Raw genomic sequence first — 56,023 nt, 5'->3', positions numbered from 1 at the left:
GAGATAAATTCTCGTTTTCCTGAGATAATATTTCGTTTTCCTGAGATAAATTCTCGTTTTCCTGAGATAATATTTCGTTTTCCTGAGATAAATTCTCGTTTTCCTGAGATAATATTTCGTTTTCCTGAGATAAATTCTCGTTTTCCTGAGATAATATTTCGTTTTCCTGAGATAATTCCCGACCAATACATGTTGCATAACTTTCGAAACCCCAGACATCGTTTGTTATATGATCACAGATTTCCCGATTTTCTTGATCGATTTTAATTTGTTTAAAACTTGAACATTTCATAGCTTTCTTATTTCATATCCGATTTTCCTCAAACTTTTATTAATCACTTTGTCTTATTTGTCTCCTTTTATTAAAATATAGATATTCTTAGGGTGGCCTTCCCCTTTAAGGCCCTTCTGGAATTGATAATTATCTTCATAAATATATCGAATTTCGACAATTGAATGTTGAGACCTACAAGGTGATGTGAATAACTGAATACCAGGCGCGGATCCAGGGGGGGGCCGAGCGGGCCTTGGCCCCCCCCCCCCCGCAAAAAAAAAAAAAAAGAGAGAGAAGAAAGGAAAAGAAGGGAAAGAGAAAGAAGAGAAAAAGGGAAAGAAAGAAGAGGAAGAAGAAAAGAAAAGGGGGAAGAAGGAGATTGGGGAAGGCGAAAGGGCCTTGCCTCCCAGGCTGTTGACCCCCCCCCCCCCCCCCCCCAATCAAAAAAATAAGAGAGAAGGAAGGAAAGGGAAAGAAAAAAGGAAAAGAGGAGGTACTGGCGTACTGATAGGGGGGGGGGGCTTGGGGGAAATCAAATTCAAACGTGGTTTATTTCTAATTCCACAACGGTGGATTACAAATAATGCTGAAATGACATAATTTCCGAGATTTTTCCTCACTTTTTAGTTGATTCCTACTTGTCAGGGCCCGAGGTACGGCGGGGATCGGGAGCCCCGAGCCCCCCCCCTACTTTTTTGAAAAAGTATATTAAAGAGAAATAAAATAGAATGAGAGCAAGAAAGAAAGAATAGTTAACTGCCAGTGTTGAAAAATAATGAGGCATCAAAATATGCTCATCTGACCGTGATTAATGCCTAAAACCCCTAAGCTTCCAGGGGCTCTGCCCCCTGGATTTCACCTAGGGCCCTACGGCGGGCCCTTAGATGCTCATCTGACGGTAATTTAATGCCTAAAACCCCTGATATTTTGGGGCTCCGCCCCCTGGACCCCACGCCAAATAGTGACGTGCCAGTCTCACAAAATAATAAGGTATACAAAAAAAATGTTCATCTGACCTTAATATTAAACGCCTAAAACCCCTGAGGCTCCGCCGCCTCGACCCCCCCCCCCCCAGGGGCCCTAAGACGGCCCCTGATTCAGACAAGGATTAAGAGTATATAGAGAACGATACAACGCATCGTCTTCTTTCTCTAATAATATAATGAAACGTCAAAGCTTCGCGCAGGAGGGGAGGGGGGGGGGGACTGAATTCAGACAAGGATTAAGAATCGAGAACGGTACAACGCATCGTCTTCTTTCTCTAATAATATAATGAAACGTCAAAGCTTCGCGCAGGAGGGGAGGGAGGGGGGAACCTGAATTCAGACGAGGATTCAGAGGCGAGAACGGTAATACGAATCTTTAATGATTTAATGAAACGTCAAAGCTTCGCGCAGGAGGGGAGGGGGGGGGGGGGAACTAAATTCCGATGAGGATTATTTTCGAGAACGGTACAACGAATCGTCTATTTTCTCTAATGATTTAATGAAACGTAAAAGCGTCCGCGCTTCGCGCGGGAGGAGGGGGTTGGGGGAGAATCTAAATTCAGACGAGGATTAAGAGTCGAGAACTCGACAACGAATCGTCTTCTTTCTCTAATAATTTAATAAATCGTAAAATTTTCCGCGCTTCGCGCGGGAGGGGGAAAACTAAATTCAGACGAGAATTATTTTCGAAAACGGTACAACGAATCGTCTTTTTTCTCTAATAATTTAATGAAACGTCAAAGCTTCCGCGTTTCGCGGAGGAGGGAGGGGGAAAATCGCCCCTCCCTGCACCGACCCCCCCCCCCCCCGCATTACGTCACGGTTGGTCACCATTACGTACCAATATTTGGCTCGCAAAATTTCAAATTTGGGCCCCCCCCCTAAGAAATCCTGGATCCGCGCCTGCTGAATACCCCCCTAAAACTGGATTTAGGCCCTAGGCTGACGGCTGTCGGCCTCGTGGGCTGTCCCCTATTGTAATCGGGCAGTCTGTTAATAAAGTGTTCTTGAATCAAGATAGATTTATCATCCAAATTGGTATTGTACCTAAATTTGTACGAGTAAGACTAGTGTCTTTTATTTGTTAATTGCGCTCTTCGCTCGCTGGCAATTTACAGTAAATATTATTAAATCATTCATTTATTGCAACCATAAGTTGGATTTCAGAATATATATGACATCGTACTCAGGGGGGGGGGGGGGGGCATTCAGATGCCAAAACGTTATAAAATTAGAAGAAAATTGTATTTTTTTCAATTCATTTTAACTGTTCATTTTACAACGGAAATTATCTCAGGAAAACGAAATATTATCTCAGGAAAACGAGAATTTATCTCAGGAAAACGAAATATTATCTCAGGAAAACGAGAATTTATCTCAGCAAAAAGAAATATTATCTCAGGAAAACGAGAATTTATCTCAGGAAAACGAAATATTATCTCAGGAAAACGAGAATTTATCTCAGGAAAACGGGAATTATCTCAGGAAAACGAGAATTTATCTCAGGAAAACGGGAATTATCTCAGGAAAACGAAAAATTATCTCAGGAAAACGAGAATTTATCTCAGGAAAACGGGAATTATCTCAGGAAAACGAAAAATTATCTCAGGAAAACGAGAATTTATCTCAGGAAAACGGGAATTATCTCAGGAAAACGAAATATTATCTCAGGAAAACGAGAATTTATCTCAGGAAAACGAGAATTTATATCAGGAAAACGGGAATTATCTCAGGAAAACGAAAAATTATCTCAGGAAAACGAGAATTTATCTCAGGAAAACGGGAATTATCTCAGGAAAACGAAATATTATCTCAGGAAAACGAGAATTTATCTCAGGAAAACGAAAAATTATCTCAGGAAAACGAGAATTTATCTAAGGAAAACGGGAATTATCTCAGGAAAACGAAAAATTATCTCAGGAAAACGAGAATTTATCTCAGGAAAACGAGAATTTATCTCAGGAAAACGAAATATTATCTCAGGAAAACGAGAATTTATCTCAGGAAAACGGGAATTATCTCAGGAAAACGAAATATTATCTCAGGAAAACGAGAATTTATCTCAGGAAAACGAAAAATTATCTCAGGAAAACGAGAATTTATCTCAGGAAAACGGGAATTATCTCAGGAAAACGAAATATTATCTCAGGAAAACGAGAATTTATCTCAGGAAAACGAAAAATTATCTCAGGAAAACGAGAATTTATCTCAGGAAAACGAGAATTTATCTCAGGAAAACGGGAATTATCTCAGGAAAACGAAAAATTATCTCAGGAAAACGAGAATTTATCTCAGGAAAACGGGAATTATCTCAGGAAAACGAAAAATTATCTCAGGAAAACGAGAATTTATCTCAGGAAAACGAAAAATTATCTCAGGAAAACGAGAATTTATCTCAGGAAAACGAGAATTTATCTCAGGAAAACGAGAAAAAAAAAAATTTCTCCATGTCACTTCCGGGGCTCCGTAGCATCGTCATTATTATCAAAACCTATATACACTGTAAAAAAGAATTTGTTCATTGGTAATTTTTACGTATTTTTTCCATGTAGAATTTACTTGAAAACATTACTTTCCACTTACGCACTAAATTTAAGTCTTGCTAACTCAAACTTTCAATTTAGTAGAACATACGTGGAATATTTAAGTAAAATCGAATACATAAGAACTTTAAGTAATTTCAGCTTGTATTAATTTAGTAATTTTAACTCAAAATCAGAAATTATACGTATTACTCATACAATTTATGTTGATTATTCTTATCTTTTTAAAGTAAGGACCGAAGCAGTGCGTAATAGAAATATTTACATAATTTATGAATATCTATTAAGACCAAATTAAACTCTTTTTTAAATAAAACAATTCTTTTTTGTGGTTGAATGAAAATTTAAGGACTTTAAAACATTTACTAATTCATTTAACATGGCTAAGCAAAGACAAGACAATTTTTAATTGTTACCCAGTTCAAAACAAATCAAAACTTGATATTTCAGGAAATTGTCAACCAATTTTCCTTTTAAGGTACGATCAAGTATATATAAAATTTGGAGCCTTTCAATATGTGTCGAATTGAAGCGTATGTAATAGTTTGTGATGGTGGTAGTCTACGATTAAATTTTAAATAGAAGTAGTGTTGGTGATTAGTGGATGTTACTAGTTAGATTAGATGGGTACCAAATCGTGCAATATGTAATCCTATCATAGCTTTTTTTTAATTATCTAAAATGATTACAATACTAAAATGATTTACGTTAATGTAACTCGATTTAACTGAGTAAAAAATTATTCAGCAAAATAAGTAAATTCTACTTAAGATGCCGTAGGTAATATTTACTTAATGAAAATAAGGCAATTCTTTTCCTCAATTTTATTGAGTTATTTCGACTATTATTTTTTTACAGTGTACTGGCCCTTTACTATTATATAAGGAGTAGTAGTAGTAGTAGTGTTGTTGCTGTTAATGTATGATTATTATTATCATTGTTATTATCATTAAATTATTCTTCTTATTATTATTAGTTATTATTATCATCGTTATTATTATCATTATTCATGATTATCATCATCATCATCATCATCATCATCATCATTATCATTAATCATCCTCTTCTTAATCATCATTCACTGTTATTATTATTATGGTTACTTCTTTATCATATCGGCAGTAATAAGTTATTTTATCTATAGGGTCTTAAAATCGGGATTATAGCATTACCCTGGGAGCCACGGGTACAGGTCATTTTATTGGAATCCTGGGGCGGTGTTCTGAACCCTGTGTTATCTCTTAGGGCGCGTTCATGCTTGATTTTGACGGCCAGAATCAGGCATCTGTTACGCGTTTAGTTTAAAACACGATTGCGTTCATGCTCACTTTTGTAGAATCACCGAAAAACGGCGATCACGATCGCCGATCGTAAACTCACAAAAAGATGCGTTTACAATTTGTAAACGCGTTTAAATGGGGTCAACGCACTGACCTCTAGTGGGTCTACGTAGCATGCGCACACAGGTTTGCGAATCCAGCTGAAGGCCACCCAAGGAGAACTGCCTGGAGAAGTGAGCATGAACAGTGCACCGTGGAACTGCGATTACGATGAGCGTTTACGATGAGCGTTACAAATCGCTCATTCTGCCTTCAAAATCAAGCATGAACGCGCCCTTATATTGTTGTATCTTTGATTGGTAGGGTCCATAAAAATGGGCGTGTCATCAATGGTCAAAGATAAGATAGAGGCGGTCCTTCAAGAGATAACACAAAGATAAAACAATGTTCAGAATACCAACTTACAACAATATTAGCGCTGTGTTATGTCTGGAAGATACAAGATAACACAAAACTTACAACAATGTTCAGAATACCGCCCCTGAATTCGACCCTATACCTCAGCATCGGCATCAGCAACACAACTTGACCTTCTTCTTCTATATATATATAATATATATAATATTTTTTCCCGTAACATGAGAGTAATTTTAATAGTTTCATTCTTGTAATTAAATGTAATGTTAATTGTTATTGTATAATTGTTTTAAATGGGGGCACGCTACAACTGAAGAGTCCTATCTCGCTCCCCGGGGCACGGCTGGTTGTAACAACTACTCCGAAGATCAAGATACTTTAAAGGAGACACGAACGGACGAACCTAATTCTAGAATACTCCTCAACGTCCCGTTATAGGCAGGGCCGTAGCCAGAGTTTGATGTTTTTTTTTTTTTTTTTTTTTTTTGGGGGGGGGGCACATAAATGTAATTGATCGACGTCCTGGGGAGGGGTGGGGCACGTGCTCCCCCCCCCCCCCCCCCCGTGGCTATACGGGCCTGCCGTTGGGAACCAAGCGAGGATATTATTGTAGAAGGGGATATAGAGATGACATCGAAGTCTAAAACGGCTCAAACAATAATCATTCTTTCATCGAAACAGAAAAGGCACGTGAAATATGTCAGTTCCTGATGGTATATAAATGTGGATAAATTTGTTCTGTCAGGAATGACCCTTTTGATGCCCCCCCCCCCCCCCCCCCCCCACCGACGACTTGCATCTATAGTCGGATAGTTTTATCGTTAGTGAAGTCCTGTGGACATTCATAATTCTTCTCGACAGGCGCGCCGGAAGCAGTTTGGGATGGGGGGGGGGGGGCAAACATTCCAGGGGGCTCACCTTCAGGGGCAGTGGCGTAATGAGCAAAAACGTTTGAAAGGGGGGGGGGCGCAGAAGAAAAATCTGCATCACCACCACTCTTACACGTTACATGCAGGCCCCGCGGAACGTTTTCAAAGTGGAGTATTAACGATCAGGTAGAGCGTAAATTGGCGCGGGGTTCAGTGCCTGAGGCCCGGCAGCGCGTTTCCGTTTTACACCCTGCCCTAGGCTTTTCTCCAATAAAATTTTACAAACCGACTGGTATTCGGAGTCTAGTCGTCCACATCTTGCCTCGGCGCTCTGCACACCACCAGAACTCTGAAAACGTCACGTAGCGCTAGCTAACTCTCTATACTAGTTGATCTTCCTAGTCGTATCATTTATTTTTATCCATTAATACGCAATACTCTAAGAGCGTGAGGATGCGTGATCAGCTCGCAAAATTTAGCCCAGCGATAACAAAACAATAATATATCGGGAAAACCGTCTTGAACAAGAAGACCCTCGCATCGATCCCAATTGAAATTGTACATAAGCTTTGGCTTCGCTATTCTTGACGTCGATATAAACAAACTTAGACTTCGGATACAGCATGTTTCGTGTAATTTCTTGCCGAAAAGCCTAGGGCAGGGTGTAAAACGGAAACGCGCGGCCCGGCAAGGGGTCAAGGGGCTGAGCCCCCAGAAGCTCAGGATTTTTAGGGCATTAAATTACGGTCAGATAAGCATATTTAGATACCTTATATGTGACACTGGCAGGTCACTAATTAGCGGGTAGTCCAGGAGCAGAGCCCCCGGAAGTTCAGGGGTTTTAGGTATTTAATTACGGTTAGATGACAACCGTGCAGGGGCCCTCCTTAAGGCCATTGATGAGGTTCAGGGGGCAAAGCCCCCTGAAGCTCAGAGGTTTTTAGATATTTAACTAAGGTCAGATGACCATCCACGGGCCCGCCTTTGAGGGTCCTTGGTGGGGTCCAGGGGGCAGCGCCCCCGGAAGCTCGGGTTTTTTTAGGTATTTAATTACGGCCAGATGAGCATCTAGGGGCCGCCTTAGGGCCCTTGGTGGGGTCCAGGGGGCAGAGCCCCCGGAAGCTCGAGGGTTGTAGGCATTTAATTACGGTCAGATGAGCATATTTTGATATGGCAGGTCACTTATCTTTTTTCTCTCTCTTTCTTTCTTTTTCTCTGTAACATACTTTTTCAAAAAGTGAGGAGGGCTCGAGCCCCCGAGCCCAGTCGTTCTGCAAGCCCTGACATGAAGGCTTCTATAAATAAGCATATTTTTCTCGCCCGACTGTAAATTTGTTTTGATTTTCCATTCAACGCATAAAAAGGTATGACTTACAAAAAAATTGAGAAAAAATACCGGAAAATCATGTCATTCAGCAACATTTGTAAATCACTGGTATTGAATAAGAAATAACACACCTCCCCATCAGTACGCCATCGTTCAGGGGCTCATGTCTCCTCACCCCTATAACAAACAGCACATTTTTCACAATATGCGCGTATCACTATTTTATAAACCTCCATTGATAAATATAGGTGGCATGCGGAATGTTTGACAAAATTAACTTTTCTTTTCTTTGAATGGAATTTTATATGTGATTTAATTCAGGTTTTTATTATTGTTATGTTCTTTTGGGTTAAAAATACAAACCATCTTTACTTCTTTACTGCTTTTTTTTTTTTTTTTTTTTTTTTTTGGGGGGGGGGAATGCGTTTTTCCCCCTCACTTTTTGGTGGGGGGGGGGGGGGCAGTGCCCCCTGCCCCCCCCCCCCCCACTTCCGGCGCTTATGCTCGTGATGGATAAAAAATTTCTCCATGTCTTTCTCTGATTTGCCACCTGTTACTTCATAACGGTGGGGGGGGGGGACACGTCCCCCCTCATTTTCTTTTAGGAGAGATCGATCGTCTCCCCCAGAAAAACTCGAAAAAGTGCACACTTAAAATGTATAGCAAATACTGACTAAAGTCTGCCACTTATTTTTTAGGCTCTGGAGGGCCCAGTGGTGCAGCGTTTAGACTAATAGAAATAATCTCGCTCGGTCGCTACGCCCCCTCGCATAATATGTTCAAAATGTACAATAAATCTCCCTGCCTTATTCCTAAAATTTACCGACTAAATATGTATAACCCTTATAGGACTGCTCACTAATTACCGGCAAAGTAAAATTGAAGTGTGAAAGTAACACAAAGGGACGGGCACACAATTTTATTTTCTCAAGTTCGTCTCCGCTTACCCATTTCTTCAGGCTTAGTAGAGATCGAGTGGAAAATGTAATGTATGTAATTTAAGAAATCTGTACTATAGCAAAGTGGCGTACTTTACACTTTAAGTATTGAACAAAGAGGGAGTCACGGTCCCGCCGCCCTTTAGGGGGGGGGTGGTACTCAGATTTGGTTCGGACAGGGGTGTGCCGCTGAAGCCTCGAAACCCCATTTGGGGGGATTTTTCTCGAAGTAACACCCATCATTCCACACTTGATTTTCGGGTGTTTGCCATGCAAACATACGAATATTATTGAAATTTTGAAAAAGATGACCCATGTCTAGGGATACTTTTGTTAAAGATAGATTTTTTTTTTTGATTTTTTTTGTGTGAAATGGTGACCCATTACTCAATATGTGAGTACCCCGTCCCGCCGCCTCAAAAAGGCACACCAAAATCTTTTTTCTCGTATCATCATTATAATTACCGTATGTCAGATTATTATTTTCTCAAATTGTGCCATGCAGAACCACAGCCCCCCCCCCCCCAAAAAAAAAAAAAAAAAAAAAAAACACCTTAGAGAACCAGATTAGATGAGTAAGGGGCCTAATATAAAATAATGTTGTCCAATACATGCCCCAACGCGATTTAGTGACGTCAGGATTGAATAGACTTGCCAGCACTTGTACTCATACTCGTATGCATGGTGCGTACGTACGGTGCGTACGTAATACATTATTTATCACATACACAATTAGCGGCGCGCCGTCGAATATGATAATACGCTGCGTTCAAATTCTATGGAAACCTAAGGTCAAGAGAGGGAGATCTAACATAGACTCGGCTGAACGAGGTAAAGAAATTCCCTGGACGAACTAACGGTAATTCGCCAAATAAGCTGTGTTTGTGAGCTGAGTTTGAACTTTGAGAGGCAGCAGTTGCAGGTACAGGTGTATGTGACTGAGCTGCAGACCGCCAGGCCAGGGGAGGGTACAGGTGGAGCATTGCCTCTCCGCCTCTGCGAGAGACTAGTACAGTGAACACACGACTTCGCGCTTCGAAGGCTTGGAGTTGGAGAACGAGTAGATCTAGTAACTCTGTCTCGATCTTGGGGAGATTTCCAGCACTGCACTGCATAAGATTTCTTCAGAAGCTAGAGTAAACCTTAAGAGACATCAAAAGACTGAAAATGGCAGAACCAACAGATTCTTGCTTCAGCAACATACTCATGCTGACGGATTCTTACAAGGTGAGTAAAACAGTTAGAATAGAGACAAAGTAAGCTAAGTCACATTAGCTGATTATTAGGGACTTTTAGTTTTAGATTTGCACGTCGACTTAAAGAGTGCTACATGTCATGTGACATCATTTTAAGGCACTGGCTAAATCTAAAAGTCCCTATTGTCTGAGATTGATAGAGTACTAAATTAAATTCTAGTCTGAGTAAAGTTGGTTTCATTTCAAGTTCAAGTTCATCCAAATTCTATGTGTTTGTTTTTCTTCTCATCAGCGCATCCCACACAGAGTGCGATAAGCTGATACCTCCACTCATCACGCTTTCCATGAAAATACACCTATGCCCCTATGGAGAATTAAATTATTGAATTTGTTTATATTTTGTATGATATTAATATGACCTATGCCTTTCATAATTTTGGTTCTTTAATTTAAAGTCTGTTTCCGTTTGCAAGAGTATGAATGAAAGGACTGTCTATGTTTTAGCATTGAGGGTGCATTATTTTCTCAGCGGGTTGGGCAAGCGACTGGGCAGTGCACTACTTTGCAAATGAAGATTTAAGAGGGTTTCCCTCTGTCTGTGCAGATCTGCTCCGGGTGACTGACAAGCCATATATGGTAAAGACATGTCTTGCTGAAGCAGGTGCAGAAGTAGGTCTGAGAAGATGCAGTTGGTGTATTATTGTTCAGATATTTTGGGGGCTAATGTAATAACAAAGCAAGAACTAGACCGAATTTTCTGTCTCTTTCGTTAATTAGCCTCTGATTTGGGTAGGGTCGGCTCTAAAGAGAGGAGCCGACCCTACCCAAATCAGAGGCTAACGAATGAAAGAGACAGAAAATTCGGTCTAAGCAAGAACAAGTTAGAAGATGTTTTAAATTGATTATTTTCATCCCCCTTTCTTGTCATTTGTGTTTTAATATTTCACAGGTCACCCATCACAGACAGTATCCTGATGGCACCACTCTTGTCTCCTCCTACTTTGAAAGTCGTGGTGGCAAGTTCCCGGAAGTGGTTTTCTTTGGTCTCCAGTACATCCTGAAGCGATGGCTGTGTGGCCCAGTCATCACGGCTGAGAAGATCGCTGAAGCTAAAGAATTGTATAAACTTCACTTTGGGCAAGACCACTTTAATGAAGCAGGATGGACACACATTCTAGAGGTATGTACCGACACAACGTATGACTAGTTGGACAGTAATTGGCAGGCCTGGATTGCCAGCACTTGAACTGCTGTAACACACTAATCACTTACACTACAAGTGTTGGAATACATTATGTATTAAAGAATATAATCTTCAAGACAGTGTTGATAACTTGATATAAGTACCTCTTTAAATTGAACATCTTGTGAAAGAATATTGAAGAAATTAATTGCATCATTTTGCATGCAAGTGTGATAGAAATGTTTCATGTTGTGAGGATAACAGGAGAAGCAGATGACATTATTTTGTTTTAACTCACCATCAACTATGGAGTAAACTAGCATCTTTGATACTTAAATATATGATTTGATTTGATAATGTAATTGATAAGTGTTTATAAAGTTTGAGGCAGAGCTGCAGATATCTTCATTTGGCAAACTGTCTAATATGGGAAGCCTCGTTTGCCCACCATCACAATACAAAGTTTGAAAATGAATATCACACCTTGGAAAGTGAGACATTGATAACCATTCATTCATTCATTGGTTTAATTTTATCTTTAGAAACATGGTGGATACCTGCCGATGAAGATAAAGGCTGTGCCAGAAGGATCTGTGATTCCATACAAGAATGTCCTCTTCACTGTAGAAAACACAGACCCTCAAGTCCCATGGATTACAAATTGGTTTGAGGTAAATGTTCCCCCTCCTCTTTGTTCTTGTGTTATCACTGAACTTTTAATGACAGGGGACCTTGTCTCATGTACAGTATTTATTTCCGTTGCACTATCATTCAGTCATTGTACTTCATTCATCAGTGCAAAACGTATAAAGATCCAATCAAACATATGAAGGACCCTTTTTCACCTATTGTGTATTGTGGAGGTGTCATGGTGTAATGGTTCATTCACTTGACCCTCATTCCAAGGGTTGAGGGTTTGAATCCCAGCCAGCACTAACGTCTTTGGCATTAATCCAAATTTGCCATTCTCCAACAAGTTGTTTGTAGTTTGCTCAGCATTGTGAGCGTTCATAACATTGCATCAGAGTATGTAGAGAATGTACATACATTGTAAGTGACCAAGCCTGAATCCGATGACCAGTGTAATAATATCTGTACAGCGCTTAGAAACATTGTCGATGTATTAAGCACTATTTGAGCAGAAAATAATATCTTTACTTTTTTTTCTAGACTTTGATGGTGCAGGTGTGGTACCCTATGACGGTGGCAACGAATTCCAGAGTACAAAAGGTGCTAATAGCCAAGTACCTGAGTGAGACAGCTGATAATCTGACAGGCCTTCCCTTCAAGCTCCATGACTTTGGATTCAGAGGCGTGTCATCAGTTGAGGTAATTTAGTCTGAGCTGCAGGCACGAATCCTAACCTAAATAGCTTCACAAGGAACAAGTACAGCCAGACATCTAAGCACTTATTGGGTGTTCGGTGTTTGCGAGCACAAACCTCTATCAGTTGTAATGCATAACAGTGTGTCTGAACTAAGAGACTATGTAGACTGTACGGTCTACTGCACCACATATACATGTAGGTTACTAGGTTCTGTACTTAGGCTGCTCTTATTTGAAACAGCCGGAGACTGACAGATCTAGACGTGGCTCAACACTTATGGAATTGTGTAAAAGTGTCATTTAAGATTCTGTGCCTGCAGACTAGTAACTAATTGGTAACCCTTGATTGCAAGTTGAGGGAACTTCTCCACGTTTGGTTTTTAAGTTGGCACCAAGAGTGTTCTACAATGGCAAGAGCCCTGAATACACAGCAGGACTAATTATACAGACAAGACAGTTGCAATACCAGTTTTGGTACATTATGAAGTGCAAAGTTTGTGCACACAAGGTAGGAACACATACATTGCAGGTTAGGTGTAGAATACCACAGAAAATGTCACACCCTGCCTTGTGGCTGTGAAAAGATTTTCTTTCAAATGATAGACCATCAAGGTGGTATCTTTGATAGAAAGGATTGGATTTTTTCCTCAAACAAGATGGGATGTTAGTTATTAATACTTCTCGGGTTTTAATCACTATAAGCTTAAATTCATTTGATTCAGTTTTATATGAACAATTTTGTATAAACACGAAGAAAATGTTTACATAATTTACCGTGTTTGATCGCTTGTTTTTATTCTCTCTACTTTCTACAGACTGCTGGAATCGGTGCGGCTGCCCATCTGGTCAATTTTCAAGGAACAGACACCATAGCAGGCATTGTTATGGCTAAGAAGTATTACTCCTGTAAGATGGCTGGATTCTCAATTCCTGCTGCTGAACATAGGTTAGTTCTAAGATTTAAAAATAAGATATATATACTATTTCAGGTGTTTGGAGCCAAAAGGGCATTAACTCTGTGTTAAAGGATATGATTTAATGCCCTTCTTGCTCCAAACAGACAATGAATGCTTTGGTTTGTAATCAGTATGTACAATTCATAATGTTCTTGTCATTGGTTTTAATCTGCAGCTAATGGCTTTTTAACCAGGACTCAACACTTTCAGGTGCCTTGTGCATATGCCCCCCCCCCCCATTTTTTTTAAACTCCAGGGTCCTGTTTTCGCAACTCTCTTTATCAGATGAGGGCCGGACTCCCTAATGTTTGGAATTTAAACAGGGCCCCATGCACACGATTCTTATACATTTTATTTCGGACCCTGTGTGAACAAAGTTGGTGTGAAACCCCGCTCTGCACAGGAGCAGAATATAGGGATACATTGTAGTTATATTTCATATTCATGGCTGTTCTGATGGCTGTTCATGACATGTGATTTTAGCATGGCAAATATGGGAAATTCTTATCGATCTGGAATTAGTATTTACAGAGCCCCAAACTTGAAGGCATCTTGTAAATTGTCTGTTTTGACCCCCGGTACTACTAAAAAGGTATCTTTAACCCTCACTCCCCCACACCCTAAAAATTTAGTGCTTTCAAAAAGCTACTTTTTGACCTCCTTTTGCTACAGCACAATTACAACATGGGGGAAGCATGGAGAGCGGGAAGCCTTCAAGAACATGCTGGACCAGTTCCCTACTGGCCTGGTGGCAGTGGTCTCTGACAGCTTTGATATCTACAATGCTTGTGAGAAGGTGTGGGGTGAGGAGCTGAGGGAGCAGGTCATCCAGAGAGGGGAGTCAGGTTCAATACTCGTCATCAGACCTGACTCAGGAGAGCCCAGCGAGGTTGTTATGAAGGTAAGTCGTCTCATCCAAGTGTGAAGTGGTTAAAACCTACCTTGACATATATCTTCAGTTATCAATTATACATGTGCATATACATTTACATTATGTTCATGTGATGGAACATTGTGTGCATAAGATAAACCTCCATTGTGAAATCAGACAGGAAAATGCCTACATTATATGACACTCACTCCAGTAACAGTTTTTCTGAGGTCAATATCATTAACCAATTTCCTTACTTCCACTCTGAACGAAACACTAAACATAACCCTAACCTGAACCTTATCATTATGCCCTTCACAAATAAAGGCAACTGTCTGCACACTATTTATCCATTTGCTACTTGTGTTTTAAAGGCCAGCTGTACTAGTTTTGCCAGGAGGGACTAGACCACACAGCGTGGTCAATGACAGGTGGCTATCTCATCAACTCAGCTCTCAATTAATATATGAAAAAGAGGATCATGGGAGACCAGTGGTCACCTATTAGGCATTGTCTTCTATATAGAGGGGGCAAGAAGCTACAAGTGGGGCTTTAACTGAGGTAATTTTTATTTCCCTGTAGGTATTAACCATCTTGAGCAAGGTGTTTGGATGCAGTAAGAACTCCAAGGGTTACAAGATGCTTCCGCCTTACCTCAGAGTGATCCAGGGAGACGGTGTGAACTACGATGTCATCGAGCAGATCCTGAGCAGGATGAAGAAACTGGAGTGGAGCGCTGACAACCTCACCTTCGGCAGCGGGGGTTCTCTTCTTCAGAAGCACAATAGGGATACGCAGAAGTGTGCCTACAAGTGCAGCTACTGTGTCGTTGATGGTGAATCGGTAAGAGCTTTGACTTGATATATTGTGTTTTCCAAATGTGGTTCAGTGAAATGAGCAGTGCATTCATTCTTAATTGTGCATTCTTCATAACGATATCTAGCTCTTAGTTTTGATATTTCATCAGCATGCTCCCATTTGATAGTCTTACTCTTCTTCCTTGCCTATGAAAGAGCCATACATGGTTGATATCACAGAATCAAAGCAAATATTTGTGTGTATTGTCATGTAATATGACTTTGATAATTGTTATGCCATTTGGCTTGTCCTTTGTGTAAAGTTTCTGGTACATTTTGTTTGTTTCCTTTTTTTCATTAGACTTCTTGAATATCTCATTTTTTTTCTATGGCAAATATATATACTATAGAAACAAGTGCATGAAAGATGTTTCTAAATATCTTCCACTTTGAGTGTAACAAAATGTGAATATCATCAGACTTCTGAATTATAATTGTGTTATTGGGGTAAAAGTTGTGTCATCAAAAGTGAAAATATGAACGGTTATGAATCTATCATAAATGATCGTGATATGTCACTCTAATGCTGATTGTTGTATTTATCGGTCTTTCAGAGGAATGTATTCAAGCAGCCTTCCACAGACCTGGGCAAGAAATCCAAGAAAGGCCAGCTATCCCTGCAGGAGGTTGATGGAAAGATTGTTACAATAGAAGAGGGGAAAGGGGACCCAAATAAAGTAAGTAATCCTTTTGTACTGTGAAATATAAATGATTCATATGCAAATTATGATACTTTGCTTAACAAATGATTCAACTTTAATCAAAATGAATTAAATTAAAGCCCCACTGTACTACTTGTAGCTGCTTGTTGCCTCTGTATAGAAAATAATGCAGAAGCGGTGCCCGTTGGTCCCCCATGATCCTCTTTTTATTATGTTAATGGTAGAGCTGAGTTGATGAGATAGCCACCTGTCAGTGACCTTGCTGGGAGGTCTAATCCCTCCCTGTCATGTATTTGCTCTCCCTATGAAGAGTGACTAGTACACCTACATGTATTCATCTATTCATCCGTATTTTACTTTCGTCTCTCATTCAGAATCTTCTAGAGTTGGTGTATGAGAATGGGCAGCTTCTGAAGGACCAGACTTTGGATGAGATTCGGCAGAGGGCTGAGATAGATCTCGTCAAACAAGGCTCTAAGAACAGGACCAAGTAAGACGGTTCCCAATCAAGCCTTAGAGTGCTAGACCACAAAAATGACAGTTTTTAGAAATTTCCTTGTATCTGCTATTCTCTCATAGTCTGTCATTGAGTGATTTAAGGGTGCTGAGATTCTGTACTCATCTGTTCATCTATGTGTTCAAAATGTAGTCTAAAATAGCATTCGTGAATATAACCCTTTTTACAGATTAATTTATATACTATCATGATCGAATCTTTAATCTTGATTGGAAAGCTTTATTCATGTAGTTGAAATATCAGAATCTGCCGATCATGTTTGATAGGCTCTGATCTCATTGCTGAATTTTGACTGAAATATACTACTTCAAGGCTTTGTCATTTTGAGATTCTTTTCTTGTATCTAATGAAACATTTACAAATGGTGTGGATATGTATTTGTAAAGTTATTTATAAGGCGATAAGTCTGTATTACAATGCTCTCCTTAATGATTAATCTGATTTTAAGCTTGTATAGAAGTGATTTGTAATGTATCTAGATTTTAAGTCCTTATAAAGATGTGTACCAATTATCCAGAATTATAATGCAAATCAGGATTTCAATATGCCTATTGAATTAAAGTCCAGTTTGAAGTGGGCATACAAAATGTAAACACAGTATTCTTCCCAACTCGCTTGACTTTTCGAAGTAATTACCAACTTTTCAAAATTTTCGTAGAATTGAAATGAATTTTACTTTATGTTTTCTCATGCACTGCTCACATGATTTGAGAAACCAATCTACAAATCGTTTTAATCTTGTTTCCATCATGTAAATCTGCTATTTAGAATATCATGACACACGTTCAGTTAATCTGTTTGCTGAACTTTGAAGTTTGAATGAACTTCATCACCTTTTCTGTAATATCTTACCAGAGTTTGTTAAATGTCTACGCAGCTGTTTATGCCACTTTTGGTAATTACATCAACTCAGATTTTTAAGAGGTATTGCTAACTATAGAATAATACATTAAATATTAATTTACAATGCCTTAGTATTCAGGATTGCTTGATTTGCTGCATCATATCTGAGCGAGTCTTTCCTCATGAAAAGGAACAACAGTAGGGGAATATAAATATTTATAAAGTGGCATGATTTATGTATGAATTTATGATTGATAATGTTCAGAATTATAGGTTTTATCCAAATTAATTAATATTTTTTCTTTTCTTTTTTAATAAAATGTACCCAGATAATCATGAATGATAAATGTTGCTAATATCTTTTGTATATTTTGTGTTTTAAAGAAAAAAAATCTTCAATGATTAAATATATATACTGGTACTCAGTTTGTAAGTGATCTATGTGTACCTTACCACATTTTAGTAATTATTTGTTATAGCATATATATTAATTCTGTGGAAACTTCGTATATGATTTATATTGTTTTGATAGCCGTCCTTGACAAAAGTAACTAAGTCCAGGTTCATTTATTATTTTTCTGAGGAATTTGTGTGTATATATTGCTTTGTATATTTTTGTTTTAGCCTACTTTGAAGATCAGAAGGAAGTTGGGAAGAACAAGTGTATTGTTTCTTATGTTAAAACGTCTTGCAGCTGTCTTGGTTGGCCATGTTTTTGGTCTCTATACAAACCAGGATTCATGCAAATCAGAGAAACTCTTACTTGATGGAACAAGTTGATTACATTTGGTTTCTGATCAGAGAAAGGGAAGAGTGTGAAGTGCCATAGACCTGAGGAATATTTTTTAATGTGTGTTTACTTTCTATATTATTGTGTGCTGTGATGTGGATCTAGATCATCATTAAATAGGTATTTAATATAATAATTGTTTACAAAACTAAGAAGAGAAAAAGACAAATGGTCTTGTTCTGTTTAGGCAGTTATAGCTACAGCAATCATTAGAGTAGGAGGGTGTTAAAAATACTTGTGAATTATTTGTATAGTCTGGTGTGATAACATTTTATTCAGAGATATGGACATGTAGAAGAAGATGAATTTTCTTCTTCTGAATTCTAGAATGTTAAATTTAGAAGTAGAGGCACTTACTTGATAAGTGATTATATATAAGTGATTTTACTTGCTTAGGTTAGTCACAGTGATAGATTTTTTTTGGAATTTAGATATTCTGTGCCATAGGTGCAGTTGCAATACCATGTTTCTCTGTCTCTTGTGTGCTGTGTGTAATGTAAATGGTGTAATGTAAAATGTACAATTAAAATGGCAGGCATTAAATCTTTTTTCTACATTTCTTTGTGATTGAAAATATCTTGTTGCAATACCTCTTCCATAAATTCTAAAAGTGTGTTCCTTGGTATATTTCTGATTTAGTGTGACATGTTATACATGATTTGGGAGTCAAATAATTTTAAGATACACTTTGGGCTATTTCATGTATGCTCATGAGTGACTAGGTATAACCTTGCTTATGAATATTACAATGTATTTTTTCTGAAATTCTTTATAAAAAGAAAGTAATTGCATAGACACTTTAAAGTGAAAAATGTGTAATTACTGTTGAAAAATATACATTTGTAGGAATAAGTCGTAATAAAAACCTTGTTACTTTTCACTTTTGCAACACTGGGAATTGTTTATATTTAGGTACATGTATCTCATAACAATTTCCGTGTTATGCATTGTGTAACAGTTGTTTCTTGCATTTACATGTTTAAACAATTTAACTAAGAAAATCAAATGTTTCTTCACATGTGATGACATACTCATGATACTGGTACTGTAGCTCTGTAAGATCAGTGAAATGTCATACATACACTGTGTCATAGTGTGTAATATATAGAATAGAAGTAACTTCAATGTTACATTGTGCAGTCAAAACATCTTTGTAAATTGATTAATGACATTTCATATTTTAGATCACCAAGTCATAATTCTTCATCCCAACAGCACCTTGTTTTTAATTTAAAATCTACATTGAAGCCTGACCAATTTGCATCGTGATATTCGTGATGAAGAAAGCAGGGTAATTATCTTTTTGATGATCAAAAGAATTTTTTTAATTCACAATTTTGTATCTTTTAAATGTTTTTTTTTTGTGTGTCAATGCCTTTTTGTCAATGGATGTAAATTGATTATGTAAGTACTAAGTACTTCTATTGAAAGTGAATTGATTCACTGTTTGTAATGATAATGAACCCTACGCGTGCAAGAGCTCTTTTTTCTAAGTAGATACAAAATAATTTTTGTAATGCTTTAGGATTTAGTCAACCCTGACATCAAGGTAAAATTAATAATGGCAAAAAGTAGAAAAAAACATATCAATTAAAGTTGTTAAAAGAAATCTGAGACAAAAAAAAGTTCACCCAAAAATGTAAGTCCATAAGATCACTTTACGTTAAATGATTTTCTATTGGAGCAACTTTTGTTTTGTACAGAAAAGTGTAAAGATGTCCCTCCTTTTGTTAACTGGTGAAAAACTGTTCATTTTATATTGCAGTCACATAAGAAGATAATCCCTGTGGTAAACATTTTGTTTTCATGGTTTTAATAAGTATTTTTTAATTTCCTCAGGAGCATAAAGAAAATTGTGATTTTTTACGTGTACTAAAGAGGTAAGGGGTAACTGCAATGAAAATCATGAAGTTGTCACAGTATTTAATAGTGATCTTCACTTCTGCAAAGATTTGTCACATTATTATCCTTCATCAAACTTTTGCTATACAAAATAATTATCAACCCATTTCACTGATTTGTCTGTTTTTACTGATAATATTTATCAACAACTTGCTTTTTGGGATGTCACTCGATTAATGTTCAACGTGTTGTATCAGTTGGGGGAGGTTTTACAGAGTTTTGTAAATTTATTGAGTTGAATGTATTCAGATAAAGATGTATGTCATAATCCCTTCAGCTTTGGTTTTAACAGCTTGTGTACTGCCCATTTTTAGATAATTTTTTACCGGTATTCCTTTCAAAAGAACACATGAAGTTATTCATTTGATTTGTTTTCTTCTATTTATAGATAACTGTAATGAAATCTAAATTGATGTAACCCCTCAAAATAAAAAATACCTGCATATATCATGTATGAAATATTATTTTTGTAAACCTAAATACAAGTAATTTTGTTCCTACAAAAGAGGCTTAGTTTTTATCCAATGAATTAAAAACCAGAACCTATTACATTTTAAAATAACATTTCGCTTGAATGATATATGCTACCGGTAGTTAAATACTCTTTGATGGATATGTCCATTTTCTTTAAAATTTGATATTTCACAAGTGTATGTAAACTTGTTGAAGTAGCATTCTATCCTATTCTTATATTCTACTCAGTGGAGATCATACATGTTTCAATGTTGACTGTGGTTTGGATATACTCTTTATGTGAATATGATAATGCTAACATTATAATCAAGCCTTCTTCATGAATGTAATTTGACAAAAAACCTCTAAGAAAAATTAAAGGGGCTGCATTCTAAGTTGCGACTAGGGTTATCGTTTGAACAGAATGGCTGCAGCCAGCATGATCGACACTTTGTCTGGAATTGGCTGATGCACTCTAGTGATCAGTAGAAGCATTCCCAAACAGTCGCATTCAGGGAAAGTTATATCTTGATGTACTTGTGATGTCTCATATAGATACATGCACTGAATGGAAATAATTTTTAATCAGAATCATATCTCCGTGAATTATACAATGTCTAGCTATACATGTACTTCAGTTTCTACTATCATGAAGATTTGATATTTAACCATGAATTTAATAAATGGAGTCAAACGAAACGATTGTGTACTTAAATGTGTGGATCATTTTACTTTGCTTGAATGTTTGAATGAGCCCCATCTTCTGCCATGGAGCTAGTCAGCCATTGTATTGAGATTATATGGCCTGTTTTGGCAGATATGACCAGTTGGCACAATAGTTTAAATTTGATGGATGAATAGCCATTTTGTAGCTTACAATACAGCAGTTACATGGCCATTGACTTTTAACAGTGCAGTGTTTAACATACATGGTGCTTACAGCTATGCTTTTAATAAGAGAAAATTCTGAACACAGTATAAATGATGAAAGAAATTAGCCAATCATTGAATTGTTGAATTTATAGGGATGAAGTTCTATAATAGCATTGCAATTTCTGATATCTTTTAACATCATCAAAAAGACAACAAAACATAGCACACAAACTCACAATTTTTTACCATTTAATGAGTATTTTAATGTTACACATAAATCAGTCTACATATGATGGAACAGACTAACAATCCAAATCTAACAAAAGAATGTTGGTTGCCGTATGAAAATGATATGTACAGGAAAATTAATTACCACAACTCCATACAGATTACCTATGACTGAGAAAGACTTTCTGTCTGGGCCCCCGAGTTTCAAGAAGATATTGAGCTTTGTCCATATAGGCTTCTAAGCACAAAGTCAATTTTTACCATCGGTCCAAATCAGTGAGCTACATGTATGATCATGAAGCATCACAAGGAGGTGCTTTGGAAGTACCAAGGAAATGTACACATTTAATTATGATTTAACATAATACCGTTGTTAGATACCCCTCTCTGGGAGACTTAAAGATTGGTATTTTTTTTTAAAGTCCCCTTTGTGTGGTTCATGTATTAGAACCGCACTTGCAAGTACATTAAACCATGTATACTTTTGCCTAACCAACAAGACAATCTTATCAGAATGATCCTGTTCAGCCATTGGTCTCATTTTATGAGCTCATATAGGCAGAGGCCTTTCACAAAGTTTCACGTTAAGTCACAGAATACAATAAATGTTGTACCTTTGGAATTATTTGAATTAAATACAAGATAGTAATACCACATGTAAAAGCACAATCATACTTTGAAAATTAAAGTGAATGACACTTTCAATGAAAATGTCAATGTAAACTGAACACTTTGTGCATTTTACAAATACAATTCCTACTACCTCTTAGCAAACAGAAAATAAAATAAACTTATTAAACTGTCAGAAAGCTTCAGAACAACACTACTGAGTATTGACATACGGGTACATTAATTGATAGATTGTCGGTCATTTCCCTAAAGTTGACGTAAGGACGGCATTGCTCTGAAGATGCCATGTTGTTGGACAGCGTATCTGAGAATAAGTCAATTCAAAACAAATCCCTCCAGTTTCTGATAAGCACGTAGCTATGAACATTTATACAGTCTAACATGTATATCAAGACCACCCAAGTAAGACAAGGAATGGTGTCTATATAGGAAGGTGGCCTTAATGTAAAGGTTGTGCTGTTTCATTGAGCAACACTAACCCCCCCCCCCCAAAAAAAAAAGGCTTTATAGACAGGTGGTCTTTCTAAACAGGTGGCCACTAAGGCAGGTTTCACTGTACTACCTCCTCTTCCCAGTCACTACTTTCATTACATGATGGATGAGTATGTCTTGGCTTACAGTAGAATTGATAAAAAAGACATTTTAAGTAATCTGTTGGAGTTGTGAGACCCAAAATACAAAAAGCAACAGAAGAATACAGACATCAGCTGTGTTTCCTACATCTCTGCTATGATTGCCTCAATGTCTTCTTTTGAAAACATCTGGAACTTATTCTGTGGTGTGATGGTTGCCACCTGTAGGGGAAAGTAAAAAAAAAAGACAAAATAAATACAACTTGATGAATACCAATTATTATCAATTATGATACAACTTCTCTATGTGCATCCAAAGGACTTTTAGATAACATTACCCCAGCTTTAGCTCCGGCAACCATATAGCGGTCAGTGCAACCAAGGAATAAATCCTACCAAGTTTCTACACCAGGGGTCATGTACCATTAAAAAGTTCACAGGCACACTTGGGAATCACTTTATGGTGGATTCTCATACCAATTGTATTTCCCAGGTAAAGAGCTTGTCTAAGTCCTGTAAATTTTTCTACAGGTTTGTTAAGAAATGATATCTATATACTGTTTTAAATATAAATATAAAATAAAATATTAAATATTAAATATAAATATAAACAGTCCATGGTGTGATTATTTTTGCCATTTTGGAGAATCCCAACTCATGACAGTGGAAGACGAAAACATGCAATTTTATAGTACTTCAGACCAAAATCAACAAAACCATATTTACATCAATTTCAATGATAATGGGCATTAATAATAATTTTAAATTTAATCTTCAAATTGTTATTATTATTATTATCATTAATTATCATTAAGTATTTGGCAACCTGAATCACTGTAACCCTCAAGGCTCACCTCCCAGTATAACTGATTAAGGGTGTGCAGGTGGACAACTATACCAGAGTTCCCCCGACTCTTATACAAAGAGTGCAGTGGGTTCTTAATGTGCAAATGTGGTGACTCTCCTCTCCACAGGGCTTCCATTTAATGTCCTATCCATGGAACAGTGTTTCCACTGTAACATAGCATGCGTCTATGAATCAAGGGAGGGGCAGTTAACACACAACGCAGGCTTCAGTCATCAGCTGGGTTGGATTTGAACCCACAATCCCTCTTTTGTCTGCTGCTGCAGGTGTCTATAAGGTAGTTTATCGCATCATGTCTGAATGGGGTTTTAGAATATTTTCACTGCTTCTGAATGTTTTCACTCACCTCTACGTTTGTTGAGCTAAGTTTTTCCTCCATGACCTGTTTGAGTACGACTAGTGATTCCTTGCATGCTTCTTTCAATGTCAATGACTGTAAAAAGTATAAGACAAGATCATATTTCATCATGAGACACTTTATTTTACAAAATGGGTTCAGTACAATGTATGTAGTTAAAATAAATGAAGCCACATGACTGTGATATATTCTTTTCTACCCTGCATAATTTTATATTATTAAAGTGATAACACAGGGCCAAGATGTGTATGCAAATCTAGGATGCACTGCCTTGCACACTGGCTCAGTCATTGCATATTTTAATCAACTTTTATGTGGCCCCCCAAAAAGGTGTGCTTAAAATTAATTATTGTTTACAAAAGAAAGGTGTCTTTTACATTTTTCTTGAACTGTAATTATCTACTCAGTAACTTGTTTGGAGAAATGTGCATGTTCAAGTTTTAAACGCAACCAAATCACTCAAAAATTTTAAATGCCTGCTAGGTTTAATTCCATTTAACTCTGATGTGTTTTGGTCAGGGTAACACTGAATCCATTTAACTGTTTTCATCAATCTCTTGAACCCCACATTCCATGCAGTTATCTCTTTACTATACGTAAACATGCCAGTAATTTGAGGTTGAATTCCTTCAACAATAGTAAAAGCATTATTTCAAAAAAGATCTTCTGATGATATAATCATAAAACCTGCTACCATTATCCTTTTTGTACTTTCAGTCCTTACAAAATAAAAGCACAATGTATAGCCTAGATGCTGTAAAACCCAAAATCAATCTGCAATTTTCATCACTTAAAAAGACTTTTGCAATATGAAATTTCACAAATTCAGGCATCTCAAGAAATTTTCAAAAAAGAAAGTTCTAGTTTTATAGAGTAGAATAATTAGGTGAAGCCAATTTAATTTGAGGTGTTCTTGAGTCACCTCACTGGTTGTACAGGCTCCTACAATGATTACTCTACGATCCAAAGCCTGGACCAAACATCGTACCTTACACTTACCCTTACCCTAAAACCCAAACACAACTCTACCCCCTACATGTTTGATGAACAAAGCCTCAAGCAATTGTTGCCAGAGAGAATGTCGGGTCACTACCTCACCTTGTGAAAAACTTCTTGTAATTGTGACTGAGCTCCTTCTGATCCTGATCCAATAGCTTTAGCATCAAACTGAAGGAATGTACCGGAGGGATCCATGTGATATCTGCACAAAATAAATTCAAGCACATAACATTTTACTCTAAGAGCTTTAGGACTTAATTGATATGAATGGATAAACATGAATTTTGGATGTGTTTCTTATTGGTATTTAGGAGAATATATAATCAATTTCTTAGAGTAATAAATACATTGGATGATCCAAAGAAATTAATATAGATACTTACAGGATAGGTCCCTTCTGATCAATACCAGCAAACAATAAGGCTACTCCGAATGGTCGACTCTGTGTAAAGAGAGAGAAGAGTAATATAAAATGCCAAAATTGATATCGAATATTTATTCTCTCCATAGCCACCCCTTCCAATATCCCCATATAATGACAGGGTTACACACTTGAACCATCTCAGTATGAAATGGCTATGCCACAGGAAACATTTGACAAATCACAAAAGCTAATATCTTCATGCAAGTCTCTTGTGAAATGTATCGGGTGACTCACTTTTAAAATATGAGATTGAAATTTAACTTCATTTCAGTAATTCCCAGTAAAAATCTACAAGGTTTTTAAATCTCAATTGCTGTGAAAGTCTATTTCTCTTCAAATGAAATGGTATGTATTTAAAAAGTCATATATTGAAAGCATTTAAAAGGGGGGTCTAGGATTCAAAAGATCAGTTTCAAGGCCAAAGAATTGGATAAGTTCCTCCGAAATGGGAATGGGTGGCAGCTAAAAAGAGGAAATAATCCAGCTAATAAAATGCAATAACAATAACAATAACAATAACAAATCCCATGAGGGCTTTTGAGAAAGTTGAAGCTACCTACCATGGCACCTGATCCTGCTTCATCATCACCAAACTGAAGAGCAAGGTTTGATACAGCTTGAGTTACACTCTCTACAGACATCTTCTCATTGTATGTGAACCAATGACTCTGTCAAATCAAAGGATTTTAAAAAGGATGAATGTTAATAAGCACAAGAATAGACAACTTACATAAGACTGGATCTTACAGAGTTACTTCGAACCTTAACATTTGCTTGTATCTACAAAGTGTTCAGTGATGTTTACAATATGACACAATAACTGCAACATTTGGAGGAAAGCTAGCAATCTTTTTGGGGATTAATTCAGTTGTAAAGCATAATGGCCTCTCAAACTCAGTCTCAAGTTGTGTCTAACAAAGGACATTGGATTACCGTAATATTAAACTTTGGGCTTTCTTACTATGGTTTAGACATAAGATAGGGTCCAACTGAAAGTGTACAGCAAACCATAGGGCTAACTATCACATTTACATATTCATAGGAGACCCCCAAAACGTTGCCTTTATAGCCAAGCAGTCTCTATTGTTAACCAATAGCAATTCAATAATATTTTTGGTGGTCACACTTTTGCTTTGGCAACATCTGCTCCGAGTCTTATTTTTTTCAAAAGATGTACCAGTAGGGTTAGGGTACTATTTCAGTTCTAGGTTGGGTTTAGGGTAATATTTAGGGTTAAAGTTAGAGTTAGGTACAGTGATGCTCAATGGCTGAAGGGTAGGGAACTCAATGAAGCAATGGCCTTTGAAGCATGTGTCATAGACCCATCCTTACCTGTGCTTCTACTCTAGCCCTGTCAATCATAGTCCTAGAGTCTGCTATAAGACCACTCATGGCACATCCAATATGGCTGTCAATCTCCACAATCTTCTCAATACTTGTGGCTTCCATCAGAGGTGAAGTCACTCTCTTCTCTACCGCTAACACGATGCCCTCATTGGTCCTGATCCCAATGGCTGTAGAACCAAGCTGCGAAGGACAGAGCATATCTTGTAAGGAATTTCATTTTTTAAGTGGTCGGTGTAGGGATTTTTTTTAATTTTTTTTTTTTTTTTTTTTTGGGGGGGGGGGGAATGGATGTGTTCTGCCTGCTATATTGAGAAAATCATTTCAATATGGATTAAGAATAATGCTAACTTTTGCTTAAACATTAATTCTCCACTTGACCCAAGTCTGGGAGTACAGACTCTAATTTGACACTGCACCACAATTTCTTTTTCCTAAAGCCTTGAGCAGTGCAGAACTCTGTCAGTCTCTGACTGTGTTAGGAGCAGCTTTCATACAGAGCCTATATTGTGCAGTAGACTGTGCAGTCGGCAAACGCACAACTGACAAGGTTTTGTGCCTGCAAAATATGTTACATCCTTCAAGAGAATGACTGCTAAATTTGGGTTAATCCTTAATTTTCAGGAATCATTCTTCATTGGACCCCTATAAGCGTCATAATTGTAACTGTAACATAATAAGTTGCAATAAAGTAAAGTAGGAACAAACACGTTCTTCACTTATTACTAATGTAAATAGCACATAGTTGCTCTGTCAAAATATGGTGGGCTAGTGCACTTTACATGGGTATTCAATGGCTGCCACCACAACATTTTGGAACTCATTTCTGTTTATTTTCTTTCTTTTTTTTATTTTGCTCTTGAACAGTCCAAAAACTTAACACAAATAACAAACCTTGATAGCTTCTATAGCATATTCAACTTGAAAAAGACGTCCCTCAGGAGAAAAGGTGTTGACTCCCCTGCAGAAGAAAAAAAATGTGAAGGAAAATGAGAGCAGTGCAATAGTACATGTATCAACCAAGATTTGAATACAATTTACTCTTTCTTTGATTCTTAAGCATTATTTTTTTCCTTCATAATTCGTACTTCATGATTGTGCATGAGCAGGGATATATTCTAATGTATTTGGCCTAGTATAATTTTTTTTATTGTGCATCAATGTCTATAATAGAAACTTGTCTACAAACCGATATCTTTACCTCAATTAAAGGCGGAGACAATAATTGAATGATAGAGAAACTCTATAAACCATGTTACATGACATTATTAATAGGAATACTGGGTCTGGAAGGGGTGGACCAAAATATAATGTTGTTGTACTGTTACAAGTTCCAAGATTTTTCTTTTAGATTCAAACAAATCACAGAACTCATATCTAACAGGGCTCAACAATAGCAGGGGCCCGAACACATGGGTTCCCAAAATCTAAGTATGGATTCCCAAAATAGTGAAGTTTTTACATAGGGCTCATGAACAGGGTTGTAAGATTGTAAAAAGTTTAATCCAGACACCTTTTAAAAAGATTAGTGTGGAGCCCTGTTTTTATTGTGAAAATTACAGTGTTGACCTATAAAACTGCCCATCATATCATCCGACCTGCAGCACAAGCAAATTAACAAAAAGCTGGAACTCTGATAAAAATTATGGCTCTAAATATTGTTGTAATCGTGTATTAACATACCTGTCATATTCTGATCTGGTCTGAAACATGGTGATAGGATATTTTCTGACAACAGCGGCAACCTGCAAAAAAAAAGAAGAGGCATGAAGTTATTACCTGGACAATAGTAGGTTGCCTGAAGGTTGGCCGTCAGGTATTTTCATGCTGAATCGGCACAGTGACACATTTTTTTTAAAGACAACTACAAGATCCTGTAGGCAGATTTTGGTGTCATATAATAGGAAATAATGGCCCTTCTTTTGGTGCTAGGGTGAATTTGTATCTGAGTAATTCCATTAATTAGGGACCCACTTTGTGACATTTTTGGTGTCCCACTTACATAAGGAACCCACACATATTTGTGGCTCTGAGTAAAGATTTAAATAGTGGAGTGAGATTGTCAAGTGATTTCCAAGAATAATATTGCATCCTCATACCTAGAATCACGAAACAATCTCACTCCACTATTTAAAGAGCCACTCTAATCCAACTAACATAGCATTTCAAAACATGAATACACCTCTACTTATTATATTCCAGCCTCTGATTTTTCAAAAAATCTCTAAGTCTAAATTGACCAAAAAATGATAATACCGGTAACCATCTATTTTTCACAGTTCTCACGCTTCCTGGGCTACGCCCCTCAAAAAAAGGTAATACGGTCAAGTGGCCTTGATGACGCATTTGACGTCATTGCGGGCATGTCTGATTTGACCTACAACTAAAGATCTCACATTAGGAATGACGAAATTGCCAGAAACGTACTGGGATTATCAAGTGCATATATAGGTGCATTACTATCCTTGCTGTGTATTAAAAGCTGTGTTATTGATTCTCAACATATCAAACATCACTGTACAAAACTCAACAGATTTCACTCAAAATTGGTACTATAGACTCTAGTGATGATTGATGACACCCGATGTAAAAAAGAATAATTCAAAAATTCAAATTGCAATTGTGAGTCCACTGTCAAACTTGCCGATCAGCCGCATCGCCATCATTGTGTGACGTGTGCATGTGTGTGTCATGAGTGTATTGACTATTCATGTATTCAAATGCTGCCTATTAACACGTAGTGCAGTGCTAGAGAGGTCAATACGCATTAGCATTGACTCTCTATGCTTTGCTGGAGTGTGTCATGTGGTGTGCGTTTTATTTTGGTGCAGGAGATTTTCATTTTTCATGTTTTTTGTTATTTCTCTCTCCCTTCTTCCTTTTCCTTTTTTAATAGCTTAATCTCAGATCCACTGGTCCACGAAAACCCCTCAGCCGAGGTGAAGATTGCCTGTACTTATACTATAGCGAAGAATTAGAACTTATAGAATTAGAAATAGAACTTAGAAGACGAAGATGTCTGCAATATTATGTCAATCAAGTTAACACACAAAAGTCATAATGTGGGACTGTAGTCTAGTGTAGACGAGACACCAAATTTGAGCAACAAAATGATTAAGGATATAACGTTAGACCTATGGTATGAATTTCAGATATACAATTTCGACGTAAATCTTAGTTTCTTCCTACAAAATATTTTATTCTAATCTTACCGTATGATGGGACCTGATGCTTTTTTAAATGGGTAAAATTGACTCAACAGGCAAACAAATTTTTGCTGAGCAGTCTCCAACCGGAAGTATGGAGCTAGATAGGCTATCAGATGCATTCTGGGATATTGATTTTACAGGCGTACCGTTTTGGGTAAGAAATGACGTCGCGGGGTGTGGTTCTGCGTTTGGACGGGAGCATTATAGTGTGCAAATTGCACATAGTATGTTCCCGTGAAGAAACATACGACATTGAAATTTAGTGCATCCTGCACATGACGTATTTTCAGCTGACATAGAACATTTCTCAGGTCCCTAGATTGAAAACATTAATGGAAACTATATTCAAATAATATGACCTTTAAATTTCTTGTCACATCATTGGTATATAAATTGGCAATATTTACTGCAACTCAAGGCCAGACTATACAGACATTTTCTCGTGTGGTAACATAACATATCTCTGTACTTTCCTACGTATGTTATATTATGGTGATGACAATGATATTAATCACGGCACAACAAAAAACGGAATATGGCGGTACACTGACAGCCCCTTTCACAGTTTGATATATGTCTTGCAAAGATTATCGGGGTGACTATGCAGGCAGGGACGGTGGGCTCGTCTTTCAGAGTGAGGGGGGGGGGGGGGCACCACAAAATAAGGGCACTTTCTTTGGGAAAGGGTCACCTACAACGCGACTATACGCTTTTTAGACATTGGTAAATACCCCTACATTGGGATTACATTGTCAGGGATGACTTCAATGTTTGTTTCATTATCTACATGGCACAAGATAATAATATATTTATTTGTGAGCGAGCGTATAGCGAGCGAGCTCGATCTCAGTGAAATTGAGAAAAGGTTTCTCATAGTCTCTTTGAATTAGGATTACCTTTTATGGGACAAGTAAAAAGGGATACAAAGGAAAACGACACTTATTACAAAAGAAAAAGAGCACATGACAAAGTAAAAAGGGGAATAATCAGATATAATAAGGGGCACTCACCATGCAGAGATGAGAAAGGGCACTTACTATATAAACATAAAGGGGCAATTATCAGATGAAAAAAGACACTCATCAGAGATGAAAAGGGGCACTTATAAAAATGAAAAGAGTACATACAGAGGAAAAAAGGGCATACAAAGGAAAAAAGGACACCTCTCAGATTAAAAATAAGGCACTTATAAGAGATGAAGGGGCACTTATCAGGTCATGGTAAACTTTTTGTACCTGAAAAGGGCACTCACCTGAGATGAATAGGGGCACATGTGAGAATTGAAAGGGGCACTTATTACAAACGAAAATGGGCACTTATCTAAGGAAAAAGAAAACCTATGATATTCAAATAGAGGCATCTATCATAATGTGTCGGAAGGGGCGTTTATAGGAATTAGGGGAAGTTGCTGTTATTAAACTTAAGAAAAGGGGCAATTATTAGATGGAAAAAGGGCACTCATTAGAAGAAAAAAAAGGGGGGGGCAGGTGTCAAAATAAATAGGGGGACTTATCAAAGGTGAGATAGGACACTCATCACAAGAATGAAAAGAGGGCAAACAAAAGAAAGGGCACTTGTTAAAGTAAAAATGAGCACCTCTCAGATTTGAAAAGAGGAGCACTTATGAAATATTGGTAACGGGGCACTGCTTGTACCTGTAAAAGGGCACTCACCTGTAATGAATAGGGGCACTTATTACCAGTGGCGGATCCAGGGGGTCCGCCCCCCCCCCCTGGGAAAAAAACGTGTAAAAACATGTGAAATTGACATTTTTTGGGAGATGGGCCCCCTCCTCCCTGACGCTCAAGGGGGGTGCGATTTTTGAAATTTTCGGGAGAAAAAAAATAGTGCTCACTACTCTCCCTCCCCCCCCCCCCCCCCCCCCCTCCTGAGCGAAATATTGGCCGGCACGATTTTCAAATTACAGCACACTAAATTTCAAATTGATTTCAAATTTGGACCCCCCCCCCCCCCCCCAAGAAATCCTGGATCCGCGCCTGCTTATTACAAAAGAAAAAGCCATTTATTAAAGTAAAAATGAACACCTCTCAGATTTGAATAGGGGCACTTATCAAATATGATAAGAGGCATGTGCAACGGACACATATTAGAAAAAAGGGGCACTTATATAAGGTATAAGGGGCACTGTGAAAAATAGATGGTTATTATCATTTTTTGGTCAATTTAGACTTAGAGATTTTTTGAAAAATCAGAGGCTGGAATATTAATAAGTAGAGGTGTATTCATGTTTTGAAATGCTATGTTAGTTGGATTAGAGTGGCCCTTTAAATAGTGCATGGAGTGAGATTGTTTAGTGATTCTAGGTATAAGGATGCAATATTATTCTTGGAAATCACTTGACAATCTCACTCCACTATTCAAATCTTTACTCAGAGCCACAAAAGTGCCTGAAAAGCCGGGCAAGGTGCCCCCCCCAATTTTCATAGGAAATTTCCCCCTTTTACTTTATAAACGTGTGGGTCGTGGCCCCGCGCCCCATCCTTTCTCTTACGGGAGCAAACATAATTTATAACTGCTGTCAAGACACCGTGGATCCTTTATCTGGCCAAATTTTAGGACAAAATATCCCGGGGGGGGGGGGGGACCCACATATTAGGACAAACGGTGATGTGCCGCTCTAATGGGTCACTTTTTCACACAAAAATCCCTAAACATGGGTCCCACTTTTAACAAAAACGACATTAAAATGGGTCCATTAAAAAAAAAAAACACCCGACAATTGTGGAAAAATGGGTCTTTTTATGAAATATTCCAAAATGACCCCTAATAGGAGGCTTGAGCGGCACACCCCTGTCCAAACCAAATTTGAGTATCCCCCCCCCCCCCGGCCGCGTTATTTTCTTCTGCGGCACAGATTGGTTTTTTTTTTTTTTTTTAGAGGTCTTGATTTAACCCTAACCCTAACCCTAACCGTAAGTCCCTAACCCTAAACTTTCCCATAGGCTCAACACGCACCTAACCCCAACCTTTTGCCGCCGAAAAAAAATAACGCCCCCCGGCCCGGGCACATATCATGGGCGATCGTAGGGGGCCTAGGAGAACAGTACTAAGTGCGGCAACCCTGGGTAAGGGGGTAAGCAAGGAATAATATTATTATTATCATCATCAACATTATTATTCTTATTATTTTACTATTATTATTATTTAATCATTGTCATCATTATCTTTATTATCACATTATTGTTATTTTCTTTTCTTTTTCAAAATCGTAGTAAACAAAAACCGGGGCCTAAATGTTTATGATACGTAGTGCATGGCTTAATCATCCGAAGTTAGTTATTAGTTTTCGCGCCACATGTGACAGGTAATATCATCACCAACCAATCCCATGCGTCGATCAACAGTACCGCCTAACCAAATGTATAAAATTGATTACCTGCCTAACTTTTCAATAATTATCAGCTTTAAACGTTTCCTCACAAACCCAGTGGCACCAATTTTCTGCGTGAATGGGAATATTCTGACACACATTGGATTCCAAATTTTATTTTTTTATTCCTTGCATTAGAATTTGTGTAAAATATGAATATAAATCTTTTTAAATTACAAATAAGTAACATTCAAGTTACACCAGACTTGGGAGAGCCTGAAAATGTACTGCATTGTGGGTAAACAATAACCACGCGGACAGCTCGTGGTACGATCTCATTGCCAGGGACTTGAAAATTGGGACTCCTTGCGGACGAAGATTTCGAGAGGAAATTTGTCGAAAAACCACGACATTTCAAGATGGCAGGACTGCCACAAGATGTTGTCCAGCAACAACATAACCAGGCAATTCTTGTGCAACAACAGCCGCAATTTGAAGTGACAGAACCGGTTGTAGTCCAGCAACAACAGCAGGTTGTTCGTCGCTTCGATCCTGAAGCCCACGAATTGCACAAAGATTTCCGTCTGACGCGTTACACCGAGTTGAAAGGATGAGGGTGCAAGGTCCCTCGGGAGGCTCTGCTCAACCTCCTGAAGGGACTCGAACCGAATGAAGGGGAACAGGGACAGGGAGATAATGCAGAATACATGCAAGTCCAGTCCGGTGTCCCCAAATTCGGTAAGTATCTTCCTAGACGAGTGTGTATGAAGTGATACATGTTCACATAGTTGCACAGTTAAACTGCTGTCGTGTGGCAGCAGTGGTGCATTACCATTCTTTTCAATCTTGTCAAGAGAAGAGCAGTTTTGTCATTTAAATATCGATATTCTCATAATTATTGAAATAACATAATCTATCAGTGTGGTATGCTTGAAGTAAATTGTTTCAGCATGTTAGAAGAAGGGTTGTAATTCTTAAATTCTGCAGAAAAATCATACAGTGATGTGTCAAATGAGCCTGAGATGTGACAAAGATTGGCGTGGGATGCTGTGGGCTAATTTACATATTATGAATATGCATGAATATGCATGAGGGATGACCGGTACCCTGGCTGGCTGGCCTGGGTTGTGATGAGCTGAGGTCTCTGATGGGTTTGCTCCTTTCTAATACAAAAATAATATTCCTTTGATTGCTACATTGTATGAATTGTATCACTGATTATTGATAAAATCAGAATATTTTCTGTAAATATTTGACTGGATAGAGTTTTACTTATACTGGAAATTGCGCTGAGCCGGAGTCCGGACTCTTCTGTTTTGCTTTTGTTTTGTTTTTGTTCTTTTTTTAAAACATCTCTATTGTTCCTTCTTCTTTTTTCGTTTTTGATTTGTAGTTGATGTTTTTTTTTTAATGTGACACATTGAAACAAAGAGCATAATTCAAATACTGTCTATAGATCTTGAAGTAGACTGCCATTTATATGAGCTGAGATTGAGAATCTCTTCTTCCACTTTCTGTCTCAAGAAAGATGGTCACAGACATTTACTAATTTGAAGAAAAAATAATCAAGTGATTAAAAAGGAAAGAAAAGAATTGTATTTATTTCATACATGTAGTGTTCAACAAGAATCCTTTTGAACAAATAGTAAGATGACCAAACTTTGACCCAAGAGTATGGTCAGAAATAATCAGAAATGTTTTATGTAATTATTTTGTTCACTGAAAGTCTAAATGAAAAATTGTTTACTAACAATTTTGCAATGGTTGACATTATTATTGTTAAAGGTACTAGGGTCTATGTCCCATTTGCAGGCCAAAAAAATGAAAAGGTTAAATTCCAACGGCATTTGAAAGATAATACTAATTTAGAACTTCCCTAAAAAAGGTGGGGCTTGAAAATGTCTTCAAGTTGGAAAATAACGACTATTAGTTGTCAAATCGACTTAGGAGCTATAGAGCCAATAAGTAATAGTCTTGATTTTCAGACCATTGTACCGAATGGTCATACGTTTTATGCTGCGCAAAGATTCAATCAGTTTAATTTTTGTTTTGAACATTCCTGTGCTAATTGTTTCCTTCATACCTGTTTTGATGTGATTACAGGTATTGGTATGGACTGCAGTGTGACACCCCTACGTCATGGCGGTCTGTGCCTTGTACAAACTACAGATTTCTTCTTTCCTCTTGTTGATGACCCCTACATGCAAGTAAGTCTCTGGACATTCTGGACTCCGTTTTTAAAAAAAAAAATTATTAGTCACTCATTTTGGAGAGTATTGAGATATTAATGGGACCACAAATTTATTAATTTTTTGAATGCACTATTGACTTTCAAAAGGAAATTCATTTTGATGGGCGATGTTAGAGACCTAACATGATTTACTGGTGAAAATTGTACAGTATTACATACATGTACGAGTAATTTATCTCTTGAAAGCTTTAAAAAAAAAAAGCTGTGGTAAAGGTAAAAAGAAAGAAAAAAAGATGAACAAAATATGGAGAACTGAATGCAAGTATATTATAATACTTTGATTGAGTCACTGTTTGGAAATGTTACTTGTTCTATAGTATAGGCAATGGCTAGTCCAAAAACTGTTCATGATAAATTATTAATATTAGGTTTTTTTCTTTACAATTATTTTATACCAGGGTGTTAATAATGTTTTTGCCTGTTTGCATAATTATCACTAATTTACCCATCATTGTTGTCTTCTTTCTTCCCTATGACAATAGGGCCAAATTGCCTGTGCTAATGTTTTAAGTGATTTGTATGCGATGGGAGTGACAGAATGTGACAACATGCTTATGTTGCTGGGAGTACCCAAGGCTTTCACCGATAAGGAACGAGATGCTATCATGCCCCTCATCATGAGAGGCTTCAAGGTATGAGAAATCTCCAGTTTTAATCAAAACTTCAACATGGCTGTGACCACTTTTTATCACTCATTGACTCATGGACTTTTTATAGATATGTATGGGAATGAAGCCTATACTATTATGAAAAGAATTATACTAAGTTGATGGTATTGAGGGAAGGTATGAATAAAATTAGATAATGGTGCCAAGTCAAGTCAATCCAAAGTTTTTCCAGGTACAAAATAAATATTAAAAAAAAAACGATTTTGTAAATTGCCTCATGCTTTGCATGACTCAGTTGATTTCTAGAACATACAAGGTACTGATTGGTTCAATTTATGCTCACACGTACAGTTCCTTTTGCCTGTGAAACATACCTCAAGGTGATCAAGCAATATGACAGTCAATAGATTTATTTCCTAGCAATCAAAATGATAATTGATTATAATCCTGCTTCGTCAACCACTTTCAGGTTAACCCCACTAATCAAAAGCCTATACCTAGCATCGGATTTGATTTAGTAAATGGGCCTTTGTTTACGGGTCATAGATCTAGAAAGTTTCAATCAGAGAATCAGAAAGTGTATTTTTGCTCTTATCCTCTAATCTAGGACAAAGCCGCAGAAGCTGAGACATCTGTGACTGGTGGCCAGACAGTTATCAACCCATGGTGTCTTGTTGGTGGTGTAGCTACATGTGTATGTCTACCAACAGATATTGTGAGGTAATGGCAATTTGTAGGTATTGATAAAATCAGGGTTCCAACCAAAAGACCCATTTTTACAGAAAGCACATGAGATTAACCTTTCTTCACATAGTCAATAAAGAACAGAGGGTCCTCCTACCCTCCCCCACCTTCCCAGAAATGTCATGATTGCTTCAAATGCAATATGTAAGCTTCAATTGTACAGCCTTCAACATTTTTGTTTCAAGACTGTCTAAGAGAGGTTTAACTACATGTATATGCGTGATAGTATAGATTCAAGAGAATGTCATGTTCAAAGAATATCATAATAGAAATATTGGATTGGTTTTCAAATGACCTCATATTTGAAAAGTGACAAAAAGTAGCCAAAATATTTTGATCAACTTTCATGCCACATATTTGCAGTTACATTACCTATATCTGTGCGCAGTACGTGTGATTTTCAGCAAGATTAAGTAAATTTCTTGTCATTTTAATGATTCCAAAACATTGATATTCACCAATTCCTCAGTACTACATAAATCTGTCTTTCCACTTAAAACAGCCCACCCAAATCCAACAAGAACCGTACGTTGATCAATTTCACATCTTTAATTTCCTCCTCTTAATAGCCCCAACAATGCTGTGGTTGGTGATGTCCTGGTGTTGACCAAGCCTCTAGGTACCCAGATAGCCGTTAATGCCCACCAGTGGTTGGACCAGCCGGAGAAATGGAAGAAGATCCAGTCTGTGGTATCACCTGAGGAGGTGGAGAGGGCTTATCAAGAGGCCATGTACAACATGTCACTCCTCAACAGAACCGGTAAGAAGGATAGCATGTGGGTCATTCTACTCTGACAACACCCTCTATTATATTATCTATAATTAGTTTCCTATTTTGTTTTATTTGTTTGATCAGTTGATATTTTCTCTTACACTTTATTCTTTGGAGGATGTGATAAAGATCATTTGAGGTTTTCTATTTTTTCCAGTCTATTGCTCACCGTTAGTAAAACATGAACATATTTCCTGAAATATACCACCTTCCAATAAGTGTAAGTACATAAAAATTATTGAATCCTTTTACACATTAAGCTTATGTGACCACAGCACCAGATGTCATTTGGCTATTTATTGCTATTTGCTGTTGATTGAATGGATGAATGAATGCATTTGTATACCTACATTTTGGGAGATGTCTTTTGCAACTTGCCTTAAGTTTTGATACAGTCAACATTGCAATTGATATCACATCTACTTCTCTGTGCTTACCTTTAGCTGCCTCACTGATGAGGAAATTCAATGCCCATGGATCGACTGACGTGACTGGTTTTGGAATCCTAGGCCATGCCAAAAACCTGGTGGAGAATCAGAAGAACGAGGTACGCTTTGTCATCCACAACCTGCCCGTCATCGCAAACATGCAGAACGTTGCCAAAACCTGCGGAAATCAGTTCCAGCTGCTTCAGGGCTACTCTGCTGAAACATCAGGTAGGTTGATTTACAATATAAGTTTGGTAAGATAGCATATCCATCCCCATTATTCAAGATATCACCCTGGAACTTCAAATGCACTAAGTGCATTTGGTGAGAGGAATGCTTTTATATCTAATTTGCATTTAGCGAGCAAATGCAATTAGAGTTCATCCCTATTCCCTTTATGGGTCTCGGTAGTCAAAAAAAAAATTTTGCCAAACTTGACAACTATATACTTATGAGTTCAGTCATTTTCTTTATTATACTTAAAATAATGTTTTCGCAAGGCTCTGTGTAGTTTTGGAAGCAAATTGCCCACAACACCACTTTTACTTTAGAATATTGTGAAATACTTGTCAGATTTATGTTGGTTTGCATTTACACAATATTGAGAAAAGAAAAAGATGAAGTTGAGTAACAACATATTCTTACAGCCCATAGTTCCTATGAGATGCAATTCTCAGTTTTTCTTTTGGTACTATTGCAGGTGGTTTGCTGATCGCTTTCCCTCGTGAGCAGGCTGCTGCATTCTGTCGTGAGATGGAGAAGAGCACTGGCCACACAGCTTGGATCATTGGCATAGTAGACAGGGGTTCACGCACCGCGCAAATCATCGAGAAGCCTCGTGTTATAGCCGTCACCACCAAGATGAATTAGGACATTGAGAGGAAAAGTGTACACAGAAGAATGTGCAACACGGCGAATTCCATTCTTTTGTGATTTGAACACTGATATTTAACATCAATGAACAGTGACCATGTGCTGGTGCATATTTTTAATCGGGTTCTTCTGAGGCTTCAGTGGCGGAATCCAAGATGAGAAATAATTATGTTTTGAGAAATGGCTCCTGCATTATTCAATTGACCAGGAGGCATCCAATAGATCAATCAATCCTCATGGTTGTTAGTCCTTAAAAATATGAGGTATAAATGTTTTGAAGTTCCTGGCGAATGAAATTATGAATTCTGTAATTCTGACTATTTCTACTCTTGAGGTGAGTTAATAATTTGAGTAAGCAATCAGAAAATAATGTAAGTCACCCTTGCACTAATAGCATCATTTTGTTTAATGAGAAATTCTTCAGAAATCTTAATATAGCTTGTTTACTCATCACCTCATTTTCAATATACTGTACAATTTGCACTGTTAAAGTTCTTGTCAATGCTGCTATACAATTTTCAAATATCTGTCATTCTAATTTCTGTCATTAACATTGACATGACACATGTTGTGACGTTACAGTAGTTAAGTTCAAGTTCAGGTGAACATCTAACATTAATTAATGGAACTTCATGAGATCCTGATAGAATCGAGGCCTGTAAAAAAATATGGCATACCAGTCAGATCTGAGCCAAAAATAAACTGAGTTATTTTTCTGGGAAAGTGATGAAAAGTGAAACTAAAGGAATGATCATAATGAAGAAAAAGAGGAAAAGATGATCTAGTGATTATTAAAATTTCATAGCAGATAACTGTCATTTTAAGCTGAATACATTTAGGCAAAAATCATCTATCTAATCACATGTACGTATAGTCATATTGCATGTAGTGAACTTCTAATTGCCATTTGATGTCTATTTGGGGGTCAAAATAACATATCATTTGGCAAAACATTCCAATGGACAAAAATATGTTATAATTGCTTCTTAACTGTCCTTTATAATTCTTGTTTTCGTATAATCTAGTTGCTGTTATGCAGACACAACCGTAAACTCATTTCCTTTCCCTCGAGTTGAGTGCATAGTGATTATATCCAATGCATTTTTAGCTCTTTTGTGTCTTAAAGATTTTTGTTGAACTTATTGAATGGAGTGGATAATTGTTCCCCCTCAAGCTGGCCTGCATGCTAATTGGTCCGGGTATTGAGCAAACACTGGAGTACAATTGCATGCATGCTCTGATTCAAAAGCTTTTGGGTCTCCATCACATTTCACCGCTGCTTGGCCTAGCTCTACATGAAGCTGCATCCGTAAACCAACCGGGATGGATTTCTCGGGTGGGGCGATGTGGTGGATCTCTTTCTCGAGCTTGTGCCAAGCCTGGTGATGTGATGCAGATTAGGTTCCTATCTTTCCCTCCTTATTATGTTTTTGTATTTTTTCCTTTTTACTTTTTTGAAAATCTGTTTCATTTTCCAGAAATCATTGCGAAATGTCCAGCTTACACTTTTCATTGCATTGCAGATCATTCAGCATTACAGTTCAATAAAAACTTCATGTATTGCTGTCAATATCTTTGTGAATGTGTGTGTGTCTGGTTCTACTGTGCTACTTTGTTCATACCATTTGCTCTACCGTCTCATAACACAATACTATTAAGGTTTGCATCATACATCATAGTCATACCCATGGCTTTTTATGCCTCCTTTACGAAGTAGCCGGAGGCATTATGTTTTTGGGTTGTCCGTATGTCCGTCCGTATGTCTGTACGTCCCGTTCTCGTCTTGGTGGTGACGGCAATAACACGAGGCTTCTCGATGATATATGCGAGTGCGTGAACCCCTGTCTACAATGCCAACAATCCAAGCTGTGCAGTCATGTATGTATCTTGCAGAGTTAATGAATTGATTAGATTTTGGGGTCACGAGGTCAAGGGTCACAGTGCTCATTATGTATTCTAAAATAGCTTGTGATCGCGTTATCTCAAGAACCGATTGATTGATCCCTGCCAAACTTATGTCATGTATGTATCTTGCTGAGCCAATGAATCGATTAGATTTTGGGGTCAAAGGTCATGGGGCTCATTATATATGCAAAAATAGCTTGTGATCACATTATTATTAGAACCGATGGACGGATTACCATCAAACTCAAGACCTGATGTATGTTGCAAAGCCAATAAACTGATAAGATTTTAGAGTCATGAGGTCAAAGATAAAGGAGATAAAGGGGATAAAGGTCATACATTTATATGTAAAACTAGATTGTAATCACAATATTCTGAGAACCTGTTGGATTACAATTAAACTTTAATATGAACAATTGCTTCTGTTTTAGTTTGTGAAATCGCTCTATGGCGGAGGCATCATTTCCGACTACACGCAGTCAAAGTTCCATCTAGTTTTATAATACATGACTAGGTTAACAATATAGGAGAGTTATAAAACAGAAATAATTGTCACATCACATTTTATGTCATCCACATTCTTTCAAGCACACGCATCTTCATACATCATACTTATTTCACATGTTATTTTGCATATTATATAAATATCTATCCAAACATAGTAACCAAAAATAATATTTACTCTTGGTGGAATTTATAAGTATTCTCCACCAAACAACATGTATACACAAATATTTTAAAACGTCGGAGAATGAAAAGTTTGTCACTTTACTAACGATCTCTATTGAAATGACCAGGTTTTCTTTGATTTAATGGGGTTTACATATATATTTGCATTAGTGAGCAGACTTTTGCTGATTTTAAAAATGTTCACCCTATTTAATCAACCAATACACGCCTGAAAGATTGAACAGAGATTTCTACCTTGTTAATCAACGCATCCTATGAAGCAGTGCTTGGGAAAACGCTCAGTGCGTACCAACACAGCTGATAAACTCACATGCAGTGATTTAATGCGGTAGTAATTTCATATTTTTGTATGTATTTTGATGATATTTCTAGCCAATAATTATGTGTAAATAACTGCAATGTTTCAATTGTTATGAAGAAAAATAAAATTGAGAATTGACATGAAAATTTCCTTTGGTGATGTTTAATGTCACAGGTGTGGGATTTACGTTTGAACTCGACTAACCAAGTCCATTTGCAAAAGGAAATAAATATACACAGAATGACAGAATCTGGACACCGTTAAAGGTTTCACTATACCGTATACCATATTGAAATATTTGTAATACCAGTGGCGGATCCAGGGGGCCCGACCCGACCCCCCCCCCCCCCTTGAGAAAAAAAATCATGTAAAAACACGTGATTCCCCCCCCCCCTCCCCCACTGAGCGACTGTTCGGCCTGCGCGATTTTCAAATTTTCGGGAGCAAAAAAAAAATAATGCTCTCTACTACCCCCCTCCCCCCTCCCCCGCAGCGTTAAAAAGCAACGAGCTAGCGCGAAGCGCAAAAGTGCAAAAAAAGAAGTAGTAAGTGGGAGAGAGAGATAATGAGGGACAGAGAGGATACAGGCGCGTAGCCAGGGGGCGGTTGGGGTGGTCGCCCCCCCCCCCCCCCCCGAAAAAAAAAACGCTGGCCAAAAAAGAGAGAGAGAGAGAACTAGAAATGAAGATGACGTTGGAAGAAAAAGGATTAAGAGTTGAGAACGGCACAACGAATCGTCTTCTTTCTCTAATAATTTAATGAAACGTCAAAAAAACTGAATTTAGACAAGGATTAAGAGTCGAGAACGGTACAACGAATCATTTTCTTTATTAATAATGAAACGTCAAAGCTTCCGCGCGGGAGGGGGAGGGGGGAACTGAATTCAGACAAGGATTAAGAGTCGAGAACGGTACAACGAATCGTCTTCTTTCTCTAAAACTTTAATGAAACATCAAAGCTAATTCCCCTCCCTGCATATTCTGGTGGAAGGGTAAAGGTTTATGAGGGACCAGTACCATGCAGCAGAGGAGAAATATAACCTAAATCCCAATATTTTGTTATCTTCCATTACGGACAGATTTCTTGGGGTTTTTCCATTATAATTGAATATTTCTGCTTCCATTTAAGACAATTTTATATGAATGATCAACCCTCATCCAATTTCTCAGTGCCTTCCTAGAAACTGCCGACTCCATTTGTGAAAAAAATACAAATGGTTTAAAGGTAAAGACCAGTTATGGTCATGCGACTGAATTGTGAAAGAAACGTTGTGGAATCGATCAGAAAAGGTTGATCATCTAGCATCTAGCATCTGCAAGGTTCTGGAATCATCAAAATGATAAGAAATTTGGCCCATTCTTCGTAAAGTTACAAGCACTATACACAGAAAGATGTATATGGGACTACCCTATATCTCTCACAGGACCATGAGAGAAACAAATTTACCAAATATGAATTAGTAGGCGGTTTCCCGGCAAATTTGTTATCATCATGTATTAGTCAAAACATATTCTTTCACATGATTGGTAATGAGAGCTTCCATTTCATTTTTTGAAATTGGGGCGTTACCAATACTGGTCTTTACCTTTAACATATCTTTGTAGACTACATGTATTCGGAAGAAAAAAGGAAACAAAACAAACATCTGTTTAGCAGACTGGAACCAGACTGGGCGTCAATGGTCAAATTGGACTACAATCTACAAATAAATACAACCAACAACTAGCTTGGCAAAGTTCTTCAAGTTCAGTGGTACGTTTACATGCACCCGACTGTGAGCATCCACAGTGCAGTGTAGTCCAAAAGACTATAGCCTACCATAAATTTTGAACAACTAAACAAAAGACCATGATTCGAGCTTTCGTGAACTTCTCTCATCTGCGATCGATTAGACTTAGAAGTATGGTTTTTTCACCGAAATACATGCGGATCTCGAAGGTTTTACACTGGAAAACTAGGTGGGAGCTCGAGCTTCTTCTCGCACTCACGAAGTTCAACATTTGATGGTCATCGCAGCCGAAACTTTCCCGAGGCGAGGTGAGTAGGACACAGTTTAGGTGTGTGTGTGTCATAGAGATATATACTACTAACACTATCTCTATGGTGTGTGTGCTGTAGCTGTCGTGTATGGCACGCCTTTAGAGAAACAAATAAATATATGCGACACTTTCAAAAAATATATTTCACTCAAATGTATATATTCGACAATGTAAGAAAACATTGATTTGACAAGAATTTTATTCGACATAAATTTCATTCGACACATTGTTCGTCAAAACTTGTATTTGTCAAAAAATTTATTCGACAAAAATTTCATTCGACACAAATTTTATTCACGGAAGCACTTCCCCCTCTATTTTCTCCCTCTTCTTTCTCGTTATTGGTACCACCCATAGAGATATAATATCTCTATGGTACCACCTCATCATTTGACCTTATATTTACTTTTGATTGTAATTTGTTATTATTGTTGGGGGGGGGGGTAGTCCTCGACTACCCTTTCTACCTTTGCTGATTTGTTTCTATTTCAAACATAAATTGGAGTCGTTTTATTGCATGTATATGTATTTGATTTTATGTATTTTTCTATGTTTGGCATTTGTGGAGAAATACATTGAATTGCATTGAAGTTCAATGGACTTCTTTCAAAAGAGTATGTATACAGTATATGTATGAGTATATTACCTACTTTATTAATTATTAACAGTGAGTAGGATTGTTTGCATGAGGATGATGAGAAGAGGGAGGGCATACTGATGTAGACTGGAATTGAATGGATAGGGGATAGTGGTGGTGGTGGGGGGGGGGGGGGGGATGGCGTTATTGGAATATAAAGGAGTGTATATTACCTACTTCGTTTCCACATACCTCCCAACCCCCCCCCCCCCCCCCCCCCAATCCACTAGCTCTTTACCCGGGTCGACTAGATTATACTATGCCCACACCTTCATTTCGTCCTAAAACAATCTATATAGGAAATGAAAAAGTGAACAAAGTAGGTAATAGACACGAATTTGTGCCCCCTTAACGCCCCCCCCCCAACAAGCCCCTTACCATCCAGACTACATGACTTTGCCCTCCCTCTTCTCATCTCTCATCACCCTCAAACAATCCTGCCCACTGTTCATTGACCAGAGGCTATATAGGCCGCGACGTGGATCTATAGTCTTCGTATCGTAAACGCGCCTGTTGCGCGATCGTGCACGGTGCAGGTTTAGTTGTGTAAAGTATCGCATGTATTCTGGGTGAGTCGAACAGCTTTTTTTGAGACGAATAACTTTTTTGAGACGAATAACTTTTTTGTGGCATGCAGAATAAAATTTGTGTCGAATGAAATTTTTGTCGAATAAAATTTGTGTCAAATGAAATTTTTGTTCAATAAAATATGTGTCGAATAAAATGTGTCGAATGAAATTTTTGTCGAATAAAAGTTTTGTCGAATAAAAGTTTTGTCGAATAAATTTTTGTTGAATACATTTTTTGATAAATACAATTTTTGACGAACAATGTGTCGAATGAAATTTATGTCGAATAAAATTCTTGTCAAAAAAACTTGTCAAATGTCTTTTGAAGGTGTCAAATATATAAATTTGAGTGAAATAGTGTCGCATATATTTATTTGTTTCCCTAAATGCGTGACATAGTCGTGAGTCATGTAAAAGGCCAAGGGTCAGGAACCCAACACAAATCTGTCTGCTCGGAGGCAGTTTTTAAATTATGGTCACTCATCCATGCCATGGGGTCAGGGCAGGGAAAAATTAATATTTATTTTTCGGGGGCTACTTTTCAAGCTTGCCTGCATAAAAATTACTCTCTAATTCTAAAAATTGTTTTGCATTGAACTCTAAATTACGCCGGGGCTCTTTTCTGATTTTCGGGGGCTCTTTTGGGCATTTCGAGGGGAAATTCGCCCTGAGCCCCCGTGTATTTTTTTCACTGGGTCAGGGTCATGTATCTGGAATAAGGCTATACGTATAACTTATAAGCTTGAAGTTGTTTACTATTTATAGCTTGCTTGTATACTTTTTATGCCCATATTAAATAAGAAGAAAAGGTGAGAGTAGATATGGAAGCCGAATTTTATGCATTAAGACCCCATTTTCTATCATTAACTACTCTATAAGTTGACACCAAAACTTTAAAAATATTAGTTCCACCCAGTTCTTATATTAAATAACAAACACAGTGATTGAAGGTAAAGACCAGTTTTGGAAACGCCCCGGCCCCCTCTCAAAGAATGAAATGGAAGCTCTTTTTACCGGTACCAATCATGTGAAATATGTTTTGACTAATACGTGATGATACAAATTTTGCCTAATTGATATACACGCGATATCTATCAGGTCCAAATAGATACGCGTATATCTATTTGGACCTGATAGATATCGCGTAGTCCCATATACATCTTTCTGTGTACAGTGCTTGTAACTTTACCAAGACTCCATGGGCCAGAATCTTGCAGTACACACCAATAATATGCTAGATGATCAACCTTTCAGTCTGATCGATTCCACAACGTTTCTTTCACAATGCAATCACTTGACCATAACTGGCCTTTATCTTTAATCCTCCATAACCTTGCACTATGCCAATAACAAAGGTCAAGTTAGAATCATGGAGATATAAGATAGATATCTCCATGGTAGAATATATAAGTCTTTATCTCGTATACTGGGCACTAGAATCACGAGAACGGTACAACGAATCGTCTTCTTTCTCCAATGATTTAATGAAACATCAAAGCTTCCGCGCTTTGCGCGGTGGCAAGGGGGGGGGGGGGGGGGGGGGGGGGACTGAATTCAGACAAGGATTGAGAGCCGAGAACGGTACAACGAATCGTCTTCTTTCGCTAATAACTTAATGAATCGCCAAAGCTTCCGCTCTTTGCGCGGGAGGGGGGAACTGAATTCAGACAAGGATCAAGAGTGATTATGTGATTAAACGTCAAAGCTTACGAGCTTCGCGCAGGAGGGGGGGGGGGGAGAGGACAACGGAATTCAGACAAGGATTAAGAGTCGAAAACAGTACAACGCATCGAATTCTTTCTCCAATGATTTAATAAAACTTCAAAGCTTCCGCACTTTGCGCGGGAGGGGGAGACTGAATTCAGACAAGGATTAAGAGTCGAAAACGGTGCAACGAATCGTCTTCTTTGAATTCAGACAAGGCCTAAAGAGTAATTATGTAATGAAACGTCAAAGCTTACGCGCTTCGCGAAGGAGGGGGAGAGGACAACGGGAATTCAGACAAGGATTAAGAGTCGAAAACTATACAACGCATCGCCTTCTTTCTCTAATGATTTAAAGAAACATCAAAGCTTCCGCGCTTTGCGCGGGTTCAAGGGGGGGGGGGGGGACTGAATTCAGACAAGGATTGAGAGTCGAGAACGGTACAACGAATCGTCTTCTTTCGCTAATAATTTAATGAATCGTCAAGCTTCCGCGCGGATCGAGGGACAACGGAATTCAGACAAGGCGAAAACAGTACAACGCATCGCCTTCTTTCTCCAATGATTTAATAAAACGTCAAAGCTTCCGCGCTTTGCGCGGGTGCAAGGGGGGGGGGGGGACTGAATTCAGACAAGGATTGAGAGCCGAGAACGGTACACGAATCGTCTTCTTTCGCTAATAATTTAATGAATCGCCAAAGCTTCCGCTCTTTGCACGGGCGGGGGTAACTGAATTCAGACAAGGATCAAGAGTAATTATGTGATGTAACGTCAAAGATTACGCGCTTCGCGCAGGAGGGGGTTTAAACATGCATAAAATTCATCTTTATGATATGAGGTAGCTTTGTATGGTAGACAAATTGTAATGCTTGGAATCTATAAGGTCATGAGGATCTTCTAGATTGGCAAGGTTGGTATGTTGCTTTTATTTGTTTCATTTTTATCGGTCTTTTCTGACCTTTTCCTCTATTGGTTTTAATTATTATAGTGCGATTAATTCAAAGGACCAAGCTGCTGCCACTTTGATGGTGCTATCAGTAGAGTGTGATTAAGCTTTTATGGTGTATCGAGTCTACATTTATCGATATGCCACTGTCAATTTTAGTATTAGTATTTCTTCCTGTATGAGCACAATTTTATTGGTATCTGCCTGGGCTTATGTGGGTTTACACTTCTGCGATTAGCTAGGACTGGTGTATCTTACGATGGGTGCAGTGGGATCTGTCAAAGTCGTCCTTGATGAGTGGTGAATTAAGGCTTAATGGTTAGATCGTCAATGTCTTCATTGGCCATTTCATTAAAACCATGGAGCTCTAGTCTCTTGTTTATTTCTTCCATTTAATACATAGACTTGTTACCACACCAAGAAAGATGTCTTCCACTGTACCAGCTGAATGGAGGAAATTTATCACAAATTTCAGGAGGCAAAGACAGAACAGGATGGCCTTGCCAAGATTTTCATTAACAAAGATCTTAGCTATGGAGAGTTCAACAAATTTGGTAAGGTCATAATAAGAAGAGCCACTTGATGTCCATTCAGGCGCGTAGCATGGGGCGGTGGGGGCAGTCACCCCCTCCTCCCCCCAAAAAAAGCGCCTGCCAAAAAAGAGAAAGAGAGAGCGAGAGAGGAGAAAAAAAGGAGAGGACGACCCGTAGGAAGGAAAAAGAGCAGACAAAGACTTATACGATACAATGAAGTGTCTTCTTTCTCTAATAATTGAATGATGTCAAAGCTTCCACGTTTCACGCGATAGGGGGAGGGGGGGGGGACTGAATCCAGACAAGGATTAAGAGTCGAGAACGTCCAATACTCGACTTCTTTCTCTAATGATACTTAATGAAACGTCAAAGCTTTCGCGCGGGAGGGGGAACTGAATTCAGACAAGGATTTGCTTTGCTTTGCGCGGAAGGGCCCATGGGGACTGAATCCAGACTTTAGAGTCGAGAACGGTCCAACGAATCGTTTTCTTTCTCTTATGATACATTATTTTAATGGGAGGGGAAACTGAATTCAGACAAGGAATAGGAGTCGAGAACGCACAACGAATCTTCATCTTTCTCTAATAATTTGATGAAACATCAAAGCTCCCCCCCCCCTAGGGAGCGCGCTTTGCGTGCCCAATACAACCCCCCCCCCCTAAAATTAAATCCTATAGCTACGCACTTGTGTCCATTTGATTTGTACTTTTAGGCACATGACATTGTATCGTTTACCTAGATTTTCAAACCTGAGAATTGACCATCAGCCTTAAAGCCCCAGTCCCATATAAAGCCGGACCAGCACGGACGAGCACGGACCACTCCGGACCATCCCGGACCATGGTCTGGGTGATCCGGGATGGTCCGGGATGTTTTGTTCAAAAAAGTGTGATGCTTTAAAAGCTACAGTCCCCATATACGTCCCGGACCGTCCCGGACCATCCCGGACCCCATCCGGGGTGATCCGGGATTCGGTCCGTGTTGACACCGTGTTGGCACCGGGGTGGTCCTGGATGGTCCTGGATGGTCCTGGGCGGTCAATAACTCACTCCCGGACTGCCACGGATCAACACGGACCGCCCCGGCGCCACTACGGATGACCCCGGACCCAGCACGGTGGCTACACGGATCACCCCGGATCAAACTATTGTCCCGGACCGTCCCGGACCACCCGGCAGTTTTTGACCGTCAAAAACATCCGGGGTCGACTCCCGGACCGCCCAGGACCATCCAGGACCATCCAGGACCATCCAGGACCATCCAGGACCACCCCGGTGCCAACACGGTGTCAACACGGACCGAATCCCGGATCACCCCGGATGGGGTCCGGGATGGTCCGGGACGGTCCGGGACGTATATGGGACTGTAGCTTAAGTGGTCTTTAAAAAAAATTATGAAGCAGTGGATAAAAATCAAAGTGATGGAAATCAAAGCAACTAAAGTCATCTTTGTTATACCAAAAGTTCCAAGTTTTCATTTTCCAAGTGGGACACATAATTATATCAGAAAGGAGATGAACATGTGAAATGGTATACATTTCTAACTTAATTTTCAAAATGTATAAATGGGAACAACATTAAGAACAAAGAGTTATTTCTTTCTGTATTCCGTAAATATCCGTGTATAAGACGCAATTTTTTGCCGCCGAAAAAAAAATCAGGGGGTACGTCTTATACACAGGTTAAAAAAATAAAAATAATAAATTAAAAGTTTCGATTTATGCCCCTCCACCTAGCTGGCGTTATACCTGGTAATGTTTCCCAGCTCAGTAATCGGTGTGTTGACTCACCGATCGGAAACTATAGAACAGTCTTGAACACTCAAATTTGTCTGTCACCTTGGTTTGAAAGTAATCGTTCTGATAGATCTCAATAATGTAGTTTATATAAATAATTCCTCCAATTTTTCTTCTATACACATGGCGTACCACAAGGTTCTACCCTAGGTCCTTTACTGTGTTTTAATTTACATTAATGATCTTACACATTCAACCGCACCTCGCGGTGAAATGAAAGTCCTTCCCGCGTGGGTTTTTTAACACGGACCTGGCTTGCTGTCGATTAAGTCGGCAAAATAAATTGGCCCAAAATTAGGGGTGCGTCTAATACACGGATATTTACGGTAATACATATTAAATATTATCAAGGTCTTAATATCCCTAAATATACTGGGAAAACCAGTTCTTAATATATGGCATTTCTTCATTTTCTTGCTGTTATACCATCATGTCAGTACTTTTGAGGATTATGAGCAGAGAGAGACATTGTCTCTGTAACGATAAGTGTTTGTTTTTAGCCACCTTTGTTGATTTTGTTCTATACATGATAAGTCTTGTCATGATATCTTCCACAGGGAAACTCAATCCATGGTGTATCTTCGACTACTGTGAAGCCAGTCTCAATCTCTTCCAACCAGACTTCACAGGCAATGAGCATTTATCATTGTTTGGCCGCAACGTCGAGGTTAATCTAAAGGAGGGCACTGAAGGCAGAATCCAAATTGACCAAGCCCTCAAGTTTAAAATCTGCTTGACTTACTTAGGGAAGAGTTCAGCGTATTGGGAAGCACAGTGCATGGATCTGAATACAGATGAAGAACTGGCAAACTATTGGATTCAGATGGTCACTGTGGATATGAAAGACCGTAAGCCAAAGCCATTTGCGTACTTGCTTGAGGACTTCTGTCCAAAGAATTTGCGAGAAGAGCCACCAAATGGTTTTGATCTCGAGTTCAAACCAGAGACAGCTTTCAAGCATGAGTTTGTTGTCAATTGGAGCGATACTGACTTCAATTCTCACTTGAATCAAGCTGATATGTGTCGAATGTGTGTAGACTGCGGCAGTTTTGCTGCAACGCAGAATTATTTTCTGCCTTCAGTTGTGAGTTGGTAGCTTATGATCTAAAAAGATGTTCGTTCATGTTCATGAAAGAAGCGCGCCCTGGAGAGAAGGTCCTGGTGGAATGCTGGGAATCTGAAGGGAGCCCTCTGGTGTTGAACTTTGCATTTTCAAAGGAGAATAAACTTATCACCATGATACAGTTGGAATACTTCTCAGGTGATGTTAATGCTGCTTCCAAGTTGTGAAATTGCACATCATGATTAAATTTATTTAATTTTGACTTATTTGTGATGAGAAAGAAATGAGCAGATGTGTAATTTCCACAAGTTATAAACTACGGTATACAGTCTGGGGTCAAGACTAGCAACTAATGAAAAACATAGGGAGATGTTAGTCGTCGAATTTGAGTTCGTTGATGTTAGTCCACTCAGTTTACTCAATCAGCTCTCTTTTGATTTCAATAATATGGTTAAAGAAAACCTCTCCCTAAAGATGAACTAGGTGTTCTGAAAAATAAGATGTATCAAGTTCCTTACGAAAATGTACAAGAGAAGAGATACATGTATATAAAATTATGAATGAAGGTATTCTTGGCATGATGTGATGCCTTTTCGCATGGCATGAGCGCAGCAATGTTCTTGAAAATGTGACGCACAGTTGAAGTTGTACATGTATCATGCACTAAGTTTTAGTTGAAAAGACTTTTTAAATCAATAACAAAACCTTTACTTTTCAATGAGGAAAAAATATAGCTGAATAGATATTTTACATAATATTTGGTGAAAGATAGATAACAGCCTACAGGGGAGCAATTGTAACTAATTCATTGAATAATACTAAAATATAGCTGTTGACAAATGTATTTCATTTATGAGAAACCTTCACCCTAGAAGAGGACCAACTTATTCATGAAATTTGCATTCTGGCAGTTGTAGTACAAAGGATATTAGCAGGTGTAGCTTCACATTCAGACTTTCCTTTCTTGATTAATGCAATTAATGTCCATTTACAATTTGTGCATTGAGTTGAGTTTAGAGTTTATTTTATTTATACACGGTAAAAGCCCGAAACAGTTCGCAGACTGGTTTCAATCAGGGCCGTGTCGATAAAAAACAACATAATCATGACATATAAACAAAAGTAATATAACAATGACAGATTCACAACCATAACACGACAATAATAGGAAATAAGCTAAAAACACTTTACTTAATTAGAACTATATTGGTAGACCCAAAAGATAAACAATTAAATAAGTTACACATATGATCATCATAATCTGTTTGCATATTTATATATATAAAGTAAAAACAAAAAGAAGTTTAACAAGATTATAAATAAGTTAAAAACATATTATGTATTCATGTTAAATATTAAATAATCAAACTTTAAAACAATAAACAAAAGAAAACACACATAATGTAGAATGTAGAAGTAAAATGAAGTATGGAATAATAATAAATACTTAAGAGCTTTATGAATATGGATCAGTTAAATTGTTTTTGTTTTTAAAGAGACAAAAACTGATAACGTATTGCAAAGATCATATTGCACACGAATAGACATTTAAAACATATTGCGTAGGAGTAATATAACATAAATAACAATGATAAATAGGTTGAAATTATGAGATAAAAATTGTATACAACTATAAAACCTTAAAAACAAACAACAACAAAGCTCTCTTAAACTCATAAGTTAGCCCCTCCCCACACACTTATTTCGTATTACGTCAGCTTTGCCTTAAAAATATTTAACGATTTAGCACCTTGTACTTCATGTGGCAAGTTATTCCATGTTAGGCCCCTCTATATTTAAAAGATCTTTTCATAGTCTCAGTCTTTGGTCTTATTGTTTTCACATTATACAGACTTGAACGTGTATTGTATGTATGGTCTGCAAATATAAACCTTTCTACTAAATACTCAGGAGCTTGTTTTGAGACAATCTTATACATCATAATTGCTACATTCTTTGTTCTATTATTGTCAAGTGTATTCCAATTTAGTCTTGTTAAATTTTCATCTGATGAGGAATACCAAGAGGACCTATTAATTATTCGAGCTGCTCTATTCTGGATTTTTTGTAATTTGTTTTTCTGTGTACTTCCACATCCACCCCATACTACATCACAATAATTTAAGTGAGACAATACTAGTGAATTATAAACCAATTTCATTTCATATTCATTTGCTATATTTCTTATAGATTTCAGCATATATAATCCGTTACTTGCTTTTTTATGAATAGTATTAATATGTTCTTGCCATGATAACCTTTCATCTAAAATTAGCCCAAGGTGTCTACACTTACTAACTCGAGTTAACACAGTACTGTCTATAGTAATGTTTAAATCATTATCTTTAACTTTCTCCAGACGTTGCTTCGTACCGAATACAATGTATTCAGTTTTCTTTGTATTCAAATTTAGTTTGTTTTGTATCAACCACTTTTTAACATATTCTAGGTCTTCATTAATCTTCTCACTCAATTCTATGGTATCATTTGCCGAACAATATATTACCGTATCATCAGCATACATGCTTACTTTACAGTGGGTGAGGCCACGCGGCAAATCATTAACATGTAATATGAAGAGCAGGCTTTTATGTAATAGATTATCATTGAATGTTCTGAAAACTATTATGTTATGTTCCGTAATCCCCAAAATAAGTTAGACGTTTATAATGATATATCCATTTTTATTAATACTAATAAAATAGAGAATTGTTCAACAATTACATATTTAGGAATTGTGTTGGACGAACATTTATCATGGGATCCTCACATTAATTATACTTGTTCGAAAATTTCTCGCAATATTGGTTTACTTTGTCACATGAGACACTTTACAAATTTTATTTTTGATGATTCTCTGGGCTAATCCTTATCCTTCAAAATTAATTAAATTACACAGTCTTAAAAAAAAAGGCATTACGCATTTGCTCAAATGCAGATTATCGGGCCCCATCACAACCAATTTTTTACAAATTTAAAACGTTGAACGTTTTTGATATTAATAGATTAAAAATGGGTATACTTATGCATCATTACTATTTAGATACATTACCGGAATATTTGATGAATATGTTTTCTTGAAATGTCCATGTCCACAATTATAATACTAGACACAACCAGTTATTCCATCAATCAAAAGTCACATCTCACTCTCTCTTTTTAAGTCCATTCGGTTCGTTGGTCCCATTACATGAAATACATTATCCCCCTTAATACGTAATACTCAATTTGGAAATTCTTTTAAAAATAAGTACAAGCGTTATTTACTGTCTCAGTATGTTTAAGTTAAATGCAATTTAGTATGTAACCGTCAGCTACCTGAAATTTATATAATGTTTTTCATTCTTTGTATTAAATGGGTGTATCAACTTGTCAAGCCACATAGGCTTTTACTGATACACCCTATTTCATTTCCCAACTATTTGAATTTAAATGTAATTACTTTGTTTCACATATTTAAGTTTAATTTAAATATGTACGTTGTAAAAGTTTATGACCTGTTTTTTAATTTTTTTTTTTTACTGAATTCGAAATAAAATGTATCGATAAAAAAAGGTGAATAAAATGCTTCATCACCACACACACCTGGGAAGGAAGCATCCATAAATTTGAATACATTTACTTAATCAACGATTTCACATAGTAATACGTTCCCCCCCCCCCCTACTCAGTGTTATTTAGGGTACGCGTATGATGTTCCCTCCCTTTGAAATCACCGCCCTCAGTAAAAAAAAAAGTACCCCTTTACCGGTGTTTTGGGGGTCAAACCTCCCCCCCCCCCCCCTCCCTCCCTCAATTTTGTTTTTGTCTATGTTTTGGAGGAAACTCCCCCCCCCCCCCCTCAATTTTTTGTTTGTTTGTAAACAAATAATTTTTTTTTTTTTTTTTAATTGTGCTAATGGGTGACCAGAAAAGGTGACCTTACCACCCCCCCCCCCCCCCCCCCCCCCCAACGGAACGAAATATCGAACGGTCAAATAACATATAATTTGTCTAAATAATAGGTTTACAAACGGCGCCTAATAGTTAAGTGCCGCTTCAAGGTGATGAAGATAATTATATCATAGAATCTATCAATTCATAAATTTTGAAGAATAAACGAAAGACCATGATTCGAGCTTTCGTGAACTTCTCTCCTCTGCGATCGATTAGTATGATTTTTCACCGAAATACATGCGAATCTCGAAGGTTTTACACTGGAAAACGAGGTGGGAGCTCGAGCTTCTTCTCGCACTCACGAAGTTCAGCATTTGATGGTCATCGCAGCCGAAACTTTCCCGAGGGGAGGTGAGTAGGGCACCGTCAGGGTGTGTGTGCTGTCGTGAGTCATAACCAAAAAAATCTGTCTGCTCGGAGGCATTTTTAAAATTATGGTCACTCATCCATACCATGGGGTCAGTCAGGGTCATGTATCTGAAATAAGGCTATAAATAGTATAAGTATACGCTTAAAGTTGTTTACTATTTATAGATCCAAGCTTGTTTACAAGTGTTACTGTTAGATCTTATTATTGTACTTGACTTGTTATGCCCATGTTAAATAAAAAGTAACAAAGTGAGAGGAGATGATGTACATAAAATATGGCAGCCGATTTAATGCATAATTAAGACCATTTTTCTATCATTAACTCTATAAATTGACACCAAAACTTAAAAAATATTAGTTCCAACCATTTCTAATATTTAATAACTAACAAATAAAGAGTTAAGAACACTGATTAATCCTCCATAACCTTGCACTGCCAATAACAAAGGTCAAGGTGAGTCTTTATCTCATACACTGGGAAATTAAGTATCAGAATCACAGAAACGTAAGTATAGCCACAAAAGAGAGAGCAAATACACAATTTTCACAATATTTACAAGTGAAACATTAAAGATAAACAAGTTCTGGTAAATAAAGAAAATGAATACTCACAGAATCAAATGTAACTTGCACTGAATGTTCAAGATTACAAATAAATGTCATTTGCCAAACAATTTTGGTAGACAATGGATACTGGCTGAATAATGAGCATAGAAAGATAAGGAAATCAAGGTAAGTACAGGCCTGACACCATATACATCTTTCTGTGTACAGTGCTTGTTACTTTATCAAAACTGGGCCAAATTTATGACTCCAGAACAGGGCCGTAGCCAGAGTT

The 56,023-nt window shown here is 37.7% G+C and overlaps 5 protein-coding genes across 6 annotated transcripts in view; 4 read left to right on the top strand and 1 right to left on the bottom strand.

Moving 5' to 3' along the window:
* Window positions 1-9,359: 9,359 nt before the first annotated feature.
* LOC577046 (nicotinamide phosphoribosyltransferase) lies at window positions 9,360-20,889 on the top strand. Its single transcript, XM_777300.5, has 9 exons — window positions 9,360-9,861; window positions 10,780-11,010; window positions 11,556-11,684; window positions 12,184-12,342; window positions 13,155-13,285; window positions 13,968-14,196; window positions 14,749-15,009; window positions 15,578-15,700; window positions 16,060-20,889. Exons 1-9 carry the CDS (start codon window positions 9,802-9,804, stop codon window positions 16,177-16,179), a joined length of 1,443 nt encoding a protein of 480 aa, XP_782393.1. The 5' UTR covers window positions 9,360-9,801; the 3' UTR covers window positions 16,180-20,889.
* Window positions 20,890-21,301: 412 nt separating this feature from the next.
* LOC576984 (proteasome subunit alpha type-5) lies at window positions 21,302-29,811 on the bottom strand. The gene is made up of 9 exons (XM_777244.5): window positions 29,696-29,811; window positions 28,167-28,228; window positions 27,378-27,444; window positions 26,472-26,666; window positions 25,700-25,807; window positions 25,099-25,157; window positions 24,815-24,917; window positions 23,705-23,791; window positions 21,302-22,715 (listed from the first exon to the last, which is right to left on the bottom strand). Exons 2-9 carry the CDS (start codon window positions 28,193-28,195, stop codon window positions 22,638-22,640), a joined length of 726 nt encoding a protein of 241 aa, XP_782337.1. The 5' UTR covers window positions 28,196-28,228; window positions 29,696-29,811; the 3' UTR covers window positions 21,302-22,637.
* Window positions 29,812-33,330: 3,519 nt separating this feature from the next.
* LOC115919141 (selenide, water dikinase-like) lies at window positions 33,331-40,269 on the top strand. Its single transcript, XM_030972049.1, has 7 exons — window positions 33,331-33,761; window positions 35,127-35,230; window positions 35,757-35,906; window positions 36,490-36,602; window positions 37,196-37,386; window positions 37,842-38,054; window positions 38,527-40,269. Exons 1-7 carry the CDS (start codon window positions 33,731-33,733, stop codon window positions 38,694-38,696), a joined length of 972 nt encoding a protein of 323 aa, XP_030827909.1. The 5' UTR covers window positions 33,331-33,730; the 3' UTR covers window positions 38,697-40,269.
* A 7,691-nt stretch (window positions 40,270-47,960) lies between these two features.
* On the top strand, window positions 47,961-51,251 carry LOC115919525. Its single transcript, XM_030973577.1, has 2 exons — window positions 47,961-48,043; window positions 50,375-51,251. Exon 2 carries the CDS (start codon window positions 50,596-50,598, stop codon window positions 50,911-50,913), a length of 318 nt encoding a protein of 105 aa, XP_030829437.1. The 5' UTR covers window positions 47,961-48,043; window positions 50,375-50,595; the 3' UTR covers window positions 50,914-51,251.
* Window positions 51,252-54,845: 3,594 nt separating this feature from the next.
* LOC105444251 overlaps window positions 54,846-56,023 on the top strand; it is a 5,327-nt gene continuing 4,149 nt past the window's right edge. Inside the window, exon 1 of one of the 2 annotated variants that reach the window (XM_030973291.1) lies at window positions 54,846-55,167. In XM_030973291.1, the coding sequence (XP_030829151.1) occupies window positions 55,134-55,167 (34 nt within the window). In that variant the 5' untranslated portion in view covers window positions 54,846-55,133. The remainder of the gene's footprint in view (window positions 55,168-56,023) is intronic. The other variant, XM_011678242.2, reaches the window with a different exon arrangement.

Source organism: Strongylocentrotus purpuratus, unplaced genomic scaffold (assembly GCF_000002235.5).
Source record: "Strongylocentrotus purpuratus isolate Spur 01 unplaced genomic scaffold, Spur_5.0 spur5_scaffold_6, whole genome shotgun sequence".
In the NCBI taxonomy this organism is placed as follows: Eukaryota; Metazoa; Echinodermata; class Echinoidea; order Camarodonta; family Strongylocentrotidae; genus Strongylocentrotus; species Strongylocentrotus purpuratus.
Note: the sequence above shows the minus strand (reverse complement) of the source record. Positions and strands in the feature narration are given on the sequence as shown.

Excerpts from the sequence above, each read along its gene's own strand:
- LOC115919525 (XM_030973577.1), top strand. The coding sequence starts at position 50,596 with ATGGATCTGAATACAGATGAAGAACTGGCAAACTATTGGATTCAGATG.
- LOC577046 (XM_777300.5), top strand. The coding sequence starts at position 9,802 with ATGGCAGAACCAACAGATTCTTGCTTCAGCAACATACTCATGCTGACG. Across the intron at positions 9,862-10,779 it reads TGCTGACGGATTCTTACAAG|GTCACCCATCACAGACAGTA; the intron begins GTGAGTAAAACA and ends AATATTTCACAG. Across the intron at positions 11,685-12,183 it reads GGATTACAAATTGGTTTGAG|ACTTTGATGGTGCAGGTGTG; the intron begins GTAAATGTTCCC and ends TTTTTTTTCTAG.
- LOC576984 (XM_777244.5), bottom strand. The coding sequence starts at position 28,195 with ATGTTTCAGACCAGATCAGAATATGACAG. Across the intron at positions 24,918-25,098 it reads GATCAGAAGGGACCTATCCT|ATATCACATGGATCCCTCCG; the intron begins GTAAGTATCTAT and ends TATTTTGTGCAG. Across the intron at positions 22,716-23,704 it reads TTAGCTCAACAAACGTAGAG|GTGGCAACCATCACACCACA; the intron begins GTGAGTGAAAAC and ends TTTCCCCTACAG.
- LOC115919141 (XM_030972049.1), top strand. The coding sequence starts at position 33,731 with ATGCAAGTCCAGTCCGGTGTCCCCAAATTCG. Across the intron at positions 35,231-35,756 it reads TTGATGACCCCTACATGCAA|GGCCAAATTGCCTGTGCTAA; the intron begins GTAAGTCTCTGG and ends CTATGACAATAG. Across the intron at positions 36,603-37,195 it reads CTACCAACAGATATTGTGAG|CCCCAACAATGCTGTGGTTG; the intron begins GTAATGGCAATT and ends TCCTCTTAATAG.